This window comes from Cupressus sempervirens, chromosome 10, assembly GCF_028749045.1.
Source record: "Cupressus sempervirens isolate cs-2001-9-10 chromosome 10, ASM2874904v1, whole genome shotgun sequence".
Taxonomy (NCBI): domain Eukaryota; kingdom Viridiplantae; phylum Streptophyta; class Pinopsida; order Cupressales; family Cupressaceae; genus Cupressus; species Cupressus sempervirens.
The window spans coordinates 359,907,590-359,979,678 of record NC_143127.1 but is presented as its reverse complement, the minus strand read 5'-3'; the positions used below and the strand labels follow the sequence as shown (position 1 = coordinate 359,979,678).

Genomic DNA, 72,089 nt, shown 5'->3' with positions numbered 1-72,089 from the left:
TAGAGTATAAGGGAAGGAGAGGAATATTTGAACTCATTTGGGAGAAAACTCACCAAGATGAATGACAAAGAAAAATTAATGATAAGTCTTTGTTTGCCTAATCCTTTCCCTAGTAACTCATCTCCAAAATCCATTGAAAGGGAAGCTTACCTAAAAGACTTAGAGGCCAAAATAAGATCTAAATTAGTCAAGTTTCCTCAAGATACAACTCCTGGAGGAATTTGAATTGCATCAAACCATTGGAAAATATCTATTGGATGTAAAATTTCTTTCAAGTACATCTTCCAAATATGGGTGTCTAAGGAAGTTGCAGGTCATCTACTATAACATAACAAATATTCAAATTCCAAGTGAATCAAAATTCAACATCCTAAAAAAGATGACCAAATCTTCAATCATCTCATAAGACAGCAATCAAAGTATGTAAAATGTGGAAAGTACTTTTAATCATCTTTATAGTGTATATTGTATTTCTATGTTTAATAGTTCGATATGAGTTTGAAGCTTGAACTTTATTTCTTAAACAAGTTAAATGTAGCAGAATCCATATGCTATTTTGCTTAATAGGCTTGTAAAATACAAATGCAAAAAATAATTTTGATACTAAATTTTTTATTACTCTTCCCATTAGGCAAATCAGCCTAAATCTATTGTTACTCCCTCATTTCTATTGAAGGAACTTTAGGTTCATTTTCTAAATCTAATGGTTGCAAACTAAATGCTTATAACTTATGATTATGAAATTGGGTATTGAAATTTAACTTTTGAAAAATAGATTCATTGAATTATATCAATTATCATGTGTAAATAAAGTAATGAGAATCAATATGAATTTCTATATTTTCTTAAAATTGATGAAAATTATCAAGGATCGTACCATAACAAAGTATCCTATGAGAAAAATAATGGAAATAAAAATCAATAGTAATGGTAAAATTTGAATGATTGGCAGATCATCTAACATACAATGTACATGTTTGTTTGACATTAGACATTTAGAGAATGATATAACTTATTATGCATGATAGATGATGAGACACAAAGAATATTTTCCAAAATACAAAAAGTAGATAGTACTAATTACTAATAAGTAATAAATTCAAAGTTTCCATGTTAAACCTTAACTATTAGAGTTCCCATTGCATCTCTTCATTTGAATCTTCAAGTTCCTTGCCATCAAGTTCAAATAGTGCTTCATTATGATCTATGTTTTATTGAGTCTGCATACCTCCAATTACAATTTTAGTGACCTTTCGTAAGGAAATTTATTGACTTCATATCTAGAAGTATGCAGCCATAGGAAATTTTCCAAATTCTTGTCTATTTTATTTCTTACCTTTGACTTTAGGAACCCCATACCACTGAAAACTCTCTCATCCTCCATAGATACCAATATCATGGTTAAACATAAATCGGTAAACTTGAAATATTCTTTTATTGTATCCCTCAAAATTTTGCTCTGAGCCAAATTTATCCAAATTTTGGTTATAGATCCTTCTTCTGTGGGGTTCCACATAAGATCATATTGTTCCTTCATTGTCTTTGTAAAATGACATGATATCTCTCTCAAACGAGATTCGTCTAAAATTTCATTTATAGTTACCCCATTTATTTGTTTGGTTTTTCAAAATGTATCTATCAAACTAATAACTTGTCTCTAAAATATTTCAGACTTCTGAGACTTCCATAATTGGAAAACACAATACACATTCTTCAAGTAATTCATGTGGAGGCAATATTTCTTTAACTTCTAAGGAAATATTATAAGAACTTTCATTCAATCAATCCATTACAGACTTCACAATCTTCTCAAAAAATTCCTTTGTAATAGTTAATTTTGGTTGCATGGGTTTCTTTCCTTTTCTCATAGACACAGCTGGACTTCCATAGTAGTGCATTGGTATCTCAACACCCCATATATTGGCACATAACTCCCCTTTGGATCAATCTTTAAAAAGCTATCAGGATTGTTCAAATATGTGATTCTCATCCACCCTAAAATGTTTCCATCTACACAAAATGAATCTAGATTTCTATAGAGATTATCGAGGGTCACGCATGTCATTTTATGCAGCATATTATATTCTTTAATATACATAAATCTGTGTTGGATCTTCTTCATTATATTCCTTATTTCCTCTAACATGGGGAGAATGACTGCTAACATTAAGAGTATATCTGCATTACTAACATTTCAAGTTTCTCACCATATTTTCGTTAGCAACCGTCGTTACAAGTTGACTCCATTGTACCATGCAATGATGGATATGTAGAAAAAGCTTGATGCACTAGTTCATCCAAAGAGATCCATCTGGTATCATTATCCTTAAGAAGCTCTCTCCTATTAGTCCCTCGAAAAACTATTGAAATTCCTTGAATCATTTAGGACTTTGACAGAAGTGTATGTAGATCTTTTGATTAAAACTTTAACTTCATATATTTGTGAATAGTTGCTAACAATTCCAAAAGCTAGATTCATTTTGTAGGCCATGCAGTAAATGCCAACAACATAAGGTGCAAGAAAATCTTTTAACTTTGTGACAAGACCATTCTTGGCCTTACAGTACTGAAGCTCCATATGCTCCAACACACACCAAATTTTGGGCAATCATCATGTAATATTTTCATGTTCAATTAGACAACTCTTTACTAGTTCAAAAATATTTTATGTTGTTGAATTATCCTTCATTTTAACAATAGTTAGTAGGTTGTGATCGCAAACAAAATTGTGTACAATATAGACATGTGTGCATATCCAAGAAGTGTTGTCTATTGTTGTCACCTCATCTAAAGACAATGCAATAAAATTTGTCTCTAATTTTTTCCTTGATATTTTTCTTTTCAACCTTAGTAAGACAACTTGCCCATTCCCATCTGTTGTTTACTAACAAGTGACTCCTCAGATAATAAAAAACTTCTAGAAAGTGTAATAAAGCACTCAATGATGGATAGTTTCTCATGGCACACTTTTTCCTCAAAATATAAAAGACAACACTTAACTGAAGAGATTTACCCATTTCTTCTACTTCCATTACTTTTCCAAGAAGACATTTAATTGATCTGTTTACTTCAGTAGATTTCATCTATTTTTTCTCTTGAAATTCGATTTTTTTTCATTCTTATAATGTTGACATTCCTCCTTGGTTTTCCATCTTGTCACTGATTTTTCCACTCCATCTATGATTTTCTTCGCATAAACTTTTCCCATATGCTTTTCTATGGTGTCAATTTTTAGCTGCAACATCTTTTCCTTTTTATTTTTGTGCATATCATACAACTACATTCTACTGGAGGGTCACCTTCATTTAGATTGCAATATAGGTTCAATAAATTGATACTTTGAGGCCCATTCTGTTTGAAAATTCCTAATTGATAGATCCTATATCTATACAGTTTTTGATTTCATGTCATTTTTTACTTTCTAAATCATTTTTCCCTTTTTCTCCTCATACACCATCACTATCTTTGGAATTATCATCCAAGTTTATTATATGGATATTGTTCTTGTTACTTTGGGTATTTACCTAAAGATCATGGCTACTTCATGTATTTACCTAAAGATCTTTGTCAAGTTTATCGTGATCAAAGATATCAGGCTCGCTAAATTCTTCAATATGTGGTAGTGGCACTAAAAGTGATTAGGAATCTTGTAAATGTAGTTGTGATGTTGTAGCTTCCTGATTTTGGCCACCAAAATATCGTAACAAGGTCATGTGAGTGTATTTGGTTGACCTTTCTTGGCTTCCATCACATGTAGGACTCTTATTCTTGTTCATGTTTGACATCTCTAAAGAAATATAGGTTGCCTAAAAAATCAAGTTATTGAAGAAGTGGCAATCAACTATTGCATATATGTATCTAAATAAGATTTATTGGTTGTATGACCTACACTATAAAACATAGATGTCCTATGCCTCCTTGGTTACTAGGTGACTCAGTGATCACTGGTCCCATATGATAACTAACCACGAATAGTATAATTTGTACCTACTAAATAAGAAAAAACTAAAATTGCATTGTCCAGGCATATAGGGGTTTGAGTTACTCACCTTTGCCTTGATTGCAAGAATTAGTCACCAATGCTCTCGTGTGTTTGAGAAATTAAGACTTCTTTATTGATCAGAATTAAGAGAACCTACTGATTTTTTAATGTATTTATACCAATCCTTTTTGGAAAATTTTGCAGGAATATTATAGCATATACAAAACATTTGGCAAAGCTCACGTAGTAAAAATACGTCTTATGTAATTTCCAAGGTGATTATGGTTTTTCCAATATATGGCCATGCATAATATAGTTGGTGGGGCTTGCGTCCACATATTTGTGGGGTGAATCTTGTCCCTCTCCTTAAAAAAAACTTTTAAAACCATGGGCGAATTTAGGCCATCCCAAAAGTTCCCTTCATAAATCATAAGTGAATGTGTTTAGCTTTTCATGTGCAAAAAATAATTCTGACTCGCTATATCATGTGAAAAGGAGAGTCGATGGCATAAATCCTGTGATGATGGGCTCGAGGGTGCAACCCATTTTTGGTAAACTAGGGGTGACACTCCTTGCCATAAATGTAGAAAAAAATCAACAAATTGGCATAGGCTAATATATAAAATTTACTAATTGGAAAATATTCACCACTAAACTGAACCTTGTATGACTATGTATCATATAATTCTCCTTTTCTCATGAGATTTTCATCTGTAGGAACACCCACACTCAACTACTTCTTACTCCCTATGAAGACAATCTTATCATTTTGAGTCATTCTATCATCTTGCAGAGGGGTTAGTAGGAAAAACCTTACCATCCTTTCTAATAATACAAGTATTATTAGACCCATCATGCATTGTCCTCCTTATGTGTTTCCATGGTCTTCCCAATAGGATATGAAAACCATAGTTAATATGTCATAGATCACCTTATCACAATATTTTCCAATTGATAACTCAACATGGTCCTATTCTTGAACAAAAAGGGAATGATTATCATTCACCCAAAATACTCTATAAGATCTACTATGGGGTAACCTCTCCAAATGCAACTTTTCTACCATCTCTTCGAAAACTACAATTATTATGAGAGCCTAAATCTATGACCATTCTACATATCTTTCCTTGACTTTTTCTTTGGGTTAGAAATTGAAACCCTTTGTGTTTCTTGCTACTACAATGGTGTCCTCCTTTACATCAACTTCTCTCCTTCAACCTCTAGATTTGAAATTCTACTACCTTTACCTTCTTGTTGTACTGATTGCACCCTTCTCTCAATCTTATTTTCAAAGTTTGTATTCCTTTCAGGGCACTTGAATGATGTGTTCCCTACCTCAATGCAAGTATAACATTCACCAGTGAATACTCTTGTTCCTATACCTGATCCAAATCTTCCTCTACCTCTGTATCCTCCTCTCTGATCAGAATTTGGTTCTCTAGATTTTTCCTATCTCCTTTCCCTTGGCTTGCATTAACTATTCTAGAACATATTCCTATATTATAATTACCTCTACTACCTCCTCCTTGTCTCTCTTGATTCCTCTTTACCCTTTCCTTTTCTCCAATTGTGAACTTAAAAAATCCCATGATGTCTTAGGGACATTCAATCCTATTTTGTGTTGCAAGTTGTCCCTTTCTACTTTCTCCTCTCCATCCTCTAATTCTCCTCTAATACTTCACTTGTAGAATTGATCTATATAGGTCATGACATTAAGGTCTTTTTGCTTCATAATTTGTCTCAACCTCTTGTTCTGAATATCAAAATTTGATGGAAGGAGTTGATCCTTCATCATAGCCACCATTGTATCGCATGGCATAGATTTTTAACTTACTTTAGCCTCTATGTCTACTTGCATACTACTCCACCACGTCAATGCAGTGCCTCTCAAGTTGGTTTTTACAAATTTAACCTTCTTCTCCTTACTCATCTTCTCATGCTCAAATAAATTCTCTAGGACTTCTATCAACCATAATACTTTTTGAATGTCCATTTTTTCACAATAAATTGGTAGATCTATATTTGTCTTTCTTCCTCCACCTTGTGCTGCCTTCAATAGTTTGATCATCCTCCTTCCATCGGGGTCTAACTCTTCTCCTACTCCTCCATAGGGATTCTCATCTACTCCAACTTCTTCCTCTTCATGTTCATTGTATTCCCTTCTCCTAGGGTTTATTTTTAATGCTTCTAATATTTCCAAGATGGATGCATTTTCTCTTCTCCCCTACTTTAATTTTCTTTCCATGTTAGCTTATTTCTCTCTCCTTTCTCTTGCCTCTAGGTTTTCCCTTAGCTCTTAAAAGACAAGGCAAAAATTTAATTCAGGTTAAGCTAGATAGAATCATGTTGTCCCCTAGTTGGTCTAATCTTTCTAATCACTATCTCCTCCAAACCTATGTCTACCTCTAATCAAAATGGTGTTATGTTGGATTAGTTTGAAAACTAGAAAAAAAGGCCCTAGCTTTTCAAAATTGAGATCACCCTAATTTTAGAAGCTTGGGGGATACATGGTGGAATACTCCTTTCTCAGCTTCACTTATGGTTCAAATAAATAAAAACATAAAATTATCAAAGATAGAGTGAAGGGATGGAATAAAACCTCTTTTGGAAACATCTCTAGAGGTAAATAAAAGGTTGCTACTTATCTTAAAGATATAAAAAGCAGAATGGAGAATGAAGAACATGATGAGAATATCTCCAAAGAGAAAATATCCCTAAGAGAAAGATGGGTGAAACTGAACAAACAAGAGGAAGTGCTCTAGAAGTGAAAGTATATATTTGAATGGTTAACTATGGGAGAAAAAAATCCTCCACATGTCAACCCTTAAATACTAAAGTAGAAACAAAATTGGGAAGATTCAATTGCCTAATGGAAACTTTCCTGAGGGGGAAGAAGAAAATATTAATTGCTTGTTAGCTATTAATGAGGTACATGGAAATGATTTTCTCAATGTTATCCCCATCGTGATCAAAAAACAAGATGATAAAAACCTGACCAAACATGTCACTTCCCAAGAGGTGGAAGAATCCATTTTCTCTTATGGAGCATTTAAAGCTCTAAGGCATGATGGCTTTCCCCTTGGTATTTTTTGACTCTATTGGAATATTATTAGGGGGAAAATGTTTAATATTTCTTGGACAATAAGACATGTCTATGAAATACACAAGATAAAGACAATAGCCACAGGATGACAAGAAACAACTATAAGACAAGGAACATTAGAAAAATACTCTCTAAATATAAAAATAGATGTTATAGGAAACAATAAAATGCAAACAAGATTAGCCAAGGCTACTAAAAGACATATCTCTAAGTTTTTACAATGCAATTTGACAAGGAAAGATCGAGTTCATTGATGCTACATCTAAAAAAAATCATCATGAAGCCTTATTTATAACTAATACAAAGATAACAAAAATAGAGGTAGTTAAGAAAATGTATATAATGTAAAAGCATATATTTAAGACATCAAAAGATAAAAATGTAGATCAAGTTATACATAGCTACAAGAAATAAAACATTAATCTTCATTATAATACAAGTACTCGTATTAAAAAGTTTCACTATAAGAGAAGACTGCTTGGCATTTCAAAACATCAAAATGGAAAGCAAAGAGTTTTTAGATGGACAAGAAAACAAAAGGTTATAGAAACTCCTTTTAACAGCTAATGTGTGTCTGGATTCTGTGAAGTAGCATCTTAATGAGTCACTTCTATGTGAATATGGATGCATGTTTTTACCACTGATTCTTAATTTCCACTCATCAAAAGTTTAAAGAATCTTTTAAAGAGTTTTGAATAATTATTACTCTCTAAGGGGTGGGTCTTTGGCTTTTCATTTATATTTCAAGGAGAAAAGGAAATACATTAATCGATTGTATTTAATTTACTCTGGTACTAATAAATTTGGTGATTATATGCATACTGAATAGGAAGCGAAGGAATTGCATGATAGGGGCATCAAAGAGAGAAGTATCTAATAAAAGATTGAGAAAGATATTTAAGTTAGTAGATGTAGATGTAGTGTCCTCCATTAAGGTGGTTATGGGTGAGGAGGCCTTGAGAGGCACAAAGTATATGCATACAAATGAAGTTTCTTTAGCACAATCTTGAGATGAGGGTTGTGGTTAGAGAAGCATGGATAAGACTAAAAAAATATTTATTTTCTTCCTACATTATGATTTTTACCACCAAGCTCAAAGAATTTTGGTGCTCTTCGCATGCAAGGTTGAATCTGATGTAAATCACCACTTATTACTTTCAAAAAATAAATCCTTAAAAAAGTTAGAGGTTAGTGGTTGTCACTCTAATAGTTCAAAATATCCCCTTTCAATTTGGCATACCATGTCCAGAGGATCAATATTACTATTCAACATATGTAAATAAAAGGCTCAATTTCTTTACTAGGTCTACACCTACACTCTTGATCATATATAGCCACTTAGAAGCTTTTAAACAATTTACAAAATTTGAGTTGCTTAAAAGTTTTTTTTTTCATTTTGAAGTTTGATTTGCAAAGTTCAAAGCCAATTCAATCTTTTTATGGATGAAAATAAAGAGAGAGCCATTTTTATATGACATTGAGAGGACTTAAATCAAAATGGGGATATTGTGAAACCATCAAATTGACAACCACTAATCTCATTCATTTTTAAGGTAAACAAAATTGTGAAGGTAATTGGAGGTGATTTACATTAGAATCAACCTCGTATGCAAAGAGAATCAAAATGAATCAAGTTTGGTGATAAAATTTAGAATGCATGAAGAAAAAATAAACTATTAGGACTAATTTTTTTGCAAAGTTATAGGTGCATATTCAACTTATAGGATTAAAGGTCCATTTGGTTGTTGGATTTACAAATTGACGGAATTATGCAATACTGGAATTAGCCAATTCTGGAATTTCTAAATCCAAAAATAGCTTTTGGAATATAGTTGGAACCATTTGATTCATCTGAAAGATGAGTGAGAAGATGCATTTGATTACTAGAAGTGGAATTGGAATAGGGTTTTTTTTTTGTTTTTTTTAATTTTATTTTTTTAAATAAGGCTTTTTTAAAAGATTTTTTAAATATGCTATAAAGAATTTTAAAAAAGTTAAAATTCCAAAGTAGTCATGATATTACTATAAAAATTTATCCAACATATGTATACAAAACAACAAAGAAGTCCAATCTTAGCACATTTAGGCATATGGCCCAAACAAGTTCAATCTCTATACAAAATCCAGATTCTATGCACTTTTACACATATAGTCCCAATAAATAAGTCCAATTATAACACAACGAAGGCATCGTAGGAAGATAATTTCAACTTTTTCCATTAAAGCAATCTCAACTCTAACCACCTCTTGAGTCTTACACAACTTGCAGTTATTTCCTTCATCATGTAGTATAGTTGTAGATGGCTCATCGACTCAACTAAAGTATCGACATCCATTATTCTCCTACAACACCAAATCTTCGTTAGTTCTTACTATAATAATGATTAATTCTTATATTGTTTTTAAATAGAAAATGTATTTACATTAACAATCTTTTTCCAATTTGAACAACACCAAAATCGACACCCAAAATTACTCTATGTAAAGTCTTCAACAAGCATGGGCCAACACCATATTAACACACCGACCAAAGTCATCAACCCTATATCAATAATGCACCATCAATACTACATTTGTTACATGATTATTATAATAAACCATGTAAACCAACGAAATCTTATGTAGAAGCACACGCAAGGTCTCATGTAGATTGACAAATCTATCACATTTGTGTCTAAAAAATACTTTTCATATTTTTCAATGGCACCCCAAAACAAATTCTATCCATGATAGAAAATATTAAATAGCATCCCAAAACAAATTCTATCCATGATAGAAAATATTAAATATGTCAAGAGTGCAATGCAACAACATAATGCCCATAAAAATCATAAAATATTACCTGAAAAAAAGAAAGGAAAAAAAAAATATATATATATATATATATATATAAAAGTTAAACCACGATAAAGTATCATTCTACATGATTATAGAAAAGGAAAAATGGCATCCTTAATATTTATTACATCACTTTGTCAATATAACCAAGAAGGAAGCAAAAGCATGCAATTCAATGTCACTTTTTTAACGTACATGCATGCAATTCAAGATAGACTTCGTTGAAAAAAAAGAAACTGTCATAACATGTCAATGCAATCAACAAGCAAGAAAAAGTAGTATTTCTTTGCCACTATTCAAATTTAAGTTCACTTGCTCAACTCGCCATGCAATGGTTTCAACATAAATTACACGTTTCATCTAGAATAATTTTATAGAGGTAGATTTGGTATAGTCCAAATGAAATTTACATAGCCTAAAATGATCAATTTTCGGTAACAAAACAAATAGATTTTCAATCATTTCATTCGACAGATAAGCAAGGCTTCAAAATAAAAGGAACATAAATATACATATGAACGTAGATGTGCATCATCGTTATCCATATATACATTTTCATATTACAGTTGTACAACATGGATGCATATGTTTAAATCATCAATTTCAGAAGTAAACACTTGGGCGGACTCGTTTGAACCCCCAGATAAGTCAGGTGTCGACATTTTGAGAGAAAAATCAGGTAGCATTATTTGATAAAGGTTGATCCCAACTCTGGATGATGCAAGTCCAATCGGCCAAAATTATTTTTGAATCCACAAATCAAAACCAGAACAAGAGCTAACCCTTTCCTCTCACGCGCAGCTACAATTTGCTGCAGGCCAAGTCATCACATGTAGAGTAAATTGAAAGTTGAAGAATATATCATTTCAATCTGTATTTCAATTTTGAGGGTTGTGTTATAGTATCTTGAAAGGTTCACTTATACCATGATGGAATGAGAATGTTTGTGAAGGGCGAGAATATGGTTAGGAGCATTTTTTCCACTTTTTGTAATTTATTTGTAACTTGACACAGATTCATTTGGATAATAAACATGCCGAGCTCATCAAAGAGCCCAGAGAAACTTCAAAAATTATCACACCAAGTCCGCCTCGACCATCCACGTATTTTAATTCAACCTATGCAAAAGTCATCACAAATACATGTTGTCTCGTCAATTTCCGTGCGCTGGATGGTTGGAAGTGCAATGCTTGACTAGAAATTCATCTTGGCATAGCACCAAATCAACGATTTATAAAACAATGTACATGAAATTTACAATTCTGCCAAGTTCAGAAGCTTCTCAAATGATCTTAGACACTTCAGATTAAAATATTGATGATTGGATAAAAGACTAGAAAAATATTCATCTTAATCTCGTGTCTCTGTCTTTTACTATCCTACAAATACACCACTAGATCCTAATTGGCATATTGATTATAGAATAAAAATTGTGATTTTTCTTATTTAAATTACTCTAAACCTAAGAAGGTGATACATAATTTTTCTTCAAGTAATCAAATCAAAATTCATGTGTATAAAAAAGAATGGAAATCTGAAACATGTTTACAAATGCAATTCTGTGTTGGTTTTGTTACCTACAAGTAGTAAAGTCTAGACTGTTAGAAATATGAATCCACTTCTGACTGAACTATACTAATGAATAGTATTTAAAGCATTCAATGAATACATGTAACAAAATCTATCATCTCGCTTTTCATTAGTATAAATGCATCCACAAATCCTTCATGCCCACATTATCATGCAGGGAACTTAAAATAGAACAAAATCCAGTGGAAACATGTCCTAATCAATAGCATTGAAAGCATATTATGAATACAAGTAACAAAATCTATTATCTACTCTTCATTAGTATGCATGCATCCACAAAATCCTTTCCTGCCCATATTATCATGCAGAAAAACTTCAACTATAACAAAAACCACATAAAATAAACAATTAAGAGTTTTATGATATGTTCTACAGAAATCAATCACACACAGATTTCAAATAATGGGTTGTGATAAAAGAAAATTACTCCAGATTTCAAAAAATGGCTTTGTGATACATGAAAAATTACCCAAGATTTGAAACAATGGATTGTGATAAATGAAAAATACTCCAGAATCCAGTGCAAAGAAAACTTATTTGGGCAATAAATATAGAGATTTATTTCATCAAAAGAAAAAAAAACCAATTTCCTTGAATAAAGCTATAACGAATGAGCCTCAAAACCTAGTCTTCATCCACGACGTACAATATCATAGTTTCATTTGTGTAATACAAACAACTACCTCCATTTATAGAAGCTCAGCATGCCGCTCCCTTTAGAAGAATATCTGTACATTAAATGAAATCTAAACTGTTCACAGTATTTACATGGAATCTGGAAAAAGAGTGCCCAGAAAATGGATAAAGAAAACCAGCAGAAAATTCAATCAAAGTATTATATCAGAAAACAAATTCAAGAAGAAATAATTACAAACACACCCAGCGTTAATAATCCAAAATAAGTTATCCAATGTTCCTAAGAACATATCAAATCTTCAAACTAAGATCACTGCCCTATATTCACAAGCTTTGAAGTATCTAGAGTCATCCAAACTTCATTTGTATATATTTGACTCTCTCCTCTTCACTCATTCTCAAGAACCCCTTAGCTCTTGTGGTTTCAACCGAAAAAGTACCATATGCCTTTAGCATAGTATCTTGACTAAGTTGAGGGATGGCTTTGAGGGCATCATACACATTCTTTAAAACATTATCTAAATCCCCTCGATCCACTTCAATAATTTGAGGCTTCGTGAGGACCTCACGTAACTTATTGATGAGTTCAACTATGGCATCCATCAAACCAGCCACGCTTGCCTTTTTCCTCTTTGGCTTCCTTGATGATGATGGTGACATTCTCTGTTTGCCACCTACACTAGATTCATTGGATTGAACCAAGTCATCACCCAAATCAGCAGAAATATCAATAGGTGTAGCAAAATCCCCATCATCATCCTGATCGAGGGCCTCATCCATAGGGTGCCCTTCCTCTGTCTCTTGAGCCATTGGAACTATAGTACCTTCAGCTAAGTCATTGTAGCATGCGAACAGCTGCCTCTTATACACTTTGGCTTTTTTGAAATCTTTTCTCTGCGAGTTGGCATAATGAATGAATTAGTTATTTCCCTTTCATTACTAACTTAATAAGATAGATTTTACTTAAATCAAAAGAATTTCAAGAGCATATTACCTTCAAAAGCTCATCTCTTTTGCGCTTACGCCTCTTTCTTCTAGCTTCTTGTGCAGATGCTATTATGGCTACTGCAAGGGCGGCAAGAACAACTGCAAGAACACGAATGACTCTGGTCTTCCTAACAATGATTCCTTGAACTCTTATATCGTTAATGAGATCCATCAATGACCTAAAACCACGTCAAAGACAAAGATTTCAGAGACAAACTCCACTGATATTCATATTATTATTTCATCACCAAAATAGCAAAAACAGAAAGACAACAATATTCATCCCTCTATGTGATATCAAGAACAGAATAGCAAAATCTGCATATTTACATACAGCTGCAAGGAGTTTTAGGATTTCACTGGTTCTGGAAAGAAATTATATCATTTCTTCTATTTTGCTCATACTTCTGAGAATTACTAGATCATGGAGATTGATGAAAAGTGGTCTAAAAAGCTAGTATTTTGAGCATTAGTTCTAAAGAGAGCATTACTGCATAACAGACTGTTCATAGTATACCTATGTATCAAGAATTCTGGCAGACCATAAATCAAAGAAGATATCCACGTGAACCCTTTAATAACCACCTATCAGATTGATATACAAAATAGAACATGAACAGGAAACCCAAAGGAAAATCAACCAGTATTATGTTTTTATACAGCCAAGAGAGTCCCTAGAATGAGAAATATTGCATAATAGTATAATACCAGATCTGGAATCAATATTATTAAATGTCTTGTTATATAATAAGAGATCCTGTATAATGTCCAACTCAATTCTAGGATGCAGTAATGGGCATGAATTACTTAGACAGTACCTACATAGAGTTCCTTCTGTATAATAAGATTGAATGCACTGGGCACTATTATACAGTACAAATTCAACTAGTAGTCTTATGAAGTGATAGAAAATAAGTCTAACTTCTGTATTGCTTGTAATTTGTATGTAATCAATCGGTTCGCAGTTTAGTTGAGTAGCACAACCATGCAAACTCATTATTCATGAATCAGCAAACCAATCAAGGAGATAGCAGAAAGAAATGCATGAAATGAAACAAGTTGCAAAAACCTTCTTTGAAACAAGTTACAACCACCACCCGTACACAATGTTCAGCCTAAAGACACTGATTCAAACTGAATCCTGAAAATCATCATAAATTAGTTGATTGAGATGGTCAGCTGTAGTTTTCCTAGTTCATGTGGCTGAAGAAGAACTTAACACTCATTAACTTCTCTACAACCGGATTAAATAGGGCAGAGATGTACGAGTCTGACCTGAGACAAGAAAAGAGCTGCACATGGGCTCAGAGATGATCCTGAAATCTCAGGGCCTATACAATTTGAACTTTGAAGAATAAGTTCCAAGTGACTTTTTTGGGCTTGTTAAAAACTGATTCAGTTTTCTAGGAACCCATACTGCCAAAGTTTGGCTTGTTACAAACATATTCAGCTTTTAAGGAACCCGCACTGCAAAGCTTGGCAATATAGAACATGTACATCACTAAACAGCATTACTTTGTCTTGATATGAACTCATAACATATGGAACAGAAAATCAGAACCAAGTGTCCAAGCAGAAGTTTGGTTGGTACTTCTTCTATTTTCTTTTGTAGGGCATTAAAATGTTCTATAGAACCCAGGTGCATAAATGCATACATAAATTTAACTCTTGTGAGTCATGCCAAGGCATGGAGAGTGCATTAAAGATCTAACTAAGAGTTCCTGAGGTCAAATATGACTGCCCAACATGCATGCTACAAACTTTTAGATTAGCTTGAACTTGCATTTGACGGTAAGTCTTGACTAATCATAGTATTTGTCAAATGTTGACAGGTCAAACCCGCTGAGGTAGAGTTTTAGAAAATACAAAATAAGATTCCAATAAAGTGTAGAATAGGTTTGTTCTGACAAAAGGTACCCATAGGCCCATGACCTAAAAACATTAACCTGCCTCTTTTATTTTCTCATCTAGTGAATCTTGGAGTCAAGTGGAGGATAGAGTGAGCATAATCATTCTTATTGTGCACTTTCTTGTATTTTATAGTCATCATGCTTAACAAAAGTGTACAAGTAGTATGGAACAAATAGAGAAGAAGTTCCAAGAGACTTTGGGGAGCAATTGACAATTGGCCTACATACATATTGGATCTTAATGAGCAGCACTTTTTGCCAATGTAAAGCAAAAACAGTTCTGTAAGAAACCCAAAAGGCAAGATCAGGCAAATCAGAGCAACTTTGTCTGTGAGTATTACAACTGTTGATCAAAATGCCAGTTTGCAAAATGAGTATAACATGTACAATACTTTGTCAATGAGTATTATAATAATAACATCACACCAGATGATCCTTTTTAATTTGCTGTCTATCCTCATTCAATCATCACTGCTCCTCTCATGCACTCCATGTTAGAATATTAGTGGCAACATTGAAGCTATTTCTAGTTAGGACATAGTATCCCATAATTAAACTTGAGCTGAAATTCTGCCATCTTCATTCAGCTGTATAGGCTTTATTGAGGATTAATGAAGGGAGATTACCTGACATGAATTTGACAGCAATAGCTCCTTGGAGCATTTTTTACTACATTTTCTTTCATTCTACAATCAAACACCATGTGGCATTAATCCTTTATTATAATCCTTACTTGTCTATTATGTATCATTAGCTGCCTGTTAATAGATTGAAACTTTTGAGAAACTTGACATTTAGAACCTAGAAAGTATTGATCCACTTGTCTCCTTACACTTGAATGAACAGCCCATGAGAAAACAAAATGCATATATGTGAACTTGCAAAAATTAGCTAAGTCACAATCGCAGGCTACTAATCTGAATAATAATCATCTACTGAATAAAACCGGGAATGCTCTACAGAAAAAAAAAGAGATCATAAGAACTTGAAAACACTACCAACTATTTGATTCCTTTTGCGAATTAGAAATGTATTAGAGCACAAGATCACCAAAGAATCAATGTAGGGAAGGGATTCAATTGTGTTTTTAGACAAATTTCAATGTTTCAACTTTCATTTGCCATAAATATAACTGCATTGTAAATATGAAAATCTTCAATGCATGAAATATTGATCACATTGGAATTGTTGCAGACATTCCGATAAAAAATTCAGAGTACCAATGAAGGGAAAAGCCTTCAAATATATTAAGAAACCAAACCTACTTCCAACAAGAAGGTTCAATAGAAACTTAGTCCTTGAGCATGAAAATGTACAAAAACAATTATGGAAATCACAGAAACAATTAAAAATCGATATACACAACACCCATTTAATAAAAAATGACATCAAAGAACCCTAACATGGGTAAGTATAGAGATAATTCTAAAGAAACATTGAGCTTTTTGCTAAAAGTTAAAAATAACCACAAATTTGAAAAAAAAGATGACTATGATAAGGGCAGAACAACTACAATTCGATCAACACACTCAAGGAAAAAGGTATAAACAACCATGAAATGCAAAAATACATACTGAGATGGAGAAATAATCATAAATAGAGAAGATGCAACGACTGAAAGGGAGCTTTAGCCAGTAAAATGGAAAAAATGATTGAAACCCTCCATGGTTTATGTTGAAAAGAGAATGATATTACAGATAAAACAAGGCAAAATGCAATGTCAAAGGTGCCCAAGATTTTAAAAAAATACAGAACTTTAAAATGGATGCATACCTGTAGAACTGGTATAGTATTGTGCAAGAATCCTTGATAAAAGCTTTGCTCAGTGATTGATTTATTATTTTGAGCGCAAAATGTAGACGTTCTTAGGAAAGTTGGCTATAACCCAAATCTAATTCTTGTGCCATAAGTTTTTGTCTAAGCCTGTAAAATTCATGTCAAAATCTGCAAAATTTTATGTTGTGATCAATAAAAGATCAACCCAAAAGAAAATCTGCCGAAGAAAATTGATTCAAAGGACATGCATATAAATTTATTTCATTACTTCTTCAGCAAACCCGAGGAAGAAATGAAATGCTAATGGTATTGAGTGAATTCCTGACTGCAAACCCTAGCTGTCCTTTGTTCCAACGGGGGCCAAAATAGAAAATGTGAAATGTAAAATGAATAGTAACATTACTTTCATATGGAAAATGTGAGCAAACAGACAGACCCAAAAACTTTATAAATTCTGGTTTATAAAAACAAGTGGAATTGGAATTGGTTTTCCAACTCTACCTTTTGAGGTGGAAGATTCGTATGTTCATTTTGGGCAAAAATTAAAATTTGAAAAATCTAATTCCATTTTTGTTTTTTCGGAAAAAAACTGAGAATTTTGGAATTCGGGTATTTGCATTTCCCAATTCCAGCAACCAAATGGACCCTAGGTGTTCAATCATGGTGAAAACATTAAATGCAAGACATGTACATTTAGCAAAGGTAAGCATCGGATGAACAAATGAGTTCTGTTTAAAACTCTATGAAATCAAAATTCATTAAATCCTTAACAAAATTTACCAATGTCAATCAAATCTGAATGTGAAATCCATGAAATCACTCAATAATTAATAAGAATGCCTCTAGTTTCATTTAAATTGGTCATGGCTTTAACCAATGCAAATTAGAAGGCTGATATGCATAAAAAAAGCCATACATTTAAAGTGATTTGGCATGAATAACAATGGATCCACCATTGATGAATGACAAAAGGGCAATTTTATTAAATGGAGCTTTGATTTACATAGGACCTCCATAATTATTGATTTTTAGTGAAAACGTTATACATAGAGGTCCAATTTTCTTAAATTCCAAGCACCGCGATTAATAAATACAGAGAGGTATATAATTTATAACTTTCAAGGATATGCAAAGGGCTGCAATCTATTAATTGAAGAGCTGTGATTCGTAATGGAGGAAAACTTAAATTTATTTTTTTACATTATTCAAGACCGAGCTGGACTAGAGAAAATAGATGTGCCTCTCTGGGCCTACAATGTCATTTATATCATTCCAGATCTTAACAAAACTCTCTCTTCATTTTCAACCTTAAGTAGATTGAGTTGGCTTTGAACATAGCAGACCTAACTTTAAGGTGTTACATCCCAAATTTTGCTACATTAAAAATAATCTTCTAGCCGTTGGAAAATTTCATCTGAAGTTAGTTGTTAAGTAAATTTGTTGAAGATAACTGTTCATGTGAAATTGATTTATCAAATGTTGTTAAGAATAGTTTGATTCTTGTGAAATGGAAATTCGGTTATTAGTTACTGCTTCATATGACATGTTAGTTAGCCGTTATGATGAGAATTGAAAATAAATATCTTAGAAATCGGAATGATTATGTGATATTATTATTTCAAAATTATGGGAATATGTTATTACCTGAAGTCGTTTCCATTTTGCAGGATCACGATGAAGGGGAGGAGTGTTGCCAAAATGGGAGCTAGGAAGGGGAGATCCAAATCCACTAATAACCATCAGGTATGTAATCTAACCACCTGGACCAAAGATGAAACAGCTAGACAAGCAAGAAGTACAAGGGGTGACCATGAGCTAAATAGTTAAATTAAAAACATTATAAAACTCTAATAAATATTACCTTTATTATATGGATGGATCTCTGTGTATTTTGTTTAGCAATTCCATCTTAGTATGATAATATCGTATCCATATTCATACTTAGGTGGGTATATAATGTGTATGTATGTATACCCATATATATACATACATATAGATAGATAGATATATGCAATCCCAATATTTGGTATGTATGTGTGTGTGTGTATGTGTGTGTGTGTGTGTGTGTGTGTGTGTGTGTGTGTGTGGATGTGTATACTTACCTACAAATTAGGAATATTCACATGAGCATGAATATGAATAGATGCGACATTAATATACTAAGGATATCTTTGGGTTATGGTGCTGCCGCCATTGTTCTTTATTTTTGAACCTTGTCTATAGTCTTTCCTCATTTTTATTTAAGCGGCCACCTTTATGCTTCACCTTCATGGCATGCATCTTTAATATATTTCTTTGTGACTTTATGTTTTAAAGATTGGGCAACGTCTCCTTGTCACTTGATCATGGCGTAACTAAGTATGCTGCAGGGCCTCTATCATTTCTTGGCCGCTTCTTTTATTTGAATATATACTCTCTGTCATGTCGAGCGGCGTTCACTTCTTCTTTTTCATATTTTTCCACACCACAGTTCCTTCTGATTAATTGTTTTGTCTCTACCCAATACTGATCAAGACTTTGATATTATTGCCTCTACTCAAACCCAAGAGGGTGCATGTAAACAGCAGCAGAGCTCTGTTCATGCAAAGTTTGTGATTCAAAATCAGTATCATGCATTGGATATCATGAAATTTTTGGAGCTCAGGCACCAACCAAAATCATATAAAGCCGTGCTAATTGAATCAGTTCATGCTCCTTGTTTTAATTACAGTATATCCTGCCTATTGTTTAATATCCGAGCTTGTCGATTATTGCCTAAAGTCGGCCATGTCATTTAATCTGTAAACTAGAGCTGAATGAAATGATTCACCGAGCTTTATGTTGTTTCGATATGCTACACCTTTGGTACAACTTTTGAATTATCATGATTGATTTCGAAAAGCTGCTCCTTTGATAAGTTATGAATCCAAGTTTCTTATGTTTGAGGGAACTGTTGATCCCATCCAGGGATATAATCAATATATCCTTGAGATAGGATACTGCCCATATATTTAAATTATTGATCAGTAAGAAACAGCGATCCACTTATGATGCCATAGGCCAGAACAGGCAAGAAAAATGGCAGATGTGTAAGTAATCAGAAATATAAAGCATATGATGAAACTCTCGTATGTGAAGGACCAATATGGTTGAGATCCAAAGGGAGACAGTGGGAATAATCCTGCAATGACAGAACATATATTACATCAGTAATAACATTCATAAAAACAGAAACTAAGTTAGCTCATGGAAACTCATGTATATTTTTTGTTGTCAAGTCAAGCGATGGATGATGGGGCATCCAAGTTGCCTATCCGAAAACCTTGGCCAAGGTAGTTAAAGGCATGATTGCCACTATGAACTGGTCGGAGTGTTGGCAGTTGTGAGATAGTTAGTGACAGGAAAACAAGCATCATTAACATCTTATGAAAAACAAAAGAAACAAGAAATAGTTAGTGACATGTCCACCGATATTAAGAAGATCAAACATCCTAGTTTCTCAAGCTCTGAGTTAAGAGAATATGCCGAGGCATGGCTAACTAATATGGAGCAATACTTTGAAATTAGAAGCTTTTCCGAAACATCTAAAGCAGTATGGGGAATATATCGTCTCTCCGAAGAAGCAGCTACCTTGTAACATATCAAATTTCTAGACTGAAATATAGATACTTAATTCTAAAGGTCGTAACTAGAACCAAATAATCGAAAGAATGTAAAACAGTTAGGAAAAATAAACCACATAACCATATTACAGAAGTAAACATCTTTAACACTTTTCAATCCATTTCATGTGAAAATAACTGAATTAACCTTTCAAACTGAACTAACTGATTTCTATAACAATTCAAAATGAACTAAATTATTTCCATATATTCCATGAATAATATGATAATTACAAGAAATGAACTTGCAAGATAAAATCCAGAAATAAACATGTAGAAACCAGCTGAGGTATCTAAAGACGTGTGTAAGCCTTGGCTTTCTAGTAAGAGAAGAAGCATTGACATAGGCTTAACCTCCCAAAAACGGACCTTAATAATCCCCACACAATCTTTTGACAAGAAAGGCCCTCCCTACCTCAGGGTTAGGCTTGGGGCATTATCAATCCAGCCATCCGAGCATACCGATGTTTAGAATGTCCGCTCAATTATAGGCGGGCATGCTTGATTAACTAGCACCACCGATATCATGTGATCAAATGGAAGGCAAGCATGCCTCCAAACGACCTTGGCAAAGGATTTAGATGGGTTTATGATACCCAATCACCACTACTCAACTTGACATCAAGGTATATAAATTGGACAAACATGAGCTTACTTGGGAAATCTGCACAAGTTTATTATAAAATTTATCATATTAGCATCTATGGTAGATCTGATTTCTGTTCTTCCCTTGCAAGGATTTCTTTACCTCTTCACCCTCTTTCATTGGCCATTCCAACCAAGGTGAGTCCTTGGTGTTGTTCAACTTTGTTAATCACGGATTTCTATCCATTAACGGGTACACCGCTAGTAAACAACTGATGTAAGATGCACTTCAAATCAAGCATCATGTCGTTCTTATGATTCGGAACCACACTTGTTCAAACAAAAGACAACTCACAAACGTATCACAAAAAGGAAAAGACTTGTTCTTTATGAAAATCTCTCATACTGTATATTAGCCCCAATCCGATATTTGACAGTTTGCATTGATCTTGAATGAAAATAAAAAAGGGTCAACAGAACATAAGTCGAGTGTGTGGACAATGAATGTACAGCTGATGCATAATTAATAAGAGTCGGATGCATGATTTATCCATCAAGAAATATTTGCATCCATTAAGAGGTATGAAGAAAAGAATATATAAACACCAACATAACATGAAATGAAGGCTTTGTGGCACTTAAGGAGCCTCTACCAAGCGGCTCAAGCCAACTTGACTATGAATGAAATGCGATTACTATTTGGAGAGGCCCGTGTTGAATTAGAGGTATTATGCTTGGCATATAGATAGAACAGTAAGAACAGAGATAAGGAGAAGAATGTCGTCTCCACCAGACATGAAATATTCTAAATCTTCTTTAGGCTCAAGCGAGCCACGGCTCAAGGTGGCAGTTTCAATCAAGACCATCGGTTTCAAGTTCATCAATTTAAAAGAAAAGGTGATGCCAAGTGTACATGGTCACCTCTCATGGAGAGTTATAAGTTTGAATTTATTAAAAAGTTCCTAATGAAAAACTTTTATATATATATATATATAAAATTTTCAAATGATTCCATCATGCTATTATTATATCTAAAATCGCACCCATTAAAATATGTATATCTATATACATGTGTAGTTTGAAGAATTATGATGTATTTTACCAACATATCCTCTTGATATACGCACATGTATATATACATATATTAATAGGTACGAACTATAGATATTATTTTAATATCATGGTGGTATCATACATTTATATATAGATACATAAATAGGTGAAGATAAAGACAATGGAGGCAACATCACAAAACAACAAAGGTAATGGTTTTGAACATGAATTTTGATTATGATTAAATATATAGGTTTTATATGTTGTCCAAGTAGCTCATGCATGTCCAATGTGTGTACCCTATTATAATGTGTGTACCCTATTAATGATTTGTTTGATCAAATGAGGGTATTGAAGTATAGCATCAGTCAAAGTGATATACTCATTACATTGAGTACTTGTATTCATGATTTATATGAACATTGTCTTTTTATGTCTCATATTATGTGTGTGTGTGTGTGTGTGTGTGTCTATTTATTTATAAATGACTTTACTTAACTAATCGAGCTCTTATAATGAGAAGAGACTATCATGTTATGAAGTTCTTGAATGTGATTATTTTACCACCTCCTGATTGTCAATTGTGAAGCAAACTAATTGTATTTGCTTATACACCGACAGTGATCAAGTAGGGACATGACCCTACGTGGCCTTTGGCCAAGTAGAGTCATGTCTCTATGGTACATGACTTTGTTGTAGCTTCTGTCGAATTGATTTTATCATGAGATACCTCGTTGATAGTAAATTATCTTTAAGATAAATATCTTATATATAATATATATTATATATGTAATATAATATATATTATGCATTATATATCTTATATATAATATATATTATATATGTAATATAATATATATTATGCATTATATATCTTATATATTATGCATTATATATCTTATATATAATATATATTATATATATAAGATATATAATGCATAATATATATTATATTACATATATGGTTAATTTATTAATATTACATATATGCTTAAAGGTGAGTTATACATATAGTTATTTATTAACTAAATGATGATTAACTATAGACACATGTCTCTTGAAGAGACATGTCTTCTCTCATATTTATATGAGATCCAAATCTGCATTTGAAAATCATCAATAACAATGGCCATGATTTCACATTTTTAGAAACAATCTTAGGGCCCGTTTGGTCGCGGGCATAGGAATGGAGAATAGGCATATAATATTGCGAATAGGAATGGCTATTCCAATAACAGCTATTTTTTGGAATGGGTATAAGCTCATTTTAGAGGCAAAATGGGAATATGTATTCCTATTCCCTATTCCAAGTGACGAACCAAACAGAAAATAGAAAACGTATTCCAACTTTTCTATTCCTATTCCAGCAACCAAACGGGCCCTTAGTTACTTCAACATGGTATCGGAGTCTAATTGCAGAAGTAAAACAAGTGCAAATTTAAAATAAGAATTGACTCCAAAGTAATGAAATCGGTTCTAATCATATGAATACGTGGTATTAGTTTGTGATTTATATCCTTTCCAGGGGCCAGTCATTTAAAAGAAGCAGTAGATAAAGCTATTTCTGTCATGATAAATAAAGCGAAAGTCCAAGCCAAAGCCACGTCATAAGAGTGAAAGAAACGATCAGATTCAACCAAATCATATTTGGTCAACATCTTAGTGTGAAGCAATAAGTTTACCAAATATGGGAACCACAAAGTAGCAAACAAACACTAATAATTATGTTGGAATCTGTGAGAATGTATGCAACGAACAAACAGGAGTATTGAGTTTATGCAATGATGAAATGTCTAACTTATGAAGTCAATAAGAACAATGTGTCATAAGGAATATGAAGTCAACTTTAACTTATCATGAAGAAAAATATGGATTGTGCAATAGGAAGACTGTCTAATATATTATGTGCTCTGCATTTATAGAAAACATCACAACCGGCCAAAGTGGTGTGAAGTTTGAAAAATACAGTCAGCAATATCTGAAATGATTAATTCTATCAGAGACTTCTTCTCCTCGCGTATATTTATATTGAGATTACATCAGACATAACATTACAGTACAAGAATTATCTTTGGAATATTAAAACTGATCTTATCATTCTATCCAATTATATCAAAAGAGATTGTTCATGGTAAGGCTATATCTTCAATTCAATTCCTCAACATGTTTGCAGAATGTTTTCTAGTCTACGAAAACCAAAATCAGAATCGTACGTCGATCTTATGATCTACAACATATAGTTTTTTACATAACCAAAGCTTGTTAAAGATATGCATTAAGATTAACCCGAGTCTGCTGAGAAATGAAAATAACAAATAGGTTTGCCGACAGAACAAGCCATGAATAAATATGTTGAGACTATTGGAACAGTGATAAAATAATCAAATACAAGCAATAATCCTTTATACACGTCAACAAAGAAGTGTCATGTTTCTACAGATGCCATCAGGATTGAAAGTAATCATCAAAGATATCGTGTCTATCCAAATCAGTTAACAATAATGAGAAGCAATCAGAAATAACAGCAATTCCAAATGTAAATTCCACCAGTATTTACAAATAAATGGATGGTAGTGTATTCGTGGAAACATATACAGAAATTGAAGGATGCCACGCAAGCAAATAGTGTTTTATGTATTGATGGCATACCATTTGTTTTGTGAAGGCGATCAAAGCCTATAGAATCTTTAAAGAAACCGATCCATAAAGTCACCATGCTCTTGGGATTGAGAGAGAACATCATATTTTGAAAGAGCTATTAATGCCACCATAATTATACATGAACGGGACAAAACTTAAAGGTATCGTATTACATGGCACATAGTTTCATTTAAATAAATTACCGAGGAAGACATTGGTGGAGTTGTTGATCAATCTTCTAAAGGTATGATATATTATTTAAATTTTATCTAAATAATATAAATCAATAGAAGTGTGATCGTAATTATTCATGCTTATGATTATTTATTAATTCATTTGTATGGATAGATATAAATTTACATTTATGTAAAATAGTTAAGAGGCTTATGATAATGGTTATCTAAATTTGATATTATTATAATAATAAATAAATAAAAAGAAGAAGAAGAAGACTATTTCACAAGAGAAATAGTCGATGGTGTTAGTATGAGAAGAGCTTGATAGTCTCCAACTAACATGATCATATAATCTTTTCTAATGAAATAATTAATGTAATAAATAATTATTTTTGCTACAATAAAGTCTAATGGAATGAAAGATTAAAAATTGATGTGTAGACAAGTATTTATTTGTATTTCCATAAAAGCTATTTTGCCTTGATTTTTCCTTCGAGAATGTTCTTGCAAGAAAATGAAGATTGAGATTCAGAGGGAGCCCGACATGTTATTGGCAACCACCTTGAAAGAGAGGGAGCAAATAGAGGATATGGTTTCGTCAACCGTCAGCAATATCGATTATACTGATTCAGAGGGAGTAAACCAATATTGTGATGGAATCTTTAGTGATCGATAAATTGTAATAGTCAAGAGGGTTGTAATTCATGCAACTATGTGAATGGGCCTACCCCTTGTGTGCATCATAAGATAGTTGTAGAGTCATTCAAGTGGCACAACCATACTCAATCAAGATATTGGCATATCGTGGACGAATTTATGTTAGCTTCTATTATTAAGCTTAATGAATGTTTGGAGTTTCAATGGATGAAAAGAGCAACTTGGAACGTAGAAATAAGTTATCAAAATTGATATGATGTAGAAGTGTTCAATGATATGAGTGGGAAATTTACATTGTGAGGGTGAATAATAGGCAATGTATCATTCCCACTTGAACCATCCTTAGAAAAGGAGATATTCCATGACCCTCATGGGTAGATAAGTACTTGTATCTTTTACATTTATCTATTCATTTATTTGTAGTTCTACACATACTATAAGGGTTATTTGCTTTGATCTTTTCCTTTATGTTTGAGGATATTCTTACAAGAAAAGAAGGTTGGTACTCTACATATGCTACCGAATATTGTGCAAACTCAATCTAATGATAGTAGTTCCAAAGTCCCTAATGATCAAGATGGATAGAATAAGGCTCTCATCTTTGATGGTTGAGATTATGAGATACTTCTACATTAAGAGGGAGTATGACACTTCTTCAAAGGCAATGCAAAAGCTTAGAAGATTGATACTTAGAATTAATCTAGAAATACATGTGGATGACTGCATGATGTTGATAGGCCTACGCCTACATCATGAAGGAGGGATTAGTCCGACAAGAATCCTTAGGTAAAGAGAGTTTTCAAAGAAGTAACTAGAGGACCTAACTTCCCAAGATCGATGTTCAGAGGGAGAAATTTTGAGATGCAATCTTTTGTGGATGATATCTTCTCTACAAGGACAAGTTCTAAGAGAAATTCTTTATAATGTGCTCTCCTCTATGAGAGAAAAATATGAGGTGAAAGCACTTTGTACCACCCTATGAATGGGTTCATGGTGGTTACTATTTCACATATGATATGTAATGAAAGGTGACAATCTTTCATTGACATATATAAACAGAAGGTAACCATTATAAGATGGTTCTTTGGGCCAAATTTTGCCAGACACCATGATAACGAACAAACAGAAGGTAATCTTTGAAAGGTGACGATCTTGCAAATGATAGGCCTGTTATTATGACAATTTGTTCCAGATACGCCAGAAGTCATTGATAACGAAAGCATTATGATTACTCTAGATATTGTTTCGGACAATTAGAGATCATAATATATGTTATAATAGTGTTCATAACATTGTGATTGTAGTTATTTGACAAGTCACTATTTCATGAGTGTTAAAGTCAGATAATATGTTGTGTATAGATATCCTTGATATTGATATCTCATAAAATGTTTGTCACTTGTCCCTTGCTAAGAGGGAGTGTTGAAGTATAGCATTAGTCAAAGTGATATACTCATTATATTGAGTACTTGTATTCATGATTTATATGAACATTGTTTTATGTCTCATATTATTAATAAGAATATATATATATACACACACACATATATATGTGCGTGTGTCTATTTATTTATAAATGACTTTACTTAACTAATCGAGCTCTTATAATTAGAAGAGACTATTATGTTATGAAGTTTCTAAATGTAATTATTTTGCCACCTCATGGTTGTCGATTGAGAAGCAAACTAATTGTGTTTGGTTATACACTGACGGTGATCAAGTAGGGACATGACCCTACATGGCCTTTGGCCAAGTAGAGTCATGTCTCTACGGCACATGACTTTGTTGTAGCTTCTATCGAATTGATTTTATCATGAGATACCTCGTTGATGGTAAATTATCTTTAAGATAAATATCTTATATATAATATATATTATATATGTAATATAATATATATTATACATTATATATCTTATATATATATATATATATATATATATATATATATATATATATATATATATATATATATATATATATATATATATTATGCATTATATATTATTATATAATAATATAATAATATATTACATATATGGTTAATATATTAATATTACATATATGCTTAAAGGTAAGTTATACATATAGTTATCTATTAACTAAATGATGATTAATTATAGAGACATGTCTCTTCCTCTCTCCTCTCATATTTATATGAGATCCAAATCTGCATTAGAAAATCATCAATAACAACGACCATAGTTTTACATTTGCAGAAACAATCTTACTTCAACATTGGGGAGCAACAATATTTTCCAAAATTGACTTAAGATTGGGTTATTATCAGCTTCGAATCAAGGAAGAGAACATTCACAAGACTGCTTTCAGATACCGCTATGGGCATTATGAGTTTACAGTGTTACTCTGACATTTTCCATGAACCTCATGAATAGCATATTCCAAGATTGTTTGGATAAATTTGTGTTAGTTTTTATCAATGATATTCTTATCTATTCCCAAAATGAAGAGGAGCATTTAAAAGGCATCTAGAGATAGTCCTTCAGAGGCTACTAGAACATAAATTGTATGAAAAACTGTCCAGGTGCTCTTTTTACCAAAAAGAAATTCAATATCTAGGTCACATTATATTGGCTCAAGGAATAGTTGTAGATCCCGCCAAGATTAAGGCAATCAGAGATTGGCCAGTACCTAACAATGTGTTCAAAGTCAAGAGCTTTATGGGCTTAGCTGGATTTTACGGGAAATATAGAGATTTCTCCAAAATCACATATCCTATCACCTCACTTGAAAAAAAGGGAAAAAGTTTATTTGGACCAAAAAGTGCCAGACAGCCTTTGATTATTTAAAGTAAAAGTTAACTACCGCTCCAATACTCAGAATACTTGATCCAGAAGGTCAATTTGTAGTTATAATGGATGCATTAGGGAAAGGGCTAGGATGCCTATTGATGAAAGAAGACCAAGTTATTGCTTACAAGTACAAGAAATTGAAAAATTATGAACAAAATTATGCACCGCAAGACTTTGAGCTAGCAGCCATTGTTCACGATATATAAATGTAGAGACATCATCTAATTGGGAAGCCTTTCGAACTTCGAACAGATCATCATGGGCTGAAATATATATTTATCCAACCTAACCTCAATGCATGATAAAGAAGATGGTTAGAGTTTCTAGCAGATTATGATTTCGAAATCAATTATATCAAGGGTAAAGAAAATAAAGTAGCTAGTGCTCTAAGCCAACGAAGGCATATATCAGCTATAGTAGCAATAAATATTGGACTCAAGGAGCAAGTACTACAGTGTCTACTTGGTGACAACTTCTATAACGAGATCAATCAAGCACTTCAGAGGGATCCTCAAAGTCCCAGATATGAAGGATACCACCTAGAGGAGGATGGACTTATGAGATATAAGAGAGAAGGATGTACATACCCAAGAATCTAGAAATTCGAAGAATGATCTTAGAAGAAATTCATGCAGCTCCTTACTCCGGACATCATGGAGTGACCAAAATGTTGGCAAATATAAAACCCTTGTATTTTTGGAAAGGGATGAAAGAAATCACAAATTATGTGGCAGGATGCCTCAAGTGTCAGAGAGTCAAGGCAGAGCATCGGTAACCAGCACAGCTATTGCATCCAAATGAGGTTCCAGAATGGAAATGACAAATAACTACCATGAATTTTATTGAAGGGTTACCCATGACCCAAAACAAAGATAATACCATCCTAGTGGTTGTGGATAGATTGACTAAGGTGGCTCATTTCGTACCGGGTAATCTAACAGATGGAGCATCAGAGATTGCTCATAAGTTTGTAAGAGAAATTTTTAGACTTCACAAAGTTCCAAAAAAGATCATATCCGACAGAGATGCCAAGATAGCATCCAAATTTTGGCAAACCTTATTCTCAACTTTGGGAACTAAGTTAATACCAACTCAGCTTATCATCCTGAGACTAATGGTCAGACATAAAGGGTGAACCAAGTGTTGGAGGATCTCCTAAGGATATATTGTATCAATCGGCAATATCAGTGCGAAACATATCTTCCATTAGTAGAATTTGCATACAACAATTCTTACAAATCTGCAATTAAGATGGCACCCTTCGAGGCTCTATACGGACGTAAATGCAAAAACCCAATGAGTTGGAATAGGATTGAGGACCGAATCATTGTCAAAACCAAGATGCTTCTAGAGATGGAGGAATAGGTAGTTAAAATTTGTCAGTGGCTGAAGGAAGCAAATGATCGAGAAAAGAGTTATACAAATCCTAGAGAGTTTTCAATAGGAGAAAAGGTTCTCCTAAAGGTGCTCTACCTCCAACCCTTGCCAGAATGCATAATGTGTTTCACGTGTCATAACTTAAGAAATATATATCTCATAATGAGCATGTCATTGATTGGAATCACTTATAAGTGTGAGACTCCGGGGTGGTGGAAATAGGACCACTCAAAATACTCAAGGTTCGTAAGCTTCGCTTGCGGAATCAAGACATAACACAATGCAAGGTCCAGTGGGTCTAGTATCATGAAGAAAATGCTACTTGGGAAGACTATGATGAGATCTTCCAAAAATTTCCTCATCTTTTCTAAGAACCTGAATTATAAAAGAACTCTAAGTTATATGTATGTATGTATGTATGTCTATATATGTATGTATATGTATGTATGTCTATATATGTATGTATATGTATATGTATGTATATATATATATATAGATTATGTTTTTAATTTTACTTTAGTATCTTTGTTATGTTCAAAGTTCATTGAGGACAATGAAACACAAGGGGGAGGATATGTTACATCCCAAATTTTGCCACATTAAAAATAATCTTCTAGCTGTTGGAAAATTTCATGTGAAGTTAGTTGTTAAGTAAATTTGTTGAAGACAATTGTTCATGTGAAATTAATTTATCAAATGTTGTTAAGAATAGTTTGATTCTTGTGAAATGGAAATCTAGTTATTAGTTACTGCTTCATGTGAGATGTTAGTTAGTCATTATGATGAGAATTGAAAATGAATATCTTAGAAATTGGAAATGATTATGTGATATTATTATTTCAAAATTATGGGAATATGTTATTACCTGAAGTTGTTTCCATTTTGCAAAATCATAATGAAGGGGAAGAGTGTTGCCAAAATGGGAGCTAGGAAGGGGACGTCCAAATCCACTAATAACCATCAGGTATATAATCTAACCACCTAGAGCAAGGATGAAACAACTAGACAAGCAAGAAGTACAAGAGGTAACCATGAGCTTACTACAATTAAGATAGTTTCTATTATCTTTGTTTAGTATCTAATGGTTATCTATAATAATCTCCTGTAAATATTAGAAATATTCTAATATTTAGTTTCTTGTTCCTAAAATAGAATGTTTCTATTCTTTACAATTGTTTCCTAAGGAAACATCATTCAGTCTCTTGAATAAATTGACCTCTTGATCCCTATTAATAACAAGCATATATTTTCTAGTTACTTCGTAATATGGTATCAAAGCCGATACTCTAAAAAAAATTGAAAATAATTATAATTTGTTAGTTGAAATTACTTGCCTTTTTATTTTTGAAATTATTTTCATGCATATTTGCTTCCAAAACCTCTAGTTCGACTAAGGCAAGAGCCTACAACACAACGGTAAATTGTGAGTCTCTTATCCAAGAGGTCTTGTGTTTGAATCTACTCGTGCTTAGCAAATAATTATAATAATTAAACACAACACATAATAATTAATCTTGACTTTCAGCCTCTTACCGATCAAAAAAAAAAATCTAGTTTGACTAGGGTTTTCTGCCAAAAAGTTGTGCCATTTTGTCTGTAACTCCCACAAATTTTTCCGGTCTACAAACTCGCACCCTTCTATCTACAACTAGCGCAACTGAATCCTTTAAAAATCGAGGGTTATTCTTTGTTGTTCACGTGGAGGTCTATAGGGCATCATTTTTCTGCAACTCATGCCCAAAATTTTCTGCCGCTCGCATCCAAATTTCTCTTAAAACCCCACGTCTATTTTGTAGCCCATTTTTTTCATTTTTTTAAAAGTGGTCATTTTTTGCCTATTTGGAGGCATATAAGGTTTTTGCAAACCTCTCTCATTTACTCGCGCCTAGATTTTGTAATTTTCTCTGCAAATCTGCCATTTGTCTAAGCTTTTTTGAAGCTTTTTTGCAACTAGGGTTGTTTTTGTTTGAAACCCTAAATTTCTATATTGGAACAAAAAAAATCTACAAATTCTTGGTGGGTTTTTCAAGAGTTCACTTGAGTTGTTGTCCATTTTTTCTACGTGTCTTGATTTTTGAGCTAGTACATCCATAATCCAACAACATATTCCTTCTGGATTTTTTGAACTCTCTTCCGGGGTATAGCTGTAATATCGCTCTTCCCAATCTTTTAAATATTTACCATTTGATTTCATGAACAATCGATGATTCCTCTCCTTTGTATTTGCATTCATTTATATATTTCATTGTGAGAATGGATGTGTCTATTCAAATTAGTTTGTTATATTTATCATTTATTTATATTAATACTTTAATATTATATATGTGAATCATATCATATACAATCTATTTCTCTATTAAATATTACGATTATAACATAATATCATATTATATGATAATGATATTATTTATTTATATTTTTATATGTCTCTTTCTTATTCAAATGTTGCATTTGATATTATGAAATATTGAATTTATGATCCTATATAATATTTATATGTACAATTATCATATATTATTATTAATAGATAATATAGTATTATCATTTCATTCAATATTGCTATATTTATCTAAGTAACGTATTATTATTATGCCAAAATATATTATTTTATATTATAACTCTTTTATTTCACTATCATGATTAGGGGACATGATAGTAGCTCTTCATTTTTTTTGGGTCTTCTATTTTTTGCCTCGAAGTACGTGTCTTCACAATTTTTTTATGTTTTTACACTGAAAAGCGTGCTATGGGACCTCTAACTAATATTTTGATCGAGGAAAATTAAAAGTTCAACAGTTGCAATTATGGCACGAGGAAAAAGCGAATGCTAATCATCTTCGAATATCGTGACAGTGATAAGGTGGTTTTGTTTCACAACAGTCTTCTTAGCAAAGGTCCTCTGCTCCAGCTTCAGAAGGCTCCAAAAATAAGAACATCCAATGCAACTATTGCCACAAGTATGGGCACATGAAAGTTGAATGTTGAAAGTGCTTAGCTGCCCTATCTAAGCAATCTAGTTCGCAACCCACAGCGAACAGCACAGAGCACACTAGGCAGATAGAATCTTCCTTTTTCACCTTTTGACAACTTTGTGCTCTAGATAGATTAACCATTAAGGAAGGGTATTACAATAATAGATAGTTTCTATTATCTCTATTTAGTATCTAATGGTTATCTATTGTAATCTCTCATAAATATTAGAAAGTTTCTAATATTTAGTTTCTTGTTTCTAGAATTGAATGTTTCTATTCTTTACGATTGATTCCTAAAGAAACATCCTTCAATCTCTTGTACAAATTGATCTCTTGATCAAATTTAATAACAAGCAAATATTTGTGATGTGAATATCAGGATTTAACTGTGTGATTTTTGAGTCAAACTCATTGAGGAGCAAGCTTTGGGTTTAACTATGGAGGAAACTCCGTAGTTAAGCGCGCTCAGGCTAAGGTAGTACTGGGATGGGTGACCTCTCGGGAAGTCCCGGTGCTTCACCCCTGTGAGCATCACCTAGATCCAATGAGTGCTAAGTGTTCCATTTATTCTCATGAGAGATGGATTCACGTTGAATCACTACTCATGAAACATGAGTCAATGAGTTTGACTCAAAAATCACACAGTTAAATCCTGATATTCACATCACAATTTGACTTGCTGTGGAAATTATCTCCTACTTATCAAGCAAATATTTTTCAAATTACTTCGTAACAGAGCTTTAAAAACATTATAAAACTCAATAAAAAATATTACCTTCACTATATGGATGGATCTCTATGTATTTCATTTAGCGATTCAATCTTAGTATAATAATATCATATCCATATTCATACTTAGGTGGGTATTTAATGTGTACGTATGTATGTGTGTGTGTGTGTGTGTGTGTGTGTGTGCGCGATCCCAATATTTGGTGTATATATATGTGTGTGTGTACGTGTATACATACCTACATATTAGGAATATTCACATGAGCATGAATATGAATAGATGTAACAATAATATACTAAGGATATATTTGGGTTATGTTGTTGCCACCATTGTTCTTTATTTTCAAACCTTGTCTATAGTCTTTCCTTTTTTTATTTAAGCGGTCACCTTTATGCTTCACCACCTTCATGGCATTGGTATTTAATATTTCTTTGTGACTTTATGTTTTAAAGATTGAGCAACGTCTCCTTCCCACTTCATCTTGGTGTAACTGAGTATGCCGCAGGGCCTCTATCTTTTCTTGGCCACTTCTTTTATTTGAATATACACTCTCTGTCATGTCAAGCAGCATTCGCTTCTTCTTTTTCATATTTTTTCACACCACAGTTCCTTCTAGTTAATTGTTTTGTCTCTACTCGATACCGATCAAGACTTTGATATTGCCTCTGCTTGAACCCAAGAGGGTGGATGTAAACAGCAGCAAAGCTCTGTTTATGCGGAATTTGTGATTCAAAATCAGTATCATGCATTGGATATCGTTGAAAGTTTGGAGCTCGGGCACCAACCAAAATCGTACAAAGCCATGCCAACTAAATCAGGTCATGCTCCTTGTTTTAATTACAGTATATGCTGCCTATTGTTTAATATCTGAGCTTGCTGCTTATTGCTTAGAGCCGGCCATATCATTTAATCTGTAAACTAGAGCCGAATGAAATGATTCTCCAAGCTTTATGTTGTTTCGATATGCCACACCTTTGGTACAACTTTTGAATTATCATGATTGAATTCGATAAGCTGATCCTTTGATGAAGTTATGAATCCAAGTTTCTTATGTTTGAGGCAATTGTTGATCCCATCCAGGGATATAATCAATATATTCCTAAGATAGGATACTGCCCATATGTTTAAATTATTGATCAGTAAGAAAGAGCAATCTACTTATGATGCCATAGGCCGGAACAGGCAAGAAAAATGGCAAATGTATAAGTAATCAGAGAATAGGAAGCATTTAATAAAACTTGTGTGAAGGACCAATATGGTCAAGATCCAAAGAGAGCGAGTGGGAATAATCCTGCAATGTCAGAACACATATTACATCAATAATAACATTTATAAAAACAGCAACTAAGTTAGCTCATCGAAACCCCTGTATATTTTTTGTTGTCAAGTCGAGCGGTGGGTGATCGGGCATCCAAGTTGCCCATCTGAAAACCTCGGCCAAGGTAGTTAAAGGCATGATTGCCACTATGATCTCCAAAGCTCGGAGTGCTGGCAATTGTGAGATAGGCTGATTAGAAAGTGCCCACAGCCTCATCAATTGACTGGCTGACACTCTAACACCAAAATGCTCAATGGCTAGATAAGGGTGTCCCAGGCCAACTCCCAAGGTAGGGAGGGCCTTTCTCATTGGAGATTGTGTGGGGATAATAAGGGTCTGCAATTGGGAGGTTAAGCCCATTACAATGCTTCTCCTCTCTTTCAGATGCCAAGGCTTGCACAACTCAGTGTCATCAATCATATATAATCTGGTACCCTTTTCCTTGTTTATTTTGCACTTTACTTTTGATGTTTACGTTACTTTCATGTATTTAATTATTTCTTCAGTAAAGATGTTGGATTGTAAATGAAATTGAAATGGTAGTTAGTAGCTGTTAGTCATACATTTTCTAAGCAGTTATTTTGAATGGTAGTTTTGAATTATTTGGAATAGTAGTTTTTGTAACTTGTATTTTCCTTCATGTGAAAGAGTAGAATAACTGATTTAACTGTAACTTCCTTTCAATTGATTGAGATTGTTATGAATCCTATATTATAATTCAGTAAATTAGTTCCAAATTTTTAGCATGTTACAAAAAGGCAGAAGCAACTTCCCAGCAATTTGAATTTGGTAAATTATTTGAAAGCTTATAAGTGGATATAGATAATTAGGAGTTTTGGTGCAGACCCAGTAAGGAAATCGAGCCTTCTATTTGCAGATCTGGAATAGCAATATTGATCCTCTGTACATGGTACATCAAAACAAAATGGGGATATTGTGAAAGCATCAAATTGACAACCACTAGCCTCTGAGTTTTTTTAAGGAAATCGGAATTCTGTAGTTAATAGGAGGTTATTTACATCAAATTCAGCCTAATATTCAAAGAGCAGCTGAATTCATCAAGTTTGGTGGTAAAAATCAGAATGTAGGGAGAAAAAACAACTGTAAAGAGGATTAATTTGTTTGAAAACCTTTAGATGCATATTTGACAGTTAGGAAAAACAACCTGTACAGAGGATTAATTTATCAATAATGTATGAATCTTCTACATAAGACTGCCTAAATATGTCATCTTGGAAACAAATTTAAATAGTCCTTCTCAGGAACACATACAGAAACACAAATGCAAAAAGATCAGAAAAGTTAATTAAATGTAATGAAAAATCATGATAATTAAAGCATACACTAAAAGAAATGAAAGACATAGGCATTCCATCAGACAATTTTTTTCATTAGTAAATATGTACAGAAAGACATACCAAAGAACTGCCACCAATCACTTCATTCAAATTGTTGCCATATAAAGAAGTTTTCCCCTAGCTAGAAGGAAGAGCTGTCAAACAAACATGAGAACATATCCCTTACCAAACCTTACATAAAAATAACAGAAAAATGAATAGTAGAATATGTCTCTTCCTAAACTTATGCGTTTCGAAGCTTGAGGAAAACAAAGGCACAGTTCACAAGCTTGTAATCCAATATCTAAAACTAAACAATTCCATGATTTGCAACTAGTGACCGTATATCTCAATACTGACAATTGGATGAATCATACATGAGCATCATACAGATGCAATGTAGATTTATTTCTTCCCAATAGGATCCACAGATATCTATAGCTTGCTGCAACAAAGTATACAACTCTCTGGCACATAATTTATGATTGACTAAAATGCCAAATCTGTACAAAAGCATACCCTAGTTCTACTTCTACTACAGGACCCAGAGTTTGAGAGTGAAAGGTTATTTGGAGAACATTATAGCTAAGGACCTTGATATCAATATTAATAATGAAAAGCAGGCAATGGATTTCTAATTTTTGTTTTTTATTTACATATCAACATAAAACTATCAAAATTTATAATCCCAAATGTATAATAATTTGTCGAGGTTTTGAAGATAGAATTACATTTATCACAAGTTTAATTTTATCTTTGAGTTTCTTTGTTGCTTAGTTCCATGTCCTTTAGCCTTTAGGCTTTATGTAAACATGGATTATGCCATATCAGATAAGCAGGATTGCAGTAAAAGAATTTACGAGTATCACAGTTTATAATATTTTTATTTAGAGGACCCAATTCAATCAGAATATCTTATATAAGAGATGTGTTACTGGATATTTTTGTTGCATTAATTAGAGTCATTTTCCCTTCATCTAGATCCAGGAATGGACCAGATATGGCTAGACATGAGCTTTATCCTGATGGATTAGAGGTGCTTGTCCCATATCCTTGTCAATGTATGACTCGGGTAAAGCTAGAAGAAATACTGGATATGGCCAGTATAATATACCATCCATTTGTACTTAAAAATCAATAACATAAAATAAATAACTTAAGGAAAAATAATAAAATTTAGACAAAGCACCTACCCTTGTAAAGACAGGAAAAACACCTCTATTCAAACATAGTATGTAATGCCTTTTGAGCTTATTGAGATTATTTTTCACAGTTTTGGGCCTAAGTGTATTTTTTAACAGTTCAAACTCGAAGGGTTTGTGAACTGATTAATGGATGTGGAAATTCTATTTTCTGAGTTAGTATGTGTAGGCTGCTAGTTTGTTCCATCATGTAATTGCCATATGCAGAAAACTCAAGTACATGGAATGCCACTATGTCCCCAGAACTAGGCTTACATCTTCAGGTGACTATTAGTATCATTCAATAAAACCTTACCCTTGTTTTTTCATCTATATATCTGGATTTTTATAACTTCTTAAATTCCATACCACTTATTCTACCCTTGCATGGGATGCTACTTTCTTTTTTCATGTATTAACAATAATCAGTCCCTGTGAAACTCTAGTATAGGGAAGCAGACCACATCCCTACCCCCCATGTTCGTATCTTTCATTGACTATGTTTTTGGATGCTAAGGTTGTATCCTTAATCATTTATTTCAATTTGTGTAACTTGATTATAATAGTATCCTTGTCCCTGTTACACTTATCCTACATCTCTTGTTATTGATAATAATAGAAATGCTTACTTTAAAGTTTATATTCACATTAATAATATTATAAATGACTGTGCTTTTTGGTATTCTTGTAAACCATTTCTTAAATTTTCATATCTAATTATATGCATGCCATATCCTATCCACTATGTGTCCAAGGTTTTAGAATATGTCCTTATAAAACTACTGGAAGTCAAGTTTGGCACTACTTTACAGGTCAGTATAACAGATGATGAGACTGATGCAATCAAGGCAAGGGAATCCCCAAGGGAGATGTCCAACCTTGCAGCTAGAGACCACACAACAGAAAATTCAAAGATTCAACACCAGCAAATAGGAAACAACTGATATTCTCACTAATCACAGGAATCGATTACATTCAATTGGCCTTAGCATGCAGTTTACATTCTCATAATATATATGCCTCATTACTAAGCCCTATTCCAGATCATCACTATCCAGATCCCTTGGCCATCAACCATCATCCCTCCTTAAACAACAACTACCAACCTACTTACATACGAGATTGACAGCTACGAGTCGTCTGATTCAATCGCAATCCCCAAGATAAAGAAAATGTATTAAATGATATAGGTCAAAACCCAAATACATGTGAACACCCCAAATAGATATATCATGTCATGTGAACACACAGGGAGGTTGATCACATATGTAAGAATATAGAACAATGTGCCACTTAGCTTTTGTGATCGTAAAACACCATCGCAAGCCAATTCATGCCAACCTGGCCGTTAGAACAAGAAGACCAATCTAGGACCGACCAATCAAGAGATAAATTCATTACAGAACATCAAGGCAAGTTGCAAAGCCAAACATATGATCCCCATCAGGAACACATAATGTAATGAGCCAATTGGAATGATCTCAAGAATAGAAACAGGAAGAAAATATTTTGAGGTGATGCAAGATTGCCAACTACCCAAGGATGCTCTAGCATTGAACACCCCAGGTGAATAGAAGATGTTCCATAAGAGGAACTTATGAACATCTAATGGGATTCAAGACATAAATCCTAGGCTCGTTCTTAACCCACATATCTTCTTTGTTTGTGAATAACACTTTTTGCGAATTAGTGCTCCATAAATGGATACATTAACTATCCAAATACACAAACCCAATAGTATACCATCCATAATCAAGTAACTACTTTGTTACTGCTTCAAGTACCTCTTCTCAAATCATTCATCCCACACAAATTTCTTCCACCTTTGTCACTCAAATAGATGATATTATTGTTTGTTTCCCCTTACCTCTATCATTATTCAACAACTTTCTTGTCTCTAATCTACTCACGAGATCATTCACCTCATTTGATACCACTCTTGTACTCTATTGTTGCAGCCCAATGTTGTAGACATCAACCTTAACCAACTGCACTGGTTTAGATTCAATCTTCTACACACTCAAGACCTTAGATGCATTTGTAACCACCTATTACATATCACTTTCTATCCTCTGATACGTATCAGTCTAATCTTGGAAGGTGTAAGTCCTCATAACACTCAATGTCCTGGTATTTCTTCTTTCTTCCTTCAAAGGAATCAACGTAAGTTTCTTGTCATCCTTCACAATCAAAACTATAGTCCTTTGGATCATGAATAGCTCCAATATCATACTGCCAAGTTCTACCCAGTATAACATGGCAAGCACTCATGTTAACCACATCAAATAACACTCATCCTTCTAAGGTCCAATTTTGAACTTAAGCCAACACTGCTTTCTAACTTTCACCATATGATCATCCTAAAACCAACTTATCTCATAAGAACAAGAGTGCTTAAGTCTCCTTACTCAAATATTATGTACCATCTCCTCTAATAGAAATTTATTAGAACTACTATTGTCCATTTTTACCTTGAAGTATTTATCTCCTGATATGCAAATAGTTTGGAACAATATCTCTGTCTGAACATGCTCAAATTCCTTCTTTCCCAACTTTAATCTCTCAAACATTAGAGAGAATCTCGTCTTACGTGCAACTATACCTTCAATAGGTTCATCATCAATTTGCTTCATTAGTACCACTAGGTTTTGTTTTCCTTTACCTTCGCTATATCCCTCCCAACATCAATAAGTTTTATGTGCAACATTTCCACACTTGAACATGTAACTTTGAACTCTTTGTTGTCACTCTCTCCTAAGAATCCTTTGACCAAGTTCTTCCTCAATTACAAACTTCTCTTTGCACTTATCAACAACTTGCCTATCCCTTCCCTTAGGATTGTTTTCTTTTCTTTTCAGCTTATCTTTTGTCTTCAAGGCATAAGGATAAGCATCTTCAATTGCACAAATCCTCAACATACTTAACTCGTCTTGAATATTAAGTCTCAAACCATTAATATACCTATCCACCTTCTCCTTTGATGACTCCCGGTGTCCAAATTTGATTGTTATCTTGTAAAACTCCTCAATGTACTCTTTTACACTCAAATCTTTTTGTTTCAGATTCTACAATTTCACGAAAAATTCTATTTCATAGTCCTCCAATATGAACTTGGCCTTAAGTCTAGAAGTCATAACTCTTCACCTAGTGATCTTAGGTTCACCATTATCTTCTCTATCCTTTTGTAACTCTTTCCACCATAAGGTAGCATGACCCTTCAACCTAGTTTGTACTAAGCTAACCTTTTGTGGACCCTTAGCATCGTCAATCTCAAAGTAATCTTCTAGTTCAATAATCTAATCTATCAAATCCTTAGGGTGTAAAGAACCATATAAGTTAGAAACACACACACACACAAACAAGCACACGCACACGCACCCACACGCGCGCGCGCGCGCACGCACAAAATTAGGAGAAGGAAGAGCATTCGAATGGAACTCTCTCACACACACACACACAGTTAGGAGAAGGAAGAGCATTCAAATGGATAATGTGCCTCCTACTTTACCTACAACACTTCTAACCCCCAAAGAGCCCCGAATTTTGGTTTGATTATCCAATACCAACCTCCTCACTGTCATATCTCTCATTGCTAGTAATATTTTCTGGGGTTCAAAGCTGCACGTAATCCATGTAGATACCCACTTACGAACTATTCTTACATCTAAACTGAGACCAATCTATCTTATGTGTGGTCATGTTTGTTGTTGAACCTGGTAGCCTAGTTATTTTCTTCGAAAATTTGCATAGAACAATGAGTCTAAACACATCCAAGGAATATACTTTCTTTCTTTGGGGATCGGTGGAAAGATTCAATATTTTAGATCTTGGAACATGTTGTTGGAATTTATAGATTCCTCCACCATGACAATAAATTTGTTCATATTTCTTACTGATGTGTAAATTAATTTTACTTTTAACATGTGCAAGATGCTAATTCACCTTGCTCAAGTAAATTTAATTAAGGTTTTTCTGATTATATACTTAACTGCTCTAAAAGGCTTTGGAATCCAAGGGCACGGACATGGAAGTTGATCTGTCAAATCTGGGCACTGTAAGTACTATGTTTGCAACATTGTTTAGGTAAGAATGAAAGAAATGCCTTTTTATCATATTGAAATGTATGTAGTTGAATCTATTATAAGGATTCCAATTTATGATGCTAGATTCTGATCTTTCAGCAAGCTTGTTGTGCCTATTAAAAAATATATTTTTTGTTAATGTTCGTGAGGATTCTCTCAATAGAAATGTGACCATTAGGCCTCTGCCACTTGGAAGGCCTGCCAGTCACAAGGCAGATATTGCAAGTTCAATCCTAGCTTGAGGTTGTCTCGTATATTCATTAGAAGTTTTCACTGACACATTTCTTGCAGGTAGAAAAGCAAGTGGCTCATTTATTTGGGGTAACTATCACACGAGAACAAGCTGAAGTTAGGATAGTTGCTAGAGTCACTTCACCTACATAAAGAAAATTTAGGGCTTCTTATATCAGCTGAATCTGTCTTTAAGAGGAAATCCTATCTTATATCAACTGAATCTCCCTGTAAGAGGACATCCTAATCTTATATCAACTGAGTCTTCCTTTAACACTACATCGTGCATAATACAATGTGTTGGTTTATTGGCTTAGTTAATTGAAAGATTCCTCACATGATTGAAGCTCAATTAAGAGTGTAATTAATGTATGTTTTTTATTTTTTGTGGCTTCTTTATTTTGAGTAGAAGGCAAATAGTCATTATGGCCTATCCATACAGGTATTTTAAAGACATGAAATCAAATATGTAACTTTGTAATGTTGTTAAGTTTCTTGTGTGCATTGATTTTAAAAGTAGTGATATAGCATTGTTAATTTTGCACAAATGTCTCAATGTAAACTTTTGCCAATTTGTGAAGGCTGAGAATTCCACTGATCATCGTATTCAAAAGTGAAACTCTAGGATTAACCTTTTTTTTTGGAAAGAGATCATTTTCATGTGTGTTACTGGCAGACACTATAGTTCACTCCACAAATTGATTATTAATGATGAGGATAGCATGTTGGATGGACATAAGAAAATATCATCAAAAATCAAGGTCACTAATATGAAATACAGTTAATACCAATATTATAAAGGAAAACAATGAGAAGATGGGGTTGTCTTGTTTTCTGCAAGTCAATATTTACTGTGTAGCATATACAGACTGTATAATGGGTCAATTTTGACTTTTTTGAAATGTATTTGCTACTTATTTTACCCAAGAATGACATCAGAATGGGCTATAAAATGCCTGGAGCTCTAAAATATGTTAGAAGCAAATATGTCGTATGATCCAAAATGGAAATGCTTTTTCCTGATGGTGCAGTATCACATTTTACTACTTTTCTCTGACACCTGACATTGTTCTATATCAAATTGTTAGAGGTATTGAAGTTAACCCTGCAGAGATCTAATATATATCAGCTAATGGGAATATTAATAAATTGAAGGTTGAAAAGTTTAATATTCTATGTTTTATTTGAGATTTTGGATTTTAATTGGTTCTGCAGTTTTGCAGGAAGATAGTGAAAAGACTGGTAAAGTTAGTTCAGTTAGAATGTATTTCTTACATTTTCAACTCTATAATCTGGATTCATCAATCAATACAGTGTTCACCATTAGGCCATGATGTTATTGGTTGGTATTGGCCTTGAAATTGTATTATATTGACTCTTAAATAAAACTATTTTACTACACAGTTGGATATGACTAAGGATCCCGATGCTGCATTTTTTTAAACAATTGAAGGCCTTCAGCCATGTAAAGTCTCTAAATTCAAAGCAGGCACACACATATATGGAGTATATTGTATACGAACTTTTTAAATTCAATCTATATTAGTTTGGTCCAGTACCCTCAATATGGAATATATTGAGACATTTCATTCTATTACAAGCGACGATTATTTTAAGAGTGCGAGCTATACCATTGACCTATTTGTGCAAAGCCTTTGACTCTTTTGAAGATTCTTCAGAGAACCTTAAGGAGGTATAAGCCGAAATACTAGCCAAGCGAAATGAACTTCGACGATTTGAGATGGAATACAGAAAGGTATTTTATACGATATTTTGAAATTAGCAATTCTTCAGAAATAAATAAACAAATTGTCTTGTAATCTGATTTTAAATGCCTTCACTACAAACATGTAAGGTGGTTCCTCGACTTACCTGTAGATGTTCCCGTCCACAACAAGGAAAGCTCTAAAATCTCACTCCAAACCCCACCAAACCCTAGATTCTGGTAGCGGCCAGCAGAAAGACTGAAGAATCTTTAACAGACTTCAAATTTTCCACCGAGTTATGACTTCGAATGTATTCAGAATCCAAGCAACAAAATGGGAAAGCGGGAAAATGAAATGAGATCTTTTGGTTTGGATCAAATTTGTAGAGACAGAAGGATAGACATTTTTGTTGCCTCATTTTATTAAAATTCTTATCACTTATTGACCTAAAGTTTGGATGCATTTGACAAATAACTTAAAAAATGACTGTTTATACTGATATTTATTATTTATTTAATAATGTAGGCTATGTTACTCAACACATATTAATCATTCAAAATTTGTTAGATAAATATTAATGTAATTGTACTATTTTAAAATTGAAGCACATACATTAGAAGATCTTTTAACTCTCCCCTGTGTGGTCCTAGGTTTGTGAATGTATTTATGTTCTAATTTCTCGTGTAGTGGAGTTTATGGCCCTTTTATAGATGTTATTTTTCTATCTCTAAGATCTCGATGTACATCCTTTCCTTGGAGTAAAGGTTTAGGTCATCCATGACCCCTAAGTAAGGAAAAACTTCATCCCTAACCTCTGTTAAGGGGTGAGATCATCTCTTACTCATGGTATTTTTCCTTGGATCAAGGTTTTGACTTTTGGTTTTTTAATTATTTACCACCTTCTTGAGTCCACCCTTCTCAAACTTTTTTTTTTTGAAATTGCTATAAAATAAAATCTTCTCCCTTCATTTGGCCATCTATGACAATCCATTATGTTTGTGAGAAATTCATTGGCATCTGCAAGCATCCATTATTGTCCTTTGAGCATTCATTTGAGAATTAAAATCATCCGATGTATCATCCATTCAAGCAAGCTTTCAAGGAGTATTCAAGAGTTTAATCCTTCAGACATTCAAGAGCATATCTTCATTCACGGATATATTATTTGGTGTTAATAGATCTATTTGCATTTATGGAGAGATCTTACATCATTATTGAGACATCATCTTCGTGGATGGTCGATATGAATCCTCTCATGGAGGTTTGACAAGTGAGGTGGATACTTATATTGGTCTTGCTTATTTATGCTTTATTGTTTAAGGTTGATTCTTCAAATGGGGCTTGACTAAAGCAAGCCCCTCCCTGCCAACAAAATACCTTTTTTTCTTGCTCCCAAGTGTAGATTTATAGATTTCAAAACCGCGGGACTCAAATTTTATAACTAGTGTTCCTGGTAGTAGATTTATCTCTAGATCTCAAGATTTTGTGCTGGGTGGATAAGGGAAGACCTCATCGCTTACCTAGGTCATCTGTTACCTCCAATTTATCCCTAAGCTCCAATTTGTCCTTGTCCAGAGACCCCCAAATTCACAAAATTCAAAAATATCAATTTGTAGGTCTCTGATCTAGAACAGTTTTAGAGTTCAAAAGTTTTTACAATAGTTTCAAGCATATCTAAGTTTTTCTCCTCATTGGCTTACAAGGTTAGTTTTATGCTTTGTTTCATCATTTCATTATATTTACCACTTATTTTCATATCTATTTATTGCATATTTTCAGTTGTTATACAAGTTCTTTCATTGCTTACATCTCATTTAGTTAGTTTACTCACACCTGATAATCACTCAATCAAATCAATCGATAATATAATAATCAAGGTAAAAAAAATTGATAGATAGTTGCCCTTGGAGTCTAGATCTTGATAGTGAACATATATTTTATATTGTCACCCTTGTACCCTCATAGCGTTGTGTCCATCTAGTTTGAACCCTTTTGAAGGGTTATGCTTGAAGGTCATTTTACTTTCCCTGGTGTGGCATAAAAATTTAGGACAATTGATATAATTAGCATAACACCATCTCCCACACACATTATTTTAATTTTGATGTTATATTTTGATGAACTTTCTTTGTTACACATCTTTGCATAAGCGTCTTCTTGATTTGGTAGTTGAAAATTGCATTCATAATAACACTTTCTTTATTTGGATCTTGTATTAAATCAAAAATCACAAAATAAAAAGAAAAATATACAATGCATTTAGTACTCATCATTTTAGCATTAGCTTGCATTTTTATCATAAATGGAAAACATTTTTAAAAAAATGCATTGCATTTTGTAGCTTACTTTTACACTTTCATTTTTGTGTTCTTGTACATTGTTAGTTTTCCTTTGTGCATGATCTTTATCTTTTTTAGTCTCATTTATAGTATTCTAGTTAGAATAAGTTGTAGGCTCGTAGGTTCTTTTGATCTCAAATCATCCTTCTTTCCTAGGAATCTTTATGAGACCACCATGCTTCCTTGTGATCCTAATCCTAGCATGGAGCATTTGTTAGATAACTGAGAGGGGGGAGGGGGGGGGGGGGGGGGGGGGGGGGGGGGGGTGAATCAATTATGTCTAGCTATCCTACAATCCCTTCAAACACTTTGGTACCAAACAAACTTAAAAAAACATCAAAAGCAATCACTCAGTGATCTCATTTAACTTCACAATTAACACTTATAATCAAATTACTTCCAAACAATTATTCACTGTTTATGTTGTTCCCAAATATCATAATATAATTATTCTATTTACTAGTTATTACCAAGCTGCAATAAAAAGTAAATAACATGAAAATCAACTTGCAACATAACAACATTCACACATTTGACACCATGATTTTTTACGTGGAAACACTGTAAAGGGAAAAAAAATACCTACAACTGGCAACTCAATATTTTCACTCTTTCGAAATGAGCTTTGCTAAGAGTTAGCTTGTTAAAGGTTTACATACACATTGCTAATATGGCCTTGTTAGAAGATTTACACCAAAAGATCATCTAGACCTTATCACTCCTTGATCCTATCTAAAAAGTGATCTCCTCTAAAGGACTTATAAACACCATTAATCAATGTTACCATATAGGATTTCATAGACTTTTTAGGTCCACTTGGTTAATGATATTTTTCTACTATAATGATTATAAAGTAACAATATAAATTGATCTATTAGGTTTAGCACTACCTTGCTTATTCAAATCTCCTTTTCATTCGCTCTCTTTCTGATCTCCTCCCAATTTCTTTACCAGTTGATTCACACCTTCCCTATTTCACTCTTATGCTTAGATCTTCTCATTGCTCTTCCTGGTTCACCCTACTTCTTTTATCTTCAACAACTTCCCACTTTGATCTCCATCCTTAGCATTCGATCAATATCCAACCAACAACCAAAAACTTTCTCAACTACTCCTTAAATAATAGTCTTTGTGCTTCCATATTCTTCCAATTATTATTGCTTAATCATAATCGTTGATCTCAGATTCATTGCATGTAATCACCTAGAAAATATAACTTTCATTGAACTTTGTGCTTGTCCTTATCCTCCTTCAATCTCCATCATTATATCTTCATTGTATTTCTCTTGTCATTGATCATGTAACAAACTTTAACTCATGCCTTTGGAATTCTTGAACATTCTTTATTTCCACCAAAAGTAGGCCTCAAATTCCATATTTAAAAACTCATTCTTCTTGCTCATACTTGATGAACACAACTTTTCACTCAGCCAAAACATCACTCAATCAATACTAAACATTCTCAAGTAACATTGAACTTCCACTTCACTTAGCCAAACGCTTGTAGAACATTGTAATCAATCGATGTACACCATCTTCCTTCTTTAGCCTGGTCACTCAGTGTAGCTTATATAGCTCGTCACATTACAATGTTACATGTTTGTAAAATAATCAAACCAACATTACATTATCACTATGCAACTCATTCAAGTGTTCATTGAATACCATATATGTGGACTATGCCATCAACATACTTTCTTCAAATCCTCTTCATCAATCAACTTGATACAACACTCTACTAAATTAGCAAAATGTCCAATTAACTAAGACTTGACATCGAAGACAATATAACAACTGATTCAATGACTCTTTTACATACATTCATAGCATTCTCAATCGCATAACCAATTGGGGCTAACAATCTCCCCCTTTGGCATTGATGGCAACACATAACATATGATTTTACATTATAAAGCATTATATAAGATAATCAAATGTATGCATTGACAAAAATACAACTATTCAATTCACAAATCTTCATCATTAGGTTCTTTGTAACGCTTTCAAAAGCAGCATCATTCTCTTTGACATCATCTTCTTCCTCTTAGTCATTTACTCTCTCTTTGACTTATTCTTCTCCTTCTACTGACTCTCTCCATATTTATTCTCCTTCTTCTACTGAATCCCATCTCCCCCTTTGAACATAATTACTTACTGGTATTTTGCCCCTTTACTTGTCTCACTTATTCTCTCCATTGATTTTACATTGATTGTCTCCCCTTTGACAACAATGCCAAAGGTCATTATAAGTTCCAATGTGAAACTTACAAAACCTTGTAGTTATCCTTGTACCTTGTATGTATAATTTCATTACAACTTCATAAATTTTCCTAAGGTGTGAACTCTTTGTATTAACTCCATAAAGATATTTCCATTAATCCACGAATTGATGCAGTATGCATCTTCACCTAGTGAATTATGGACAAGAGCAAGAGCCCCAGTTTACCACTTAGATACTCAAAAGCATCCTTAAGCAATGACTTAGTAAATATGTATTCGGTTCATTCTTTATACTCCACATATTCAAGCCTTACTTGTTTCTTTTGTACTTTCTCCCTCGAGTAATGATACTTGAATGATATATGTCTTGTTTTTGCATGCATCACTAGATTTTTTGATATAATTATTACACTAATGTTATCACAATAAATAGTAACATACTCGATTATCTCTTCTTGCATACATTCAAATAGTTGCTTAATCTATATAATATTTAAACAATTGATTGCAACAACAACATACTAAGCTTCAATAGTAGACTATGAGATACAACTATGTTTCGTGCTTGTCAATGTAATCAATATTTCTCCTAAAAAGAAAGCTCCACCATTAGTACTTTTTCTATCATCAACATTACCATCCCAATCAACAATTGTATAGACTTTGAAATTAAAGTCATCATCTTGCTTATACCATAGGCCAAGATCTTCAATTCCTTTAAGATATTTAAACATCCTCTTTATAATAGTCATGTGTGTCTCCTTAGGGTTAGATGAAAACATTGCACCTATACCAATAGCATGTGCAATATCTAGTCTACTATGTACAACATGTTGTAATTTACCAATCATGGATGTGTTTCATTTACTTCTATAGATCTATCTTCCTTTGACAATTTCATTCTAGTCACCATAGGTGCATCGACTTGCTTAGAATCCTCCATTCCAAATGTCTTCAATATTTCCTTAACATAGTTAGTCTAAGTAACATACATACCATTCATTTTTTGATGAACTTGTAATCCAATGAAAGGTTTGATCTCACCAAACATTAACATCCCAAATTTTGTCCTCATTTTATCACCAGATGTCTTACATAACATGTCATTTCATCCAAATATAATTTCATCTACAAATATTTCAACAATCAACACCATACCATCAAATTCACATTTCAAATATCTACTTATAGATTATTGTTTTCACTTGTTCTAGCAAATTAAATCTTAATCAAATAAGAATGTAACCTTTCAAATCATGCTCTAGGTGCTTGTTTCAGTCCATACAATGCATTGTTCAACTTACAAACTATGTTCCTATGATAAGGTTCAATGAATTCTTCAAGTTGTTCTATGTAGGCTTCTTCTTCAAGTATTTCATTTAAAAATATAGGTTTGACATCCATTTGATAAACCTTGAATTTCTTGTAGGTAGCATAGGCCAACAATGTTCTCTCTCCTTCCAATCTCACTACAGGTGCAAAAGTCTCACCATAATTTATTCCTTCTTCTTGGGCATAACCTTTGAAAACTAGTCTTGCCTTGTTTGTCACAACTTCTCCATTTTCATTAAGCTTATTTCTAATAATCCATTTTGCTCCTATCATATTATTATCTACAGGTCTTGGTACTAATGTCCATGTATTGCTCTTCTCAATTTGATCAATCTCTTCATTCATAGCATTTATATAGTTCTCATTCTCTAATGCAACCCTAACTATTGATGCAAGAGCATCCTTTGTTTCTTTTCTATCTTGCTTGTCTTATTTTTTTGTCGAGTTCCATTGTTGATCGAGTTGCAACTTTCTCTGAGTTTGAGTTCTAGTGTTGGTTGAGTTGCAGTTTCAAGTGAGTTGAAGTCTAGTGTTGGTCGAGTTCTAGTGTATGACAAGCACTAGTATTTGTTGAGCGCAATATTGGCCAAGTTTGTTTGGTGGTTATTTTTCACGATGCTTAGTTGTGTCTAAGTCTTTCTTTGGTCGAGCTTTTGTATACATTGGTTATTTTGTGAGATGACTTATTCATTTATTTTAAGTTGTCCATTTAATGTAAAAATCATTCATTGAGATGTGTGTAGATCATTATGTGGTCAACCTTCTCTAATGTGAAGATCTAGAATGTTCTATAAGTCATTTTGGCAAGTATAGATAAAGGTGTCTAGGATTTGGTCAAGTAGTATGTTTTGGAAGGGAGTCTTAGAAGGAATAGGAATAAGGAGCATATAGAGCCATATTGACAGTGAGATTGTGGATCTCAATTTGTAACATGTAAATCATTTTGTTGGCTACAACAAGGAAGGCCTTATGATAGGGAATGTTTGTGGATCATTTGATGAATCAATAAAATATTTATATCTCTCTCTCTTCTTAGTGTTGTTTTATGTGTTTTTCTTCCCTTGTGTTTACTCTCTAAGGTGGTTTGATAGTTAGGTGTACTTCTTGCCCTAATTATCTGATCATCCCTTGCATCAAGTGGTATCAAAGTGAGGTTCATCCTTGTGGAGATTAGATCATATAGAACCCTAATTGATCTTGATTGTAGGGAGGTAGATTCGAGTCTGACCTATAACTTGTAGAGGGTTACGATCTTGGAGGAGCATGTTCAAAATGATTTGAGGTAGAGGAAATGTTGATAATGCTATTATGGACATGTTCAAACAAATAACAACCAGATTAGATATTGTGGAGACATCCCAGAGGAGAGGAGTACATCTTGATGATGTTAGTGATGATGATGGAGCCCTTGCAACACCAAACCCTAATCTTGAACTTGAGGTAAAATACGACAAGGAAATATTGTTGCAAGTCTTGTCTAGGGAACATTCAAAGCCTGTTGTTGAAGTCACAAGTTATGATGGAAGATTAGACACTAATGCTTTTCTAAATTGGATCTCTAAGATGATTTTTTTTTTGAATTTGAAGGCACTTCTGATAATAAGAAGGTGAAAATAGATGTTACTTAGTTGAATGAAAAATCTTTAAGGTTGATCAATGTAGACTTCTTCTTCCAAGATTCCATCCAAAAATTTAGATTTGACATCCATTTGATATACTTTGAATCATTTGTACGTAGCATATGCAATCAAAGTTGTCACTTCTTCCAATCTTGCAACTGGGGAAAATGTATCTCCATACTCAACTCCTTCCTCTTGTGCATATCCCTTACAAACTAGTCTTGATTTGTTCCTTGTGACTTCATCTTTCTTGTTCGCCTTGCTTCTGAATAGTCACTTTCTTCCAATCGTATTATTGTCACTTGTTCTTAGTACCAATGTCCATGTATTGTTCTTCTCTATTTGATCAGTTTCCTTGTCCATTTCATTAATGCAATCTTCATTCTCAAGTGCATATTTAACTGATCTAGGTTCAAACTAACATAGTAAACATTTATCATTTTTCAACCCATTTCTTATCACGACTCCTAATCTTTATCTTCAATGATTTTGTCTGGTGTATGGTGTCCTCTCACATATTTTTCTAAGATAGGTTCAAATCTTCTTTCTTATTGTGGTAATTCACTCAATTTTTCTTGCATATCTCCTTCATGCATCTCTCACTGCAACTCGACATTGTATGTCTGATGTTCAATTTCCTCTCTTATGCAACTTAGCTCCTACAACTTGATGCTCAACAAAGATTGTCTACTAAACCTTGAGAGTTCTTGGATGCTAATGCTTGGTATCATCTCTCCCTAGTTCAAGTAATGCACTAGGTTCTCCTTCATAAATGTAGACAAAATTTCTATAATATTAAGGTTCTTTCTTGCATTCTGCTTCATTCTTTTTAGCAATTTCATCAACTCTGACATTTGTACTTTCCACAATTTTGTTAGTTTTAGAAATTATATGCCTTACTTTTAGTGGATTATCCTAGGATATACCTTCATCACTATTTGCATCAATTTTTCCTTTCCTTGCATCTTTCAATATGTAACATTTACTTCGAAAGACTCTGAAATAATTGACATTAGGTGCATAGCCATACCAAAGTTCATAAGGGGTTTTGTTTATACCTTTATTAACTTAAACTTCATTCAGTGTATACATTGTAGTGCTTAGTGCTTCTCTCTAGTACTTTTTTCCTTCTTTTAGTTATCTTATTCTATGGTGGAGTCCTTGGTGCACTCATTTGTCTCTTGATTCCTTTGGCATGCAGAGTATATTGAACTCATCTTATACGAATTCACCTCTCCTGTTTGATATCAAGAACTTTAGACTCTTACATGTTTCCTTTTCAACTCTATCCAAATACCACTTAAACATTTGAAATGCATCAAATTTTCCTCTAAGAAACATGACAACCATTATTCTAGAGAAATCATAAACAAGTAGAATAATTTTTTTGTCATCATAATATCTTCTAAATCCAATAGGACCACATAAATTAGTATGAACCAACTCCAAAATACCATCAGAAGGATAGGTCTTTGCTCTTGAAACTAGACTTTTTGATTGTTCCCACTTGAAATTGTTTGCACATCAATGTATCAGGTTTTCTCAATCTTGGTAATCCTCTTACTCTTTTCATCTTACTAATGCATGCTAAATCATCAAAATTCACATGACATGATCTCTTATGTCAAAACCAAACATCTTCAAATTGCACAAATAGACGAGTATATCCAAATAGGTCTAGATAGAACATATTACCTCTTGTTTTCTCTCCACTTCCAATTAGTTCACTGGTAGCATCATAAATCTTGGCCTTCCTATTTTGGAATTCAATTCAGTTATGCCACACTCAACAAGTTATATTTCAAGCCATCAACCCAATATGCATTATATTATTGATCCTTTACCTTTCACATAACATAGTGCATCATTTTCAATCTTAACACTACTACCATTATAATGTTCTAGCTTTTCAAACTTACTTGTATCACCAGTCATATGATGTGAACAACCACTATCAGTTATCCATCTATCATTCTTATTTACATGTGAAATTAAAATAGTTTTCTGATCTTCATCAGATTCATCTGTCATTGCAACATAAACAACTTTTTCAGCAATGTAACATGATTTATTACCTTTTCCTTTGTAATCTTTGTTATCTCATTTATTTCTCTTGTGTATCCTTCCTTAGTACTTGTTGTCTTTCCTTTCTTCCTTCTCATTAGTTTTAAGACATCTTGCAGTAATATGACCAACTTTGTTACATGTAAAATAGATAATAGGAAGCTTACCTTTGTATTTATTTTTTCCTCTTGGTAACCTTCTTTCTAATAATGCTTTAAGATCATCAAGATCATCATCTGATTCACTATCATTGTCCACACGCTTATCCTTTTTCTTTCTTTTAGATCCATCAAGGGTTAGTTAAAACTTGAAAAACACTCAATAATAGGTGTATAGTTATAAAAGTTTGACAATTCAAATACAACAAATCTACCAATTAGACTATCCAAGGTTAGATCATTACCAAGTGTACATCTTAGTTCTTAAATTGCATATACTCTAGTTGCATAGACATGAAGTAAAGTCCAAAATACCTTACTTGTCATAGTCTCATCAAATGTGTCTAATAGCATTCACAACCTCCTTGATTCAACCACAATACTACGCAACAATCTCTCCTTCTTTTGTTCTCATATCATCAAACTTGCCTCTCAAACTTTCTATTTTATCCCTTATCACATTTTTGTCTCCTCCGTGGATTTTATCCAACTTGTCCCACATTTTATTTGTAGTAATTCCCTCCTTTACATCATCAACTTTAACATAACTCAGGGAAGATTCCATATCTATCATCATTTGATTATGTTCCTGGTTCTCCTTCATTTGTTCAATAGTAGTGAGTCTAATTATTCAATATATTCATTTTCTAGGTAGTATATTGCAAAATCTAGATAGATGTAATCTCATTATTCATTATTATGTTGGGAAGTTCTCTTTGTTAAGATTGGGTACCTCTCTCTTGTACATCTTGATCTTTAGCTTTAAGTTTCTTCAATCTTTCCTTACAAACACCAATGCTCTAATACCAATTGTTAGAATAGTTAGAATAACTAAGAGGAGGGTGAATCAGTTATCCTTAGGTCCAGATGTACTGATTCAACATATAACAACTTCAAAAAAAATATTAAACCTTATAAAATGACTCAACCAATATAGCAACTTATCAACAATTTAACTTATTCATTCATCACTAGCTCTCTATTTAGTTTACACTGATTAACACAAAATAAACAACAATAAATAATATGCATCAAAAAATAACATTTGCACATATATGACACCAAGATTTAACATGGAAATCCAATTTGGGAAAAACCACCAAGTAACATGCTACTACTTTTTCACTCTTCTAAAGTGATTCAGGAGCATCTTGAGTCTTTGAGAAGTCTTGCATCAACCAAAAATAGCTCCAATTTTATGTACCAATATGTTGTTCACGAAGTAGTAATTGCTAGTTTCATTTTCATGTTATGCATAGTTGTCAACATGTGAAGTACTTTTCCTATATCCTCTTCCTAAGCACTTGAATTCTTATGTTCTATATTTCTCGAGTTCTATATCGTTCTTTGTGGTCCTATTTCCACCTTGTGTGACATATTGTTCTAATTGGCACAATTTTGGTTGATTACATGACATCTTGCATAGTTAAGAGTCAAATCCTAACACACATGTGGACCTACTATCAAGTGTGCATCACTTTATATGACCATTTGCATGGGTTTTATTTACTCTTCCAAGTATGGACCTAAATTGTAAATAAATGCTTGACTAGCCAACTTCTAGCTTAGCTAGCTATAAAATAAGGTTAGTTAGATGTGGGAAAGGGGATTCTTAGATAATAAAAGATAGAATATGTGAGATAAGGCTCTAGGATTAAATAATTCTTCTTTTGTATTATAAGGCCGCAACCCGGAAGGCCTCATATTCAAGCATACTATGGTTACTCTATATTTGAAGTTAATTATTACACCTACATTTATGTGACATCTGGCCTTTTGTTCTCTATGGTTTCTTTAATAAATGTACTCTTTCATGTGTAACTCTGAGCAAGGAATGTTGATTGTTTAAGCTGAGTTTATTCCACATGTTGTTTTAGAGTTTTCTTTGCACCTCCCTACGTTAGATGGTAATAGAGCGAGTTCTTTCTTGAGGCTTGGATCATGGAGAACCTTGTTAATTTGGTTGTAGGGTGACATATATGAAATCTAAGCAATAGCTTGTTGAAGGTTACAATCTTGCAGGAACTATTGTCAATATGGTTTGTGGCAAAGGAAATGTTAATAATGCTATTATGGACATGTTGAGGCAAATTGAAGTGAGACTTGAAGCTATGGAGACATCACGAAGAGGAGGTGTACATCTTGAAGATGTTAGTGATGATGAAGAAGAAGCACCAAATCCTAACCTTGAACCTAAGGTCGAACAAGATGAGGAAAGGCTTCTAAGAGTTTTGCCTAGGGGAAATGTTAGAGCTGTTTTTGAAGTTGCTTTCTACAATGGAAGACTTGAGACTAATGTTGAATTAGATTGGATTGCTAAGATATTTAAATACTTTGAGTATGAAGGTACTCTTGATAATAAGAAGGTTAAGATAGAAATCACAAAGTTGAACGGTCATGCTACACTTTGGTGGGATCATTTACAGACTTAGAGACAAAAAAGGGAAACAGAAAAGATCAAGACTTGGGAAAATATGATTAGAAAGATGAAGAAGAAGTTTCTCCATGCAGATTATCAAGTTAACTTGTTGAAAAATATGCAAAATTTGAGACAAAAAGATATGAGTGGAAAAGAATATACTCTAGGGAACTCTGCAAATTGGATATCAGATCAGGACATATAGATGATGAAACTAAGAAGGTGGCAATATACCTAAATGGTTTAAGGACATCAATTCAAGATGAGACTAGCTATGTTAAGATGGACAATGTGGAATAAGCATAGTAATAGACTTTGAAGCTGAAAAAATATTGGAAAAGAAACATGATCAAAGGCAGAGAGGAAGAGGTGGAAAATTTTAGAGACATAGAGGCAGAACATATGGAGAAGGTGGCAGATCTGATGGTGCAATTCAAGATAAGGAAAAATTGGAATGGAAGGAAGAACCTATTGGAAAAAGAAGTAACTACACTAGAGGTGGCTATATTGGTTACACTAGGAATAATAATGGTGGAAAAAGAGAAGAATATTTTGGTTTAAAGGTACTTGTTATAACTGTGAAGAAGAAGGACATAAGACCTTTGGATGTACTAACTCTAGGAAGAAGATTGGAGGCAATCACAGGAGCACTTTGGCTTGTGAAGAAGTTTTTGAAGTGCCTAATGAGCCTAAAAATGGTAAGAATCTGATGTTAAGAAGAATCTCATGGAATGAGGGAATCAATGGATAACCTATTTTAAGAAGAAGTATGTTCAAAACTAGATGTAAAATAGCTAGAAAATCATTGATAGTGTATGTTTTGACAAATTGGTATCTGAGGAGATGGTTAACAAGTTGTAGTTGCAAAGAATGAGACATCCTAAAACTTATCATGTCACTTGGATCCAAAAAGAGCATAAATTACTCGTAAGTGAATAATGCCTTGTTAAATTCAAAATTGGGAATTATTGTGATGAACTCCTATGATATTATGCCTATAGATTATTATCATATTCTTTTGGGTAGACATTGGTAGTATGGTAGACAAGCTTTGCATGATGGTAGATAGAATCAATATACTATTTGGATAGATGGAAAGAAACAAATATTTATACCCTTGGTAGAGAAACCAAAGGAGAATCAATGTACCATAGTCAGAGTATGTTTAGTTGAAGGTAATCAATTTGCTAGAGATGTGAAGGAACAAAATGTTTGTTTTGCTTTGATTCCTAGAAAGACTAAGAAATAAAATGAGTTAGAGCATGCACTTAAGATTGAACCTTTGTTAGAAAAATTCCAAGACATAATTTATAATAATGTACTTGTTGGTTTACCACTGGTGAGAAGTATAAGTCATTGGATGGATTTGATACCTAGAGCTAGTTTTCCTAATAAAGCACTGCATAGATTGACACTTGATGAAAATGTTGAATTGAATAGGCAAGTGCAAGAATTTCTCGAGAAGGATCTGATAAGAGAAATTTCGAGTCCTTGTGTTGTACATGTTTTATTAGCACCTAAGAAGAATGGAAAATGGAGAATGTGCACTGATTCTAGAGCTATAAACAAGATAACGGTGAAATATAGATTTTCTTTGCCTAAAATGGATGACATAATAGATAGTTTGATTCGAGTGAAGTATTTTACCTAGATTGATTAGAAAAGTGACTATCATTAGATCATAATTAGGGAAAGGGATGAATTGAAAATCATTTTAAAGACTAATGAAGGTTAATATGAGTGGTTGTGGTTGGTTATGCCCTTTGGTTTAACTAATACACCTACTAATTTTATGAGATTAATGAATGAGGTTTTGAAATGATTCTTGGGTAAATTTGTGATTGTATATTTGAATGACATTTTGATATTCAATAAGACTAAGGAAGAGCATTCTTGAACATGTTAGACAAGTACTACAAAAATTGAAAGAGGAGAAATTGATAATCAACCTTAAGAAATGTTCATTCACGAAGGAAGAGATTGTGTATCTTGGTTTTTTTATTTCCATTGATGGTTTGAAGATGGATCTTGAGAAATTGAAAGTTATTCTTGATTGGTCTACACCTAAGAATATTGGTGAGGTAAGATCACTTCGTGGATTAGCAAGTTTTTTATAGAAAGTTCATAAATTTTTTAGTTCTATTTGTAATTATATGACTAGGACTATGAGAGGAGATAAAAGGATTTCAAGTGGACACATGGAGCACAAAAGAGTTTTGAAACATAGAAACAAAATATTACAAAATTGCCTACACTTTCTTTGCCTGATTTTAGTAAAGCTTTTCAAGTTGAATGTGATGTTGGTGAAAATGCTATTAGAGCTATTTTGAATCAAGAAGGAAGACATGTAGCTTTCTTTAGTAAGAAATCCAATGATGCTAAGAGAAAATATTCAATTTATGATCAAGAATTCTATGATATTGTTCAAGCTCCAAAGAAATGGAGACATTATTTAATGCTTAAGTATTTTGTGTTGTATACTGACTATAAAACATTGTAGTATTTGGGAAGTTGAAATAAGTTGAATCAAATACATATGAAGTGGGTTGATTTTTTGCAGAACTATTCCTTTTCTTTGAAACATAACAGCGGATAGTCAAACAAGGTTGCTGATTCTTTGAGATGAAGAAGGAATTTGCTGATAGAAATGCGAATTGAGGTACTCGATTTTAACGATTTAAAGTATTTGTATGAAACTGATCTTGATTTTGTAGAACCTTGCAAAGATTGTAAGGAATAAATGGCGAGGGACAAGTGGAGCGATTATTTCATTCAATAAGACATTTTGTTTAAGGGAATTCAATTCTGCATACTTAGAGGATCTATGAGAGAGAACATCATAAAAGAAAAAAAATAGTGGTGGACTATTGGACATTTTGGGATTGATAAAATAGTAAAGTTGATTTTAGATAGGTACTTTTGGCCATAGATATATAAAGATGTGCACAAAACAATAAGAAGTTACTGAATTTGTCAAACAACAAAAGGGATTAGTCATAATTTGGGGTTATATTCACCATTACCTATACCTGATAAGCCTTTGGGAAGATATTAGTATAAATTTTGTTCTTGGTTTTCCTATTGTTAGAGTAAATAATTAATTATTTATTCTATTTGCTTAAGCTTACTTAGGTTAATGCATTTATTTAATACTTTTATATTTAATGCATGTAGTGGTTAGTTGTTGACAACACGGGAGTTTGTTCCCTTCTTGTTGTCAATCTTATCTTCTACCACCTTCCAGTTTGTTCTACAAGCTTCCATGAGCTCTTTATAAGCGGGCTCCCTCATTGTATTTTCATATATCATATTGCATATTGTAAATACATTTCTTATTGTGTTTGCATAATTTGCTCTCATGTCCGTTTAGGGTTTTCCCTTGCTCCATGCTCTTCCCTTCTTGTCTTCTCTTTGACAAGTTTGCATGTAGGTGATCTTGGGCGTCTTCGGAGTTGGATTTCCTCAACTCCAACATGGTATCAGAGCCTTCCTGCTGCTGCTTGTTGAAGAAATTTTGAAGCTGTGATTTGAAGTCACAAACCCTAGTTTGTTTGTGCATTTTTTCTTCGAATCAGGGGATCAGTGAATTTTTGGAGCACTTTCAGCCCAAATGGACATCACCATTGGATCCGGAAGGCCGTTTACAGTCAGAATTCATATAAAGCTTTTCGATTTTGGACACAGGGCAATTTTGGGGATTTTTTGAAGCCTCCAAGGTCTGTCGTACGAATCATACGGACGCGGGGATGAGAAAAAAAAAAATTCGGGCACTCAGCTAGGCGGCCACCCAGCGGTCACCGCCGCACCACCCAGCGGCCGCCGCTGCCACCGGCAGCGCCGCCGCTGAGTTGCTGCGGCCCAGCGCCGCCTTGCGGAGGCCTCCGCCCGCCGACCTCCGCCTCCAGCTCCGCTCCGGTGGCAATTTTCGCTCCTGCACCGCTCGCTCCTCCTGTCCACTCTGCAACCGACATGTGGAGGATCTGCAACACAGTCAGTGCCAGCAGGGGTGACACGTGGCCTGGGTGCCACGTGGCACACTCCACGTGGACCTGCCACGTCACCCCTGCCACATCAATTTTGCCACGTGGCCCTTTTTGCAGCAACGACTATCTAGCCGTCAAATTTAATGCCCTAAATTACTGACATCAGCATGAGGTCAGCGCTGCATCAGCCCTTGCATGCACCTCTCTTGATTTTGTTTTGGAGCTACCTTTGGTTTTCTGGCCATAACTTTTGCATACGGAGGTATTTTTCCGATCCGAAAGAAGCGCCGAAAAGATGGTTCTGAGACGGAGACTTTGGTGTAGGTATTTTTAGGTTTTGATGCTTTTTTATTGCCCATTTTTTTAGTTGAAGTCTGAAGTCCTATTTTTGACTCCGACATGCATATCTTTTGCGTCCCACGCCTATTTTTTGAAAACTTTATATTTTTGGAAAGCTGGTTTTGTCACCTTTTCAGAAATGCAGTCCTTGTCCTTAGTTTTTGGCCTCTACTCTTTCTATCATAGTTTTGGCATTTTTGCTATATGGTGGATATCTTGAGTGTTTTAGGCCCGATGATCGTTTTCCTGGCATGGTTTGCTTTGTTTTCGACTGTACTTTCTTTTGTTGCAGCTCTTTTTCCATTCTGATCATTGTAGCTATCATTTTGAAGCACTTTTTTGTTTCACACTGAGATAAAGTGCCACTTTTGCATTTCAGGAATCATGAACGTTGTTTTGAGTCAGTTGTACTTGCACTTTTTTCATAAAGCACCATGGGGGGGATTATTTGTTTGCTATTTTAGGCATTCTCCCTTTGTCAAGTGAGTGTCCCTTCCACGACATTATCCCTATGCAGAGTCAGTTAGACCGTGTCCTTATCGGCGTCTGTACCTCTTTTCCTCTCTCCTCGTTCTTGGTTCGTCTGTAGGAGACTTTGGCTCACCTTCTCAGTTGCCTGTCATCACACCCCGTCTGCATTAAGGGGGGGTTATGCTGTTATTCTAATGCATCCATGGTTCGATGGTTCGATAGTGTGAACTATGTATTCAGTGGTTGATCCTATATATAAGGCGATTGTAGTGGCTGGCTACCTATGCATTTCGGTGAGATGGATCATCTACCATATAGACATGCTCAGTTCGTGACTTCTTCTTCCATGGAGGTTCTTTTAATCAGCAGTTTGGTAGATTTGCGGCTTCTTCATGCTTTCGTGATGCTGCTTCTTCATGATCACTCATTGTTCTTGTTTTAGGGGACAATTTCCCTAGTTGGAGACTTCTTCAGTTCTTCACTAGGTTCTTACCTCTTTTTGGGGGAGGGTTTTTCCCACGTGGTTTTCTCTCTTTCCCCGTTTACAGAGGTTGCATCTTATTGCATTGTACTTGGGTACCTAAAATGGCCTCAATGCTGGGACCCATTATGCATTCATCTTAGTTTTGTGAGCTTAAGGCATTTCCCTAAGTTGCACTTAAGGGGGGGTGTTAGAGTAAATAATTAATTATTAATTATTTATTCTATTTGCTTAAGCTTACTTAGGTTAATGCATTTATTTAATACTTTTATATTTAATGCATGTAGTGGTTAGTTGTTGACAACATGGGAGTTTGTTCCCTTCTTGTTGTCAATCTTATCTTCTACCACCTTCCAGCTTGTTCTACAAGCTTCCATGAGCTCTTTATAAGCGGGCTCTCTCATTGTATTTTCATATATCATATTGCATATTGTAAATACATTTCTTATTGTGTTTGCATAATTTTCTCTCATGTCCATTTAGGGTTTTCCCTTGCTCCATGCTCTTCCCTTCTTGGCTTCTCTTTGACAAGTTTGCATGTAGGTGATCTTGGGCGTCTTCGGAGTTGGCTTTCCTCAACTCCAACACCTATAACTTAGAGAGGGAATGATTATATTTTGGTGGTAGTTGAAATGTTTTCGAAGATGTTTCATATCATACCTTGCAAGAAGACATCTGATGGTGTACATGTAGCTAAGTTATTCTTTAAGAAAGTGGTGAGATTGCATGGATTGGCTAAAACTATTGTTTCAGATGGAAATACTAAATTCATTAGTTATCTCTAGGGGACACTTTGGAAGAAGTTGAATATAAAGTTGAAGTTTATTTTTCTACATTTCATCTACAAACAAATGGACAAACTAAAGTTGTGAACAAAAGTTTAGGTAACTTGTTGAGATTTTTGGTGGGAGATAAGCCTACTAAGTGGAACTTGATATTGGCACAAGCAAAGTTCACATACAATAATTTTGTGAATTGGAGAACTAAGAAGACACCTTTGAGATTATTACTAGAATGAATCCTAAAGGAACTACATAATTGAAGAATTTGAACCTCGAGACAAAGAGAAGTGTTGAAGCTGAATAATTTGAAATTTTCATGAAGGCTTTACACGAGGAAGTTAAAGGGAACTTGGAAGACAATAGTCTGGAATACAAACAGAGATAGGATAAGCAAAGGAGACATGAAGCTTTTGAGGTTGGTGACGAGGTAATGATTCACTTGAGGAATAATAGATTTCTAGTTGGTACCTACAGTAAGATGAAGATGAAGAAGTTGGTCCTTGTAAGATTCTAAGAAATTTTGACAGTGGAAATGCCTTTGAAGTTGATCTAGACCATAAGATATGGATATTTCACCTATATTCAACATTGTAAATATCTTTGCGTATTTTGAATTTAAAAAAAGAAAGTTGAAAGGTAACCTAGATTATCCTAAGAATAAAAAAGATGACATTAAGAAGATCTTGAGTAGCCAAATATGTAAAAGCACCAGAGGAAAAGACTACATAGAATACCTAGTTTAGTGGAAAGACAAACCAATTGATGGTAGTTCATGAATTACACAAGCTGAGTTGAATATCTATGATTCAAGTTAGAATATTAGTCATGCTTTATGTGGACATCAACTCTTTATTAACCCTAGGTGGCTAATGCATGAGCATCTTGGGTCTTTAAGCAATCTTGCATCAACCAAAAAAAGTTCCACTTTTCTGTACCATTCTATTGTTCACAAAGTAGCCATTGTTGCTTTTGTTTTCATGTTATGCATACTTGTCATCACATTGAGGAACTTTCCTAGATCCTTGTACTAAGCACACAAATTCTTATGTTCTATATTTCTCAAGTTCTATGTCATTCTTTGTGGTTATGTTTTCTTATTATTTCCACCTCATGTAGCATGTTGTTATGATTGGCATGGTTTTGGTTGATTACATGGCATCTTGCATAGTTAAGAGCTAACACCTAACACATGTGTAGACCTACCATCAAGTGTGCATCACTTCATATGACCATTTGTGTTGGTTTTGTTTACTCTTTCAAGTATGGACCTAAATTATAAATAAATGTTTGAGTAGCCAACTTGTGGCTTAGTTGGCTATTAAAGAAGCTTTATTAGATATAGGAAATGGGCGCTCTTAGGTAATAGAGGATAGGATATTTGAGCTAAGGATTTGGGATTGAAGATTTATTATTTTACATAAGGTCACAACCCAAATGGCCCCACAATTAGGCATGTTGCAGTTGCTCTATATTTGAAGTTCAATCATTACACCTATATATATGTGACATCTAACATTGTGTTCTTTGTGAATTCTTTAATCAATATACACTTCCATGTGTAATACTGAGAAAGGAGTGTTGATTGTTTAAGCCAAGTTTATTCCACATGTTGTTTTAGAGTTTCTCTACACCTCCCTACATTATAAAGTGAGCTTGGTTAAGAACCAACCTTATTGAAGGTTACAAAACACATTGTTAGGTGTGACATGCTTAGAGGATTTAATCACCCTGTTAGGAGTGGCTTGGTTAGAGGAATTTGTATCATTCCATTAGAATGTCACTTAATTAAAGGATTTGCAAATGATTGCTAGGTCAACCTTGATTAAATAATTTTACTATCACAGTGGTTGGAAAGTAACAACTAGGTTTGATTTGTCAAGATACAACTCTACAAATTCATATATCCATTTAGCTTATTTCATATTTTATTAACTGGACTTCATTATACTCTCCATCTCTAATCTCCTTGGCAACCCTTCAAGCAATCACAACTCACCAATATTCTCACTTTTCCTCTATTACTTTGTTCTTCACATATTCTCCATAAAATCACTAACAAAAAATGAACTAACCTTGATAAAAATCCATTATGCCTCCTTAAATAGGTGGCTTTGATATTTTTCTTCATAAACATCACTGTATATCTTAGGGTTTGATATTATTCATTGAATATATCAATCATTTTGTCATTCTTTCCCTTTCTTGACACTTCAAGAAACTTCTCTTTAAATTCTTGCATTTGGTCTCTTAATAAACTCAATTCATACATTAAATACACTATGTCATCAATCTTTATCATCCACGCATTTTGAACAATCTAAGAGTTCAACTATATCAGCCTCAAAACCCAATTCTTCACAAACTGTTAAAATGATGACTCTCGGTCATCACTATGTTCCTATGCTTGGTCATCATTGGGTAGCTCAGTCTCTACTATTCTATCTCACTCGGCTTACACTGGCTCTCTCAATCTTCACTATGCTCACTAGCTACTACATTTTCCTTCTCCATCTTGCTTGACCATAAATAACACTTAACTAATAGTGCTTGCTTGACTATCTCTTAAGTTCCTTAATATTTTCCTTCATTGACCACAATTTACTAGGTCATGCTTGTGCTTTTCTAATATCTTCTATACTTCATATGATAATCAAACAACACATGATTTTTCAAATACTTATTGATTAGGTTCCCATTGTAATTCCAACATACTTGCTCCTCTATACTCAATAACTTTACTAGTTCATCTACTTAACTCTCTTTTCAAATCCTCTTCATCAATCAATTGATATGGCACTCTACATTGTTAGTAAATGTCTCACTAGTAATGTTTGACATCAATGACAATATAAAAATTGTTCTAATTTTAGTTTCCAACATGGATATGTTATTTCTGACTAAAATTTTGTAAGCTTCATCTCCTAATACTGATTTTATTGTCCATTTAATTGCTAGTGATAATCTCTACGTTTTAAAATATTTTGAACCCAAACCTCCTAATTACTTTCTTATTAAACATCACTTCTAGTTAACCCAATGTCTCTTTATGTTCCTTTCCCATATGACAATAGAAAGTCCTTAAATTTCTTATAACTATATTGAATTGTGCTCAGTTAAATAACTAGGCTAATAAATAATTGATAGTATATGAGGATGATGTTTTTTTTGCATACTTGAAGCCTTCCTACTTTTAATGCATAGTTAGAACTCCCCTTGCTCTTTTTTTTTGTCAATTATATATTTGATCCATAGCCATATGTCATAGATTTGGGGTTGACTAAGAATGGGTTCCCCAACTACTTTACTTATTGATTTGGTCCTCACCCTAGTTTAGACCAAATATCTTGTATCAATTAAGAGAGCAATCTAACCAACTAAAGAGGATATATTTAGAAAATGATACTTTGCTTCCTGAAGTAGAATGAACTAATCTAATTTTGTTATGATATTTTGTAAATTTACTTTTTTTAATTCAAATATAATCGTATTATCATCTACAAATTATATGTTGATCATTATGAAGTCTCACACCTTATGCCTTAGGTGAGCTAGAGTTACCTATGGTAATGTACTTTAAAGAATCAACAACTATAACAAACAAGGATAGGGCCAAAGGACATCCTTTTTTGTTTGATTTGAAGACAAGACCTCACACCATTTAATTCTACCCAAGATCTAAATCCATTTAGGAGACTTTGAACCATTTGTTTGAAAAGTTTAATAAAGCCAAGCTCTCAAGAATCATGTTGATAATTTCTATTCTATTCTATCATATAATTTTGTTGGTATCCCTAACTATTGTTGTCTATTAGTGTCAAACACTTAATAATAAGTAGAGTGAGATGATCATCACTATGACCAAGCTACTCTATATAGGTTGATTCATGGGATAGACTTGTAAATAAATATGTATATGCTGAGCTCTATAGGAGCTAAGCAAGTCTTTGGCCATCGAGTATTTTTAGTATAAGTTGAGCTCTATAGGAGCTAAGCAAGTCTCTGGTCATTGAGTATTTTTGGTATAAGTTGAGCCTAATGATTGTTGAATAGTTTAAACACATTGAAGCTAGGTTAAAAAGAAGGTGTTGAGCATAGTAGAGACCGAATAACAACAACGTGTACAGTGAATGTCGAGTATCAGAGACAATAAGTGTTGAGCAACAAAGAATTCACATTCAAGTTAGGAATGATGCAAAATTTGAGGTAAACCATTTTGGGTTGACATGGATAAGACATTTGATATTTGTAGAGGTTGTTATAGAGGTTATTATGCATTTTATGGTATGGATTACATATCCCTATAAACAATGTTTAACCAATCAGATGAAGAGGCAAAAAAGGGAAGCATATAGAAAACTCTTTAAGAAATCTTTAAATAGAGAAGATCAAACCCTATTTGATAAATGATGCGGTGAGAAGAAGTGAGCAAGCTATTCATATATCACAAAGTAGATTGAGTGTGAAAGTGCGAACATTGTGAAGAAAGCAAGAGAGTTGAGTTTTGTTATTGCAGAACAAAGGAAAAAACCTTATCAAGTAGTGGACATCAAAGCTATATTAGATCAAATTTAAGAGAGGAGATCCAAAACCATCTTTTTAGAGCAAACCAAGGGTTAGGTACTGAATCATTTTTAATAGATTGAGTCAAGGACAATCTCTTAATAGAGTGGTCTTAATAGATATTTGTAAATCTCTTAATTGATTCTTTACTTTGTTGTAAGTTTAAAATCCACTCATAGGGTAAGAATTAACAACCTTAACAACCTTAAAATGAGTGGACCCCTCACAGGGTAGATCATTATAAGTGATCAACATTATAATCCTAATAGGTTAACTTTATTACTATAGTAATGAAGATTTGCGGGTGTCATCCCCAACCCAATTTTACCTTCACCTTGGAGGGTTTATGGGTAACCAAATCTTTTTGTTATGTGCTTGCATTTCATACATGTGATTGATAGATTAGATCCACATACTACAGTTTAATTTTACAAGTTATGTTATACATGCATTAGACATGAGATGCTAAATATAGTGAATGAACTAAAGTTATGTGAAAAGATATAAGTGTTACGGATCCTAATTCACCCCCCCTCTCAATATCTTAGTTTCCTAATTAATGAATGATTTGAGCAATACAAATCCACAAAACTTGAAGAATACTTGCATGTAAAAACCTGTCACAAAGAAGAAAAAGACAAGAAGAGGCAAGGGTTTTGCTCTAAAAATATGCAAATTGTATTCTCAGAAATGAAAAAGATGAAATATAATTACAAAAGATCAATCCTTGTAGAAGGAGATTGAAACCCAAAAAAGGGTAACATAAAAGGAAAAACTTATTTAATAATTTCTAATTAATTATTAAATGTGAATGCAAAAATGCATAAAGAGAAATCTTAAGAAGGGAGTAAAGGTAATTTAATAAATTAAATTAAATTAACATTTTAATCTAATACCCCCTTTAAGATGAGCAACAATTCAGCTACAAACAATGTAGAAAGAGAAAGGAAGCTACAAAGTAATGCTAAAAGCAAACTAGGATCCCAACAACAAGGCCTAATGAGGTACCCAATCACAACCAAATTTCTATGAAATGGAGAAATAGAGAAAACCTAGTGGGAAAAACTCTACTCCAAAAAGATATAGCAATAAAAAAGAAGGAAGGAAGGACTCATCACTAAGACCCCCCAAGTACAACTTCCTTCACCCCAAGCATAGAACACAACCCAAGATATCGTGGGGATGCAAAAAGTTTAGTGAAGATGTATGCAACTTGTTGAGCGGTAGGAATGTACTCCAAGCTCAAAGCATAATCCTAAATTAGATGCCCAATGAAGTGCATGTGAAGCTCAATGTGCTTGGTTTGTTGATACTCAAATGGGTTACAAGAAATATGTATAACACTTTGATTGTCACGCCACATAAAGGTGTGATCATGTTATACAACTACCATGTATTCTACATTTGTAGATGATAATGTTTGATCATGGTACTTCTTGCAAGACTATGTGATAGGACTAGAACATAAGACAAATCCAAAAGTAGATTTGTGATCATCAATATAACTAGCCCAATTTGAATCTATGAAACCAACAATGTGATGATCCCCTAATGTGTATTGAATGTCATAACATGTTGTACCTTGAATGTACCTCAAGATATGTTTGGAGGCTTGCTAATGGCTCTCATGTGGATCATGGGAGAATCAAGAGATAAGTCCAACCGTAAGGGAAATATTAGGATGTGTGTGTGTGCTAGGTATAACAAACTACCCACAAGTTGTCTGTATAAAGTAGAATCCACTGTAGGAGTAGAGCAAGTGGTAGATAAAACAACACTTGACTGAAAAGGTGTAGGAGCAAGCTTGCAATCAAGTATGTTGAATCTCTGAAGCATATCAAGAGCATACTTCTTCTAGAGTATGGCTATCCCATCTGAAGACTAAACAACCAGTAGGTCAAAAAAATAGTGCAAAAGTTCTTGAGGTTTGTCATCTCAAATTTCTCTCTTAAGGCTTTCTATAAACTCTATATCATGGAGACTCGGCTACCTATAATGATGAGGTAATCTACATAATTCACAAGTATTAATAAGTCAACCACATGACGTTGAATGTAAACTATAGGATCGGAATGACACCGAGTGAACTGTGAAGCAAGCAAGAAGGAATCCATCTTCTCATACCAAGATTGAGGGTCCTATTTGAGACCATATAAAGACCTTTGAAGCTTGCATACTAATGAAGAGTCCTACATAAAACCATGAGGCTAATCCATATAGATCTCCTCATGAAGGTCTCCATGCAAAAAGAAAGTCTTCATGTCCATCTGATAAACTGTCCATCCCTATGAAGCTGCAAGAGAGAGTACACGGTGAATAGAATTCATCATGGTCAGAATAATCAATACCCTTAACTTGTGAAAAACTCTTTGAAACAAGATGTGTCTTGCACCTATCAATAGAATCATCTACAACATACTTTGTATGGTACACCCACTGACACTGAACCAAATTTCTTCCTTTTGAAAGAGAACAAAGATCTCACATGTGGTTCTTCATCAAAGAAGAGTACTCCTCATCCATATCCCTATCCCACTCTAAGTGTCCTATTGTTTGTGAAAAACTCTATGGATCATCTAAAATGGCATGACTCAAGAGGCCTCTACATTAATTCTAAGCACGAGTGTGACAAGCATCAATAGGATCACCCGCCAAAGGTTCAGCTGCATCAACAATATCATGAGCCCATTTGGGAAATTGCAAAACATCTGGTGGAGGTGGTGAAGGGGGATCAATGCCTAGATATTCCTTAGAGGATGCATAATCTTGTAGAGGAGTAGAGGAAGTATTGGGTAGTGAGGAAGAATTTGGAGATGGAGGATCCATTGGAGGATAACGCTCATCAAACTAAACATCTCATCAAAACAAGACATCTCTAGAATTAGGATCAAGCAACCTATATGCCTTCACATCCTCACAGTAGCCAACAAAGATGAGTGGTTGACTCTTCTTCTCCATGGCTTTCCACTGAGCATCTGGAATAAATGCCCAAGCCTTACTACCAAAAATGCAAAAAGTAGAAACATTGGGCTTGACATGAGTCCAAGCCTCCTTAGGAGTCAAGTGTCACAATGCCTTGTGAGGCATCTAATTTTGAATATAGTTGGCACAACTGATAGCTTCAACCCAAAAGGAAGAACTCATAGCTCAAGATTGAATCATACAATTTTCCATCTCTCATAATGTCTTGTTCTTTCTCTCTGCAACCCCATTCTATTGAGGGGTGTGGAGAACTATAAACTAATGCTATAAACCATGCTTAGTGCAAAAATATCTAAAAGATTAATTCACATATTCCCCCCATTGTCAGTGCATATATGCCTGAGAGATAGACTAGATTACTTCTCTACAAATATCGTAAAGATTAGAAAGGAATCAAAGACATTGAACTTGTACTTCAAAAAGTAAACCCATGTGCATCTAGAGAAGCCATCTATGAAGGTGAGCACATATCAAGCACCTGAAAAAGATGGAGTGGGAAATGACATGAGATCATTGTGTATCAACTATAATGGTGCCTTAGCATGTGTGGATCTACCTACTAGAAAATGATCTCTGTGATGTTTTCCAAGTGCACAACCTTGACACACACTGTCAGTATAAGAGATTTGAGGTAACCTAATCACTAGCTCCTATGTACTCATCTACTATAGATATTTGTAGTTGACATGACCAAAATGCTTATGCCAAATTTTGCTCATTGTGTTTGCATGAGCAATGAGAGAAACTTCTATAGAATTAGAGCTCTCAAAGCCATCAAACTGATATAAATGAGACTGTAGATCAACAATCCCAATAGAAAAAATCAACTCAGGATCATGGAGGTCTCAAATAACTACATCATGTGGTGAGAACTCAACTGTATTTCCAGAGCCTAAATGACAAATATGAAAGACAACAAGAGGTTTGAAGATATGGTTGGAACCAAGAGAACATCTTGTAATGAATTGCCTTCTAAAGAGATAGTTCCTAAACATGTGAGTGAAATTTGAGAAGAATCACCAACTACAATCTATATAGTAACACTCTGAATAAGTGAGATAACCAAATCAGGTGAATGTATCATATGATGTGAAGCTCCGAAATCAAGGATCCAAGAAGCTGCAGAAGACAATGCTCATGTAGAAAGAGCATGTCCTTTCCCTATAGGAGGAGGTGGAGGCTTCAAAGAAGAAAAAATGGTATGTTGCATGGCCTCCTCTAAAGCCTCAAGATGTTTCCAACACCTGGAAACTAGATGTCCTTCCTTGCCACAAAAACTCTAAGGATCATCTATGTACTTCTTAGTCTTGAAGGAAGACTCACTAGACTTAAAAGAATTACCCTTTTGAGAGGGTTTCTAAGAATTTGATTTAGGAGTAGGCTTGGAGGAACTCTCATTACCCATTGAATATGACTTATGCTTCAGTTTCTACTTCAACTTCCCTGTAGATGTCTGAGCTACCAATGCCTTTGTCTTTGAACCAGTCATAGTATCCAACTATGTAAGCTTTGACCGCTCTCTAGTCAAGAAATCACAAAAGACCTCAAAAGTAGGCATAACAAACATATTACCCAAAGCATCTTTGGTGGAATAGAAGGTAGAAGCAAAAATCTAGAAAGTTTCCACAAAGCTTAGAGAGAATCAGATAAATGCACTTAGTGTTAGTCTTCATCTTTCCACAACCCTGCAATAAGGATCTCTATTGATTAAAATTCATCAAGAAGTCATCATTGGTAAAAGAGGAATCTAGTATAAGAGAGGTAAGCTCTACCTCAATCTGAAGTGCCCTTAACTCATTCACATTACCAAATAAGCCTTGAAGCTTGGTGCACATAGCTAGAGGGTTATTGCACTCATCAATATGAAACTATGGACTGTTGGACACTTATAAATCAATCAATTCCATTTCCTCATTCATCTTTTTCCTATGTTGCATGACCTCATAAGGCCTTTGAAAAATTGGTTACACTACATCTAAACAAGACCACAACCCTTTTGACCGTAAAAGTTGAGTCATCAAGTTCTTTCAAGTATGATATTTATGAGGGGTCAGAAGTTATAGACAAGAAGAGGTCTCGACCATTGTTTTAGAAGGTTTTGACTTTTTTTGAAATGAATTTCTGGTTTACATAAGTAAATAATAGAAACAATATGACAAAATGCCCTCACAATGCAAAAAACTAAACCCCAACTCTAGTAGGAATGCATAAATGAGAGAAGAGCAAAACATATTTAGATATGAATCCCAAATACTTGGTATAAAATACTGGTGAAATGACAGAGAATCTGGAAAGTTCTTGAGAAGAGCTTTCTGGTGCTTTTGTCAAATAAAAAAATGGAGCTATAACAAAGAAGTTATGCCCCTCAAAAGATAGAAGCCATCAATAGACTTCAAGCACAATAAAAGGTACAAAACTAGAAAAAATCCAAAAAATACCTACTTCATTGTCTCTGTCTCTAACCCAACTTTCTGACACTTCTTTCGAATTGATAAAAGACCCCTGTATGCTCAAGATATCACAACAAAAACTATAGGGCCCCTAAAAATCAATAAAAATGATTTTTATTTTTATTTTAAAAATAAAGAATAAAAAACTCTGACAAAAAACACCAGCGGAGTGGTGGTGGTGTAATGACGGGTAGTGGGCAAAACCACTGGGCTGAGAAAAGTGCATGTTGTTGCAGGTGGCGGCATCAATGATCAAAAAGCAATGGAGCCGATGAGAAAGTGACGGTCAATGTTGTCCAAAATTGACAAAATTTATATGAAAATGGGGGTTTTGATGTCTTTTGAATCCAACCACGAGGGTTGTTTGGCCTTAAAGTACTCTAAAAATTGGGGACCCCCTATTTTCACAAAATACTCGAAAAACACCAGACCTGTTCTGTTAAACCTTTGTTCTTCTTTTCTCCAAATACCAAACAAGCTCCAATAAATCTAACTCTGATACCATGAAGAATTTGATAAATACAAATCCACAAAACCCGAAGAATAATTTTATGTAAAAATTTATCACAGAG

At 33.8% G+C, this 72,089-nt stretch overlaps 1 protein-coding gene and 1 pseudogene across 6 annotated transcripts; one reads left to right on the top strand and one right to left on the bottom strand.

Moving 5' to 3' along the window:
• Nucleotides 1–12,228: 12,228 nt before the first annotated feature.
• LOC149534132 (uncharacterized) lies at nt 12,229–43,724 on the bottom strand. 6 transcript variants are annotated; one of them, XM_089805087.1, is made up of 5 exons: nt 43,485–43,711; nt 36,200–36,273; nt 16,820–16,990; nt 13,144–13,315; nt 12,229–13,043 (listed from the first exon to the last, which is right to left on the bottom strand). In XM_089805087.1, exons 4-5 carry the CDS (start codon nt 13,306–13,308, stop codon nt 12,498–12,500), a joined length of 711 nt encoding a protein of 236 aa, XP_089661213.1. In that variant the 5' UTR covers nt 13,309–13,315; nt 16,820–16,990; nt 36,200–36,273; nt 43,485–43,711; the 3' UTR covers nt 12,229–12,497. The 6 variants fall into 6 exon arrangements, with proteins under 6 accessions (XP_089661213.1, XP_089661212.1, XP_089661211.1 ...); XM_089805086.1 differs by having other exon boundaries at nt 16,820–16,969; XM_089805085.1 differs by lacking the exon at nt 16,820–16,990 and having other exon boundaries at nt 43,485–43,724.
• LOC149534131 (chaperone protein dnaJ 15-like) lies at nt 18,330–55,769 on the top strand (annotated as a pseudogene).
• Nucleotides 55,770–72,089: the final 16,320 nt, after the last annotated feature.

Coding starts and splice junctions, on each gene's coding strand:
- LOC149534132 (XM_089805085.1), bottom strand. CDS start 13,308: ATGGATCTCATTAACGATATAAGAGTTCAAGGAATCATTGTTAGGAAG. Junction 13,044..13,143: donor AAAGAGATGAGCTTTTGAAG/GTAATATGCTCT, acceptor GCCAACTCGCAG/AGAAAAGATTTCAAAAAAGC.